We start from the raw sequence: 53,629 nt of genomic DNA, 5'->3' as shown, positions 1-53,629 counted from the left end.
GGTAAGAGGAGGTGATAATTATAATGCTTCAATCACAACCCTACAGAAACACCCTTTGCTTATGTGCCTGTCTGTGTGGGTTTGAGGGAGGGCTGGTGGCCATCAACTTAGCTGGCCTGGATGAGAATCAAGATCACAAATACTAACAAAAAAATCTTTTCTTCTGGCTCTTTTGAAGGATCACTCTATGCTACAGAATGTTCAATGCTGCGCTCTGTGCTCTACCCTCAGCAGACTTGTTCTTTTGGCTCCTAACTACAAAGTGTGGCTCTTTATTCAAGCTGCAAAGATTTTTTCCCAAACCAGTCCAAGCCCTGGCACTTTTTCAGTTTAGGCTTATAGCTGTCACACAGGTCACATTTGTGGCAGCTGAACCCCTTGGGACTCTCTACAGAGAGAGCTGGAGAATTACAGGGTCTAGCTGGGAAACACCTCATGCTCTGGTATTTTCCTTTATTTTTGCCCTGGCTCCTTTGTGTCTTCATTTTTAATTAGTGGCACATGCTGAAATGATAATTTAAATTCTTTTCAGAAATCAAAAGAATTCCCACTGACAACATTATTAAGTTATAATTACAGTGAAGAAAAAGGTTAATAGGAATTTGAGCCAAATATCTACTCTCCATTAAATGAGAACTTGACTGAACCTGTTTCCCCTTCATTTTGGTAGGTTACTCCAGGTTTTTGTGGGTCCGGGAAGGCTATACACCTGTGCAAAAGGCCACTGCAAGGCCAAATAGCCATTGGTGAGACCATTTACATGGGACTTGTCTTGGATAGGTCTCACCTGACCGATGCTCAAGACGGAATTTAACAGGCAGGTAGGACTTCTCTTAGACCTCTGAAAGAATGATGTGTATTTCAGGCAGTAAGCAGAGCACGGTCACGTGGGGATATCTGTGTGAGAAACACATGTAGGAGGTGGCACTTTATTGCAAAGAAAACTTGGCGAGTATTGGTGGGGGAAAAATTATCGGGCTCCTGGGCTACAGCATTCAAACAAAGCCTCTTCCTTTGCTCGTGCCGAGCACCACATGCATGCAGAAACATATGCAAATCAGCCTTAATCTACTTAGTGTTTTGCATTTTCAATGAAGTAAGAAAGGGGGAAAAAAAACGTTTTCCTCTGTATTAGCTTGAAGTGTTTCCATGAACAAGACAACTATTGCAATCGTTTTCCATGTTAAAAAGGTTTTTTAAAGCAATTGAAGGTGTAGGGAAAAAACAAAACTAATCCTTACGCTGGGCACCTGTAGGGTGATCCTCCGTGTTCCCGGTGCTGCTCCACAACGTGCACTAGATAGTGATCTGTTTAAACTCAGCCACGCTTGGTGCAGTTACACCTGGAGCCCTACAGGGCAAGAGCTTTACTTCGAAGACCCATTGTAAGCTTGGTGGATTTTTTCCTTTTTTTTTTTTTTTTCTTTTTTCTCTTTTAAGCTGTACGGTGTTGCTTAAGCTGTGGCATGCCTCAAAGGCAGACCTTTCCCTCTTCCCAAGTTGCACACCATCAACTCCCGCAGTCCTCCCTCACATCTTGCACAAGTGTTTTTACCACCCGAGCCCACAGCCTTTGCACAGGCTGCAGAGTTCTCTGTCTCTGTAATCCATACCCAGCACTGGGGTTCTGCCTGCGGTAACCACCGCAAAATTGCTGTCTCTCCCCCAGCCCGCCAGCTCTTCATGAGAGCTCGAACCTCATGTGGGGGCAGAGGGGAAACACAGGCAAAACCTGGAAGTGGCTGCTGGAAGCACCGTTCCTTTCTGGTGCTGAAAGCCAGAAGCACATGGGAAAGCACGTTGCAGAGGATGTGAAAGGCCGTTTTGCTCCTCTTTTTCTGTGCACTGCGTGGCCTGCAGGCCAGCATGTGGCTTGGGCTGGGAAGACTGGGCAGGCTGGTGGGGAAGGAGTAAACAGGACTGGAAGGCACCTTCAGGATGGACACATCTGCAAACAGGAATCTGAAATCTGCTCTCGACAGCAGTTTTGTAGCAAAATTTAAATTTCAGCAATTTGTCTTCAAACTACTAAATAAAATGCAACTTTTTTCATGGCAGGTTCTGTTTTTATTTTTGTTTGGCGCCTGCTTTTACTCTCTAGCTTTCCTGGGGCTGAACATCCTCAGCACTTACACTGCATGGGAGTCTGTGGGTTTGCCCAATTATTAGCTGTGCAGTGTAATACACCAGGGTTTCAAAGCATATGCTCACCTCTGGTTTCCTAAAACAAGCATGAAAAAAAATCTGTTGTACAGTATAGGAGCTTCAGACTCTTTTGCTCTTATTCAATTGGTTCCTGATCTGATGGTCTTAGGTGAAGTACTTCGGGAGAAGAGCAGTTTTGCAGAAAAGGTGCAGAAAACCTCTCAGCGGCTGAAGCTGACCTGGACTTTGGTGTCACTAGGGTTGTACCTCAAGCCTATGACATGCTGAATGCTCACTGCTTTGTGCTGTGCTCCTTCCACTTCCTTAACAATCAATGAGAACCGAGGATGCTGAGGCTACCTATGGTGTGCAAAACTCTATTCCTTACTTATCTAAGAGTGCTGGAAAATATCTTCTTGTCTTGATTGTTGCCTATAACAACACAGCCAAAACAATGAAGACAAACAAGATTAGGAGACCATGAGGGTTTAAGTACAAAAGAACACACTTTATTTATCTACAAGGCAGTACATTGTCATATAAAAAATTAAGTGCAGATGAAGCTGCACTAAATGGTATTAAGGCAGCAAAGTCAAAGGCTGTTATAAAAAACAAAACAAACAAAAAAAATAAAATCAGTGTTTTGCCATATCGATGAAAATTTGGTATGGCAGTACAAAGAACCATGTATTTCTAAGAACCTGATTCGGTATACAAGATCCAAGTTAGGGAACAACTAGCTAGACATGGAACAAAACAGACAACATGAACAAGACAGTGTTCTCCCAAACATGTGAAGGTGCAATTCATGCTGTTGCAAACCAATGAGAAATAAAACAACACATCCAGACAAAAAAAAAATCTCCCAGGAACAGTGTTCAAAAATATTGCTCATAAAAAGGGGGAAAAAATATAAATGATGTAAAAAAAAAATCAAAATAAAAAGGTCTGAAATGCTAGTGCATAGTCAATTTGCTAACATCAACATTTGTTTTCTTTCCATATAAAGCTCTACTGCTTCTTTTACACTAGCAGCATGTCTACACGCTAAGGTCTGTAGCAGCAAAACACAGTATTCATTTGGCATTTACAAAATTAAATTACTGAATAAAAATATAATTTTTCTCATAAATCTATGTTTCATACAGTAATATTTTTAAAGCAAGCTAATTACTCCCCCCAAACAGAAACACACAATGTATCATGATCTAGAACCATAACAGAATGAAAGAGTATTTCAAGAGGCATAGATGTCTGAGCATTCACAATCTTGATCAGTCCTCCTCCTTTGCACAGACTGGAGTTTGTAGTAATGCTTTTCACTTCAGTATTTTACACCAATGCATTTTGTTCAGTGATTTAAGATTTATCTGTTTGAGTACCTGCTCTTTTATTATTATTTAAAAAAACCATTAAAAAATAAACAAACAAAACCCCACCCCTGGATAGCACATCACTGAAAAAAAACAATACTGGTGTATTAGGTCTGCTTGATCTCAAAAAGTACAAAAAAAAAATTACCTTTATTATAAGTCTGCACTTAAGATCATTAATTACTGATTCAATCTTAATACCTAATAATTTAGGCAAGTATCATTTATTAAAAAAAAAAAACAAAAACCAAACCTCTCAAGTTGGGTGAAATCCAACAAGAATATATATGCTGAGTGACTAAATGCACTTTGTGCTGCTCCCAACTGTTGTACCACAACAAAGATAGGCTCTTCTCCCATTCATGAAAAGTTTTCATGCAGAGGAACAGGAACGTCCCAGCGGAGGTGAAGTGTTCTCAAAACCATAATGCTTCTCTGTCCGTCGACCCTTTCACATCACCAGAGTCCGGGTGGGGAAGGCGGCCATGTACTTGCGTGCCTGATCCGTCAGGGCCATCTGGTCCTCGATCTTCCCACAGGATGCAGACTCCCAGGTGTTGTTCAGGTGCTAAATTAGAAGCAGGCAGAGAGATTTGGGGTGAACATCACGTGATTTTTTTTGCAGCCCCAACCGAAGCCAGGCTCGCTTGCCATTCATTAAGTGTTGCATGAACATGCAGTAGGATGTTGTTCAATCTCCAAAGAAACTGAAATCTCAACACAACAGAATAAAAAAACACCACCCCCACTTCTGAGTTAGTGACTGGATGGGGCAGGTAGAGCAGAAGACCCACAGAGAGGCACACTGCAAGAACCAGGACCCAAACCCCCCACTCCTCTCTCAAACAGTGACTTCTCTACGAGACAATATCTATAGCCTTGCTTTTAATCCTTCCTTCCCGTTAAAGGTCTGAAAAGATAACTTACTTGTAGGTGGACTTTACAGTCAACAGGCCACAGCCAGGCTAAAGCCCACAGTTAATAATGCTCAGTACTCACACACAAATTCCTGCCAAACCTCCGTTCTAGAGATAGAGCTGCTCTGCCCCTGTGTTCCCTAAATGAACCTGACGACCTCGACAGCCCAGCCGCAGCTAACACGAAGTCCCGTGCTCAAAGCTGCTTTCACCTGTGCACAGAGACGGGCCCGTGCCCATGAGCAGAGCTCCTCCGGCAGCGGGAAAGAGAGGGTGTGCGGGGGGGTGACTCTCAGCAGAAACAGCATTTTAATTATCGCGTAAGCCATTTCACTTCTTGTGGTATTTATGGAGGTTACAGACACCATTTAGTATAATGTTAAAGTGAGATAAACATATCTGCAGAGGGCTGTGCGCACAGTATTTATTTACTCACTACACATGTGAGATGTTTCTCATTGCCTTGAGCTATAAACAGTAATGAAATTTCAAAGCTCCTGGAATTTACAAGTATACACACACATTTATACACATCTTTTTTTCTGTTGAACTCCTTCACTTAGTCTGCTTTTCCACATCAAGATACTCCCTAAGCCCTAAATAAAAACTCTATTATTATATGGAGCTAGTTTTATGAATACCCTGCATTCAAACAATGTGCTCAATGGAAAACTGCCTGCCAACAGTGGGATCCCAGTACTGTTGAAGACTGATAACATTTACACCCAAGATACACTAACAAAGACAAGTTAGGAGAAACCCTTCTCTATCTTCTTCTGTTTTCAGCAAGGATCATTTTTGTAGTTCAAGATCTACATTGCTCAACAAGATGACCAGAGCCTTCTCAACATTTAGGACATTGGGTGAAGCATAATTAGTGGACTGCAGACCACCTGCTAAGAGCAGAACTGTCCTGGCATGCCCATGGCTCTTTATGCTGCTCCTTCTACTTGCTAACTGTGTAAAAGGATCCTTAAATTTTTCTCTGGCCTAACTGTTTAGAGCAGAGCTGTCAAACTCATTTTCACTGGGGGCTACATCAGCCTCACAGTTGCCTTCAAAGGGCTGAATGTAATTTTAGGACTGTAGGAGTAGTTACATTTATACAGTCCTGAAATTATATTCGGCCCTTTGAAGGCAACCGTGAGGCTGATGTGGCCCCCGGTGAAAATGAGTTTAGCACCCCTGGTTTAGAGAATACTCTTCTGACTGTAAACAGTGTTATCTGAGACATATGTTTAGCAAGAGACTGGGCAACATATGAAATATAGATAATTTCTCATAACATGCCTTAATCAGGGCACTGGTGTTATACAAACACAAGGACTGAGGTTCTCTTCCTTGTGGGGCTTACAGCCTAAAAGGGACAAAAACAACGAATAAGAAAGCAGCGTGGCCAAGATGAGGGAAAGCATGTTAGTTCTCTGTGAACTACTGCTGGGCTTCCCTAGACACGGCTTTCCATTCCTTCTTCCCTCTCCTCTCCTCAAGTTTCAAATATTGTCTCTGCTCCTGACACCTTTTTGCAGGCAAAACTCCTGCTGAGCTTCAGTGAGAGCTCCCCATGTGAAGGAGAACCAGGTCAGGCCTCAAATCATTAAGCTTCTGCAGCTTTTTGTGGGAAAGCACATCTGTGAAGCGAACAAACATGCTGCACACCTTCTTCTAGAGTGGTTCAACCTGGTCTGGTTGTATACCTTGTGCTGTGGCTCAGCCTAGGGCACATGCCACAGCCAAAAAGCAGGTGTGACATACTTTCTGCATGCCACAGACACACATGTGACATGCCACAGCTTCTTTTATGTTTTGATTAAACAGCTTCCACGGTAACTTTTTCAAAGGCACTTACATCACCTGGGAACCTACAGCCTCCTGTTGATCTTCAGTGGGACGGACTCAGGCACCTGTGAGTATTTTACTTGATTGTTTTACAGGTATTTGCACCAGGGACCAAATTAATGCCTGGTACAATGCCGTTGGTTTTATTGAGAAGTCAGATTTGGTCTTTACATCTCAAAAGCAGTTGGTAGTTCCAGAATATCTGTCATTTCAAAGGAAAAAAAATATGTGTCCAACTAGTATTTCCCTGTGATCCCCCAAAGCTTCAATACAGTGGTCTTGAAATGAGAGATCAGCAGTCCCTTAAGTAACTTAAAACACATATGCAAAAGTCCATCTGTCACAGTGTGTCAATTTTTGAAAAACAGAAGTAACTTCAGGCAAGGAGTGTCCTGATTTCATAAATTAGGCTTAATCGTTAGTATCTACACTGAGCTCTTTGTATTAACAACCATGTGCTTAGAAAAGAGAAAAAAAAAAAAAAAAATAACAAATCTGTATCCTGATCTCTCCAACATCTCAGCAGGCTGCTACATGTCACTCATTCCACTGAAAGCCTGGTCTTGGTTTAAGCCGATGTCAGCGCAGCAGCAGCCGCTGGGGCAGGCGGCAACCCCCTGCCCTCCTGCTGCTGTCGGCTGCTCGGGAGCCACAGAGCAGCAGCGGGGAGCAGCCAGGGCCAGCGGCAGGAGGACCGTCTGCAGCCCTGACTTGAGCCTGCTTGGAATCTACTCCAAGAAGTTTTGACCCTTGTATGGTTTTCCCAGAAATACGTGATGCTATTTTGTTCTTCCTAGGACAATTTATAAGAAGAGACTAACTTTGTAGTCTCACTGACGGTGGTGAGAACTTTGCTCCAGTAAAGAATGTAGAATTAGATCCAAAGTAGTACACTTACTGAAGTAGTATATTTACTAAGACAGTTTTCAGTTCTATCCCAGGGAACTCAGGTTAAAGTGGGTATTTTTAATAAACATTTTCTGTCTGAACCCTTGGCTGTCAGCAGCCAACCCCAAACAAAGCACAATGCCTTTGCCTTGCCAGCCCCACAGTGCCAGAGGCACGTGTGGAAGTCATCCCAGTGACAGAAGTTTTACTTCCCTGCTTGGCAGAGAGCGCTGGGTCCCCTGACCCCAGCAGAACTCCGTGCCGGCTCTGGGCACACACAGTTATAACAGCACTTAGTAAAAAGGGAAAAGCACACCATGTCTTTCCAAGCCAGCACCACAGCCAGTGTTGAGAGGGCTCCGTTATGGGAAAGTGGCAGCGCCCGGCAGAAAGCAGCAAACATCTCAAAAGAGAAGAGATCTGGGCTGAAAGCTAGACGCATTGCAGGAAAACAGGACAGAAACCCAAGTCAGACCGTTCCTTTTGCAGAACACTCATTGCAGCTCCTCTATCACATTTAAAGGTCCAACTCTGCAAGTCAACCGATGGAAACACAAAAGCTTTGTAATTAGAAGCCAAAAGACCTGTCCCAAAGCCCAGTGACACTGATAAGCATGTTTTCATTGATTCATCCCACTTAAATTCAGCTATGTTAAGAGCGAGGTGTTCATTTTGGCATCTAAATCCCTAGCCAGTGGGGAAAGGAAGGGATTTCTGCAGTACAATTGGTTCCACGTACATATTTTATTGCCTCAAAGAGTGTGAGACTACTCTTAGTTTTGCTGTCAATTAAAATCATGTAAGCCTTTTCAGCCAGCACTTCCAGCTGTATTTTTCTCTTCTACACACAGCATTTTTCTCTCTTTAAGTTAAAATAGGAGACGGGGGGGACAAGAAGGTATACTGCTATGAGTTCCCACAGGATAAAATTACAGACCCATGGTACAATTCCAGCTATGTCATTCTCCCTGGCTCATTTTTTAACCTCAGTAATCCTACCAGCACATCCTTCTGCTGGCAGCAAAACTACCTCATTTATCCTGTAACGTGCCTTCAGCTGCCCTCAGGCAGATGCAAACTGTAAACAAACTGTCAAAGTTGTTAACTGGGATATCCAGTTAAAGCACTTTAAATAAAAACTTGGACCATCTAGAGAAAACAAACCAGAGCAAGGATAGAAAAGACTGTGGAAAGGTGCATTTCTAACACAACTAGTCCTTCTGCACTCAGAACCTGGACTGTCTCTTCTTGTGCTGTCTGCACAGCTCAAGAACGCTCTCGCATTACGACACCTTGTGTGTTAGGAGTGGATGCCAAAACCAAACACTGCTGCAGTCTTGCAGTACCGAGCTCCCAAACTGATGGAAGTGTAGTAGGAATCCTCAGGCAAAGAACTGTGTTTAGAAGCCGGATTTTAAATCTCTGCTACACTGGCAGGTATCTTCAGCAATTCCAGCAAAGCTATTGGTGTTACATACAGTCCTATTGATTTATCCAAATTGTGCTGGTATTTAAAACCAAAAAAAAAAAAACCTAAATATTTAAAATATTTAGAAGGCTCAGACTCTTAGAAGGTATCCGACTCTGTTGCCTTCTTGCAAAAAGTTTGGTTTCTTGCCAGTTTTCCCTTAGATTACACAGTGTGGATTCACAGCACATGCCACAAAAAAGAAGGTTTGCAACAGAAATGCAGTACTCCTGCAACAGAACAATCAACACACTAAACAAAGCAATTTCCTAGCAGAATATGATGCATATAATGTACAATGGTTTGGCTTTCTCTTCTATAAGGATGCAGAATCAAGAGAAGCCCTTTTACTTATCAAGACCAGAAAATAAACACTAATTAAAAAATCAAGTGACCATAACTGAATCCTATTTCATTTGTTATGGCAGAGCGCTGTTACTGCTCATGTTGCTATTTCTTCTCTGGGGCATGGGACAGCCTCCTCCTAAACTCTAGGGCTTCCTAAGTTGCTCAGAAATACAGCTTGCTAAATATGAGTGTAAGGTGATCCAACTTTGCAGCTTTTACTATAAGCCTGACACAAGTGCTAGAAAGAGTTATTTGATGGTGCTTATAAGAGCTTAACCCTAAAGACATTACTTGGACAAAACTCCTGTTTGAGATGTATGAGCTTTCCAAGTAGGATTAATGGGGGAGATACAGAAATGGGCTAAGCATCTGCAATTCACATTAGGATATTCAGTCCCTTTCTAACTTTTTGTCCTCAAGTACTTATTTTTATTCACAGATCAAAACAGATTGCTGCAAATGCCTGACAGTCAAGCTGCCACTTTTCTTCTTTTTGAGAGACCATCACCTGCCTGGGGCAGCTGTAACTCCTGATCCATTCACAACCTAAATTCTGCTGCCCTGGGAGGAAAACAAGCAGTGACTGACCTGTAATTTCCAACCTCCATGTGCTTCCCTCAGTTGTGCCAAGCACAGCTCCCACACACATCAGCCACTGGCGAGAGAAGGGACAACACAAGTGGGGAAACCCACAGGGCAACCTGCCCTTGCCATGCAAATCTTAAACCTCCCAAGGGCTTGAACGCAGCATGCTGTCCCCTCTCCCAGAGTATGGGATTTTGGGATCTTCTTGCCCCAAAAAAGCCACGGAGAAAAAACAGAGAAAGTCTGCTGCTGTAGGGGAGCATGTTGCCTCGCCTGTACATTTAGTCTGACAACTGGCTGCAAATGAGGTTCCACATTTCACTTTTAAAATGGAGAAAATGAAGGTTAATGACAGCTTGCACACTTGAAAAGGTTAACCAAGTAACTGTTTTAAAATCCTTTAAACCTACTCTTTAAAGAAAATGGTTACATAAACCACTGAAAGTCAGGAAATTCGAGCTGAAATGTGTCAGTCTGTGGTTAAAAAATGGAAAGTGACAGGAGCTCGGGGTTGAAGAACATTCTCTTAAGCTTGCAGGGCTTTTACCTTGTGTTGTTTCCTTTGTTACTGGGGGAAGAAGATATCAAAGCAGCAATATTTCTTAAAAGGTTCCATTTCACGGTGTCTTTTGATAGCCTGCAGGGTTAGGTGGATCGCCTATGATGTAACCTACTTTTCTGTTAAAATTTCTATGTGTGGATAGTTTGTATTATGTATTGCTACTGAACATAATGTGAAATAAAACATAACTTTTACATAGGAAGGGCCAGAAACAGAGTTTTTTACATAACCTCTTAGAAGACACCAGTCAAGCAAATGCTCAGTATATATAGATCATCAGTTTATCTCAATAAGGACTTTGTACATTATGCCAGAATATCAACCCTTGGAGAAGTTCCTAGAGGGGCCAAAATCTCCTGCCATGCAACTGAGTATTGCTTGAGTGACAAAAACATAGGGCGCAAAAATCTAGGTTGTAACTAACTCCACCAATATAAAGCAGAAGTACTTGGGATCCATGCAATGGAGTGCAAGAGTAATTCCACCCCAGGCAACACATGGGTTTGCTGAGACATCTCCTATTCCTGCCAGGAGAGAATACCCAATGCACAACCACAAGATTTGCCATGCAAGACAAAAAAGCTGGCTGAACCTTCACACTTTACCAGAAAGATCCTACACACAGCTGACTTCAAATCCAATGTTTTACAGAGATTTAACTAGGGGATCAGATGAGGATGAAGCACAAACTCTTCTTGGGTCTAAGGAGGCTTTTTCTCCCATTGCTCTAGTGCAACACTGGTACCACCACATTCCCAGTGCACTTATATGCAGCTGCTTGACCTCACATGCCAAATGATGCAACATGCTGTTCCTCCTAAGGGATGGTGAATCATATCATGCTATCTGATATGGTCATCAACTATTGGTTAATAAGTTGCATACGATCAGTTGTGTACCCAAAATGCAGTAAAAAATATCCTTAGAGATTGCTTAGAACATTAGTTACCCTTGGCTTCTTTGGAATTCAACAGCAAAACAATAAGTAATCTGGCATTTTGGTGAGTTTATTGCTGGGTAAATATCTTTTTCTTCATGTAAATGCAGTAAAAGTTATTAAAGCAACGAAAAATATTGCAGGCTGGTAAACATACTACCTCCCTCTTATGTAAGTTCAAATTTAAAAGAAAATGGAATTTTAAGAACAAAGCATATTGAAAAAAAAAAGTTTAGTGCTCTTTTTCTTTATCTCTTCCCTTTCCGTACACACATCCTAAGGTGCAGAGAGCACTATAATTCTTACTTGGACTGAAGTCAATGAGAATTTGCGTAAGTTGGATCAGGCCCAAAATATTAACAGCAACAATGTAAACATATGCAGACACAATTAAATCTCACCTAGATGCATTGCCTGGTGTCTCATGCCTACCTGCATGCGATCAATGGATATAGTCCAGCGTTTGTGTGTGTATCTCTGGGTGTGCACATGTATGTGGGCAATATACCAAATTATAAACTAGAAAGCGTAAGAATATAGTAATAGTAATATATGTAGTTGTGTAAAAAATGCTACCAGTCAAAATCAAGTGCAAACACTAACATTTTCAATTGCTTTGCACCCTTTAGAGGTGCTGTGTCCTCAGAGACATCCAGCTCCACCGGGAGGGAGGGGAAGAAGCATTAGGGCAGGGCAGAGCAGCAGCAGCAGTTTCTGGCACAAAAGAGAGACAGACTGCGTGTCCATTCTGAGCTGCACGGGGCCAAAGTCCTCTCTCGTGTGAGCCCAGGCAGCCTGACCAGGGGTAAAGCAGATTCCCCCCTTTAGCCATGACACTAAATCCAATTCAGAGAGCACAGCAATCATCAGACAATTCTGCATTGTTACAAAAGGTCTGTATTTCATTTGGAAAAAGCTGTCTATGCCACCGTCACAGACACCTCTACCCTCGTTCTTCATTTAGGGTCACATTTCAGCTGAAACAATCAATGCTGCTTCATCAGCAGAGAGAATAATTTTACCTTCATACTGGTTCACCAAGAAGCTGCATATTAAATATTCATTTTGGGGCTTTTTACAACTGCTTTTTCTTTCAGTTCGACATGTTTTAAACACTGAGATGAGCTGGCAAGTAATTTTTAACTCAGTTCCTACTTAAGAAAAAGTCCTCTTTATCCAAACAATGAGAATACCTGGCTTTTAACATGCAAAATTAAAGGCTTTTCCTGAGTAAGGCCTGAAGCACAGGATCCAGTATGGCCCACAAATTGACTCGTGTAAACTTCCTGAACAAAATCAGTGTGAGTGAGAAGGTTAAACAAGCCCTTTCATTTACAGCAGCTTGTAAAGAAATTATTTTTAGACAGCAGGAAACATAACATTGTTGCGCCAAAGATCAAAAGATCCTGCTTTACAGGCACCTCAGATGCTCCGTTTTTATTACAGGCAGAGTTCAGGCACTTACCACTAACAGGACAACCCACAGTATACTCTGTTTAGCTACCTGAAAATGTTGCCCTAAACCTACAGAGGAGCCCAGAGTTTGGCCAGGAGACATGGCCAGGTGTCAGTGTGCTGGCAAGGCAGTGGGGCTGAGCTCCTGGGACCAGCAGCCTCCCCCCATGTGCCAGCTAGGGAGCTCCAGCAATTCCCTGCAAAGCTGGAGCCCTGGGCTCCTTCACCACAAGACAGTCCAAATTCAGTCCCCAAATAAGTGTCCTAATCCAGGGGCACTGGGGAGCGTGGGGATCTTCAAACCCTCCTTTTAGCCATCTACCGTGGTACAGCTGAGAAACAGAGTTTGTGAGAAAAGAGAAAATAAGCAATAGGGAAAGTGAGTCTTTGGCCCCTACAGACACCCCCATGCAGAGGGGGGGCACAGTCCCTGCTCTCCAAAGCTGCTTTTCATCAAGTGATTCTGCAGTGCAAAACACAAACATACTCCATGGCAAACTGTGCCAAATGAGGACGTGTGAAATTTTAATATCTCGCTTTATAATGCCCAGCTAAAGATGCTTAATCAAAACCAGGTCTTGTTCATTCCTTCCTACTGTAAATAACTCCTAATGTAAGTTCTGGAAATAGGGAGGAAAGAAAGGATTAGCCATGTGGACTATATGTCTGAAAGTCAGGAGCTATGGAGTTATAATTTCCTTTCTGACAGTGACTCACCCTGGGGACTGATACACTTTCCCTCAATTTGCCCATGTGGAGAAGAGATATAAAATGACTTATTCATCTGCCTCAAAAATACGGACTCCGGTGGAAGGATAATTGATCATTATCTACACTGCGTTTCGTTCTCTGAATGACTTGCTGTGGGCCTGATCTAAAGTCCACAGGATCTGACAAAGAGGCTGCTAATGACTTTGGTAAGCTTTGGATCAGCTATATTTGGATCAGCTATATTTTTAAGTATAGAAAAATTATATGTTTGTTAAAAACTAGAAAAAGCATAAACAGGTAAAACCCAGCCTAACATTTGACTTACATTGCAACAATCGCACATTTAATTCAGTTCAGAAATCCCAAGATGTACAACTCCTGTAAGGGTTATGAGGCCCCTTCAGACCACACCACAACCACATATCTGGTGCAACCTCAGCCTGTGCTCTGGAAAGGACATCCTGATGTTTGGCTGGACGGGCAATAGTGGCTGCATCTGTGCTGGGCAGCCAGGCAGTGTCAGGCTGTGTCCTCTCTCCTCAAGGCCAGTGACAACTTCTGGCCACCAGCATGCCACTCAACTCTCCTGCTCTCCAGAACAGCAGAGACACCTACAAGAAGTCTGTAGGGAAAAGCCTCTGACCCACGTTAACTCTCCAACCTAGCAGTTTAGTGGAACCAGCTGAGTTACAATGACTCAAGGCTTTGCCTTGTTTAGCTTCCTGGCACAGCTGTAGCCACTGTGTCCTCACACTCCACAGGTACTGAGATCCTCAGCCACATTCATCTGAATGTTTCATTCTTCCATATTCAAAACTTAAAATCAGTTTGTGAGAAAGTAATATGTATATATTTATATACAAAGGATATTTTTATCAAGGAATAGTTACCTGCAGAGGACTAGCTAGTGGCCTGTTCCTAGGTACTGCAAATGTTTTGTGAAAACTACCATCCTCTTCGGACACAGGCATCTTTAAAATGGAGCTGGTAAGAAGATTCTGATAGGAGAAAACCAAAACAAAACCCAACAGTTTTCAGTTACTCAAAAGAATAACCTGAATTCAAATGTACTAAAAGCAAACTCAGCCTGACTGCAGAGAGTGCAACACTGGGCATGTCACAGACAGAGTGCTCAGCCTGGGAGCAGACCTAAACCTGGGGTTCCTCGGACTTGGCTTTGTAGGAGCATTGTCACATGCAAAGGTTTTTCATCCAGTGAAATTCCCAAGTGCAAGAATAACAGTGACATTGAATAGTGCCAGCAAAGCAAAGGGAACCATGCTCATGCAAGGTCTCCTTCGTACAAAACAAAACAGACTCTTTCTTGTACCAGTTTTAACTCTGTGGCCTAGTCATTTCTATACACAGGTGCAGACAGTCTCCAAGCACAAGCTCTTCACAAAGACTGTGGGCTGCACAATGACTGCAGCTTCTGCTGCCTTCTGTAGGCATTACAGTGATTTAATTAGTAGCAGGATTGCTTCTTACACTTAAAATAACAAATAATGCCTAATTGTGAGGGGTCAGACAAAATATTTTCTCTCTTGCATTTAGGAACTGAACAGGGATGTTAAACAGAAAAACCATTTGGTGGTGTGAAAACTTGCACTTACAGGCACTTCCTCCATAGTGGACGTATGTGTAAAGAGCTGAGTGTTCAGGTTTTCTCCTTCCCAGTGATTTGAGCAAAAAAAATTTCCAGCTTTATCTGTTGGAGACTCCACCTGAAAGCAGGAAATCATGATGATAAAAACCAGTACCTAACTGACCAAAAGCAGATTTATCTGTCAGTTGCTTAATAATTGAAATATTCTTCACAGCTGTGCATAATGCATGTTTACAGTACTGTCTTTTGCAGCACCCTTGCTCTTTGCAGAAGAAAAAAGTTCAAGGTTCTCAAAAAAATCCACACCTAATAAAACTTTGAATACTTGCACTTAGCACTCTGTCAGTATTCAGGTGTTTAATCCCCTAGAAAAGATTGAGAATATATGTATTTTTAGAACTTTACTGACAAAGTAACATAATGCAATGTCCTCAAATGTTCAGGTTTCTAAATCACTCCATGGAGCTTGGTATCTGTGGGGTTCTTCTATAGTCTTCACCGATATTAGAAAGATTCAATCCAAATTCCTGTCTAATTTTTTTTCTTTTTAAGTTTCAAATGAAAACTGCATTAGAACAGCCCAAGCAAACCCCTGCTGAAAACAGCAGAAAGACTTCTATGGAAGTCACTGGGAGATGAATTAGGCATGCCTAGTACACTGTAAAGAACCAACACTAAGATCTTGGGGCTCACATGAAAGAAAAACAGACACAGCTATTTAACAGAAAAGGTATTTGTATAAGTTTCTCAGCAAAGAGTACTGAATTAAATTGCCTCAGGTAAGTTTGAGATTTACCTCTTGTTTGATTTTCTTCAGCAAAGGGGGTCCACTTTCATGTAGCCCAGCCACTATTGCAGATTCCTCCGACTCCTGCTTGATAACATCCTGCAGATCTTCTACAAGATGAGTCGGAGTTTGAGGCTGAAAGGAAGAAACGTTACATCCAAGTCCCAGAACATCCCTCGGCACTAATATCAAAGCAACTTTTATCATTGTTTCCTTCTTACCAGCATCTTCAAAGGACCATATTTGATTTCCTGAGCTGCAAGTGCGTTTTTGAATGGTGTGGGTGTTCTTGGGGAGCTCTCTAATATCGACCTCTTGATTGCTGGAGTTCTGAAACTTTAAAAAGAGGGAGAAAAACTTCAAAGGAACAGGCTTGGAAATATTACCTCTTTACAGAAATACATGCATACAGTCTATGGCTGCTGTAAGACTCACACAAATATTTTCTTGCAGGCCTATAATCCATTTTGCTTTCCTGGCAGAACATTTATTTAACTGTGATAAGGTGGAATGGCTTCATTTAAAAACCTGGTGAGTCTATATACATGATTGTTCTGTACTAATAACCTACCTCCACAATTATAAAGTGGAAGTTTTACTCCAAACTAAGAAAAATCTGAATATGTCAGCAAACAACTCTGCAGGAAGCATGCAGTGACCCAGGACTTCAGTTGCATGCAAGTCTGAAGAAATGAACCCTCATGAATCCAACAAGACAACATAATAACAGACTTACACATGGTTTTCTTTCTGAGCTTTGAAAGTCTGGTCCCTGTGGAACGGCATGGTAACAGCCATCTTATGGCCACACACCGGCGTGGAAGTTAGCGCAGGGTTGTCCAGGTTCAAGTTTTCATGACTGGATGAGGTGTTTAAGAACTGCAGGTAGGGAAAGGGAATATCAACAGGAGCATCCAGATTACAAGGCTGACTTCTTAAATTGACATCATCAAACAAAAGAAAAATAAATTATTTCCTTCTGATTGACATAAGTGATCCTCCTGACCCTACAGTGCGGATAGTTGTATGTGGGGTACCTGAATATGTGGCAAAACAATAACCAGCGGTTTGGCTGGAGCACTCAGGAAGCCAAAAGGAGCATTTCTAGAGAGGGAAATTATAAAGTGATATTCTATCTCAATGAGAAACACTTTTCACCAATTTAAGAGCCAAAACTTAAAAGCCAGATTTGGATTTTCTGCAAATAAATTTTACTTAATATTAAAAGCAGTGTGCCCAAGGAAAACTGGGTGAAAATGAGTAAGGGATGTTTCAGGAATAAACCCATAGGAAATGGGGCTAAGCTCAGAAATATTTATATGGGGAATCTAGGTGCTTTTAAGGCAGTAAATAAAGTGTGTGTCACAGGAAAATAAATTTCTTATCATGTCTCTCAAAACAAAATGCTCTGTTTTCACAGTGTAAAATGAGAACTGCCACCTGTGAAGGGTGCGTGGAGTGTTTTGGAATGGAAACAGCTGACTGAAAAGGAGATGGCAGTATTAGTTTGCAGAAAATTGCTTTTTTTTTGCATTATTTCTACCTAGTAACCTAGAATATTGTTTCCATTTCTAGTGTCAACAAATCTCTAAGTGCAGTGATATCTTTCATTCACCACATTCCCTTCTAGACTCAACTTGCGTGGGATTAAAATACACTTTATAAAAATATGCCATGTAAGAAAATTTAGATTTCACAGGATAAATGATATATATTATTAAAACCCCAAATCTAATGGGAGATCATTACATGCGATCTTTTACTATACTTCATTAAATAGTCCTTCTCTGACTTCAAGGACTAAAGGCAAATCAAGGCAAAACCAACACAAACAGACAAACAAACAAAAAAAAAAAACCAAAACAGTTTTAAATAGTGCTACAGCTGTGAAACAAAGCAACCATCAACACAAAATTGGAAGTGCACACCAGGCCATTTTAACAGGCCATTTTCCTCCTCATTCCTATTCCGCTCCACACCACATGGCCCAGGTTGAGGATGGTGAGCCGTGATTTGAATTTTCTGGTTGTTGTCAGTTTGTCTCACAACCTGAATGCTATTTAAATGCAGTTTGGGGTTTTCTAGGTCAATGAATCATACTGTAAGTGGACAGAGATGGAAAGTATTACAAATGATCAGAAATGTTAAACTCTAGTAGTTGAAGGAGTTAACAGCAAGAGCAAAGCAAGCAATCATATTCCCCTGCAAAAATGATTCCCCTGCAAACAAACCAACCAAACAACCAAACAACCCAAGCCCCACAGATGTATTTAAAATAAAAGAATCAACAGTTAGCTTGCTGATAATCTAAACCCAGCAGGAAAAACTAAGAGCAGTGAGAAGATTCAAATATGGAGCGAAATCAACAAGCACAACGGTAATTAGTCATTTGTTCCAAAGGATTAGTTTCTAAATTGTTAAGGCTGGGGTGACTTTTGAGAATTAGTAACATCTGTGCAGAAGTCTTGATCTACCTGCGAGGGAGAGAAGGGCAGGCTTTTGACAGGGGAGCGCTTAGGAGGAGTTGAGCTGCTGACGTCAGCTAGGACCAAGGTGCTACTGTGGCCACTGGCTAAGGGGCTGGAGTGCCCTCTCCTTTTGCGAAGAAGGACCCATGGAGCCGCGCTGCCCTGTGAGGCAGATAAGGACTTTGGTGAGCCAGGAGAACCCTGACTCGACATGATTTCACTCAAGTTTGTGATGGGCTGTCCTTGAGGGCTACAAGCACTGGCCCCTCTTTGCTGAAGCTGCGTGACTTTGCCTGAGGGAGCTTTGCTAGCCGAAGTGTCTGTGTCTTCAAAGAATTCAAAACGGCTGAGATCACCCCGTGATGAAGGATCCTGAAACAATGTGGGAGGCACGGAGCTATGAGACAGTGTATGGTGCCACCTCATGAAAATACAGTGCTAGGATATGCCCGTAACCAACAACAACAGTCTTTCCCAGTTCAGTTCAGCTTGACCCTGTTTATTTGAGTAGTAACACTGAATGCTTATTTATGTTTTCAATATTTACCGTGATCACATCGAACTGTCTAACATCTTAGTAGTGTTGCTGGCAACTGAGTCCCTGAAGAAACAATGAGTCAGATGACATCCTTACTATCTACTTGCCCAGAGTTTTTCTGCTTGGTATGAAGACAGTGCCTTTTGCTAGCAAAAAATGAGTGTCTTGGGCTCGAAACCAAGACTGGTCTCCCCTTAACCCACACATCTGCTCTGGAAGTGCTGAATGCGACGTGACACTGCGTGAAGCAGACACCTCTGCTGCTGAAGCAGGGTGCCATCAGCAAGTGTATTTCAACCTGCCACTTCTGTTACACATAGTATCTCAGAGACCTCAGTGACAAAAGGCCCATGTCAATGTCAATCAGCTACCTGGCATTTAAAATGCATGTTTCCAGCTCCTCACATATGCCAGGGCAAGCTCCTTAAACTTCGAGAAGCAGCTATTGAAGCTGCAACCAAAACCTTTTTGAAAATGATGCAGATATGTGAGCAGCCACACATAAACCTATGGCATGTATCACTTCAAATATAAATAAGTATCATTTCATTGTTTAAAATCTTTCATGGTGTCTCTGATTTTGTTTTAAGGAGACAATATTGAGAGATTGTTTCAAGCTCCTATCATGAAGATTGCTAAAAATCACACTCCCATACCACGATGCAGCAGGAAAGGGATACACCCACAAAAAGCATACGCGTCCACACTTGAAGGCTTAATTTATAAGCAGCCACATTTTGTTATGTCAGAAGCTAAGCTTCAGATCTTGTAGCAACTAGAAGTTACTCGGAAAAAAAAAAAAAGAAACACATTTAGGATTCTCCCAGTTCCTCTCCCCTTACTCCTTGACCACACACAAATTCACCTGAGGCAGCAAGTCTACTTACGGAGTCTATTAACTGGAGTGTTTCTGCAAATTCTAAGAGATTCTTAACATTATCCAGGATGTTGCTCTGGTGAACAATCATGCACCGTGCAGGGGATGCACTTTCCTCAGGTAAGGAACCGTGATCCACTGGTGGAGATGGAGTACAGTGCTGATGTTCCCCCAAACAGGAAACAGGTGCATTGTCACCACTGGTCCTGGTACTGTCAGCAATCGTGGTGCTGTGCCAGCTGGGGTAGTTTGATGTGTGGTTCTGTGTCTAAAGGAAGAAAAAAAAAAAAAAAAGGAAAGAAAAGTGGAGGGAAAAAAGGCAGAAGGAACTTAGCAATGAAATTGCACAAAGTGTCAGATACCACTGGAGGAAAGATAAAAGTAGTTGCATCATCATCTAAAAGCTTAAGCCTACGAAATAATTGTCAAGATGTTTCCTTTCATCAGTGCAAGATCTCGTTTTTAAGTAATATCGGCGTTGTACTTGTTATCCCAAAGTTACCTCATAATTTACTTCCAGGATTATGAGCATTTATCATTACTAACACATTATCAATTCATACTGTGTTACTCCAAAAGCTCAAAAAGTATCTGCAAGTCATTTTCTGTGAGAAGAAGGATTTCCCTACTGAGCGTTCAGCACTGTAGAAGGCTAAAGGGTTTAAGAGTTAGAGTTGCTTTTGTTTGCTTATCTCCTTTTCTTCTTCTATCCCTGTCTAATACTACAGCTTACACCAATGCAATGAAGAGGCTGTCAAATCAATGTGGTTAGGAAAGCAGAAGAACAAATTAACAGAAGTTTCTTTCCAGTGTGATCATGCAACAGAAGAAATTGCAAAACATTAACTAAAGTTAAAAAGTGGCCAAACTAACGTATCATGCATGCAGTTGTTTTACTATTAATTTAAATATTACCCAAAAAAAGACTCTGCTGGCTATCACCTGTCTTCAAAAATGAATTGAGGATTCTTGGCTTTGGTGATGGTGTTAAAGAATTACATAAGGGTTTTCACACATTAACATCCAATGGCATATACAGCAAAGTGTGATAGCCAGCATTTGCTCCACACATGCAGTTATGAAGAATCTAACATTATTTGGAGAAGTAAAACAAACTGTCAAACATGCACCAAGTCTGAAGCTTACAAAGTGTATAAAACACAGCTGAAGGAAAGAATACAACAGAGGAGAAAAATCTAATGTACAGGCACTACATTTTCATCACATGAACCATTGCACACTTTCAGAAATGCAGATCCCATTGGTTTAAGAAGTGGGTTTTTTCCTTTTTGTACAATCATCATGTTTCCAATATTACATCACATTACAGAGTCCAGCCCTGCTCCCACTTTGCAAAGTACAATACCTGCAAATTGTTTGCTTTTTCCAATAAAAGAATTTATGAAGCAAATACAGATCACATATGTGCTATGTTTCATCCTTTCAAAACGGAAATATAGAGCCTTGATTAGTATTGAAGGCAGAAGGGGAGTAAAAAGTTAAAAAGACAAGCACTGGGGTAATGCTGCTATCCCTCCGTCCAAGCACACAGTGACAATCTTACTGGTAATGCCTGCTGCCCTTTCAGTTCATTCTCAGTCGACATTAGTAGCAACTCTAATTCCTTTATTCGTTTTTCTTTCTCAGGGTCTTCATCATTATAGTGTCTCTGAAATTAAGAGTTAAGGGAAAAGAAAAGATAAAGGTCTGATAGGATGTAGCAACTAACACGCTCATGGCTTGCCGTCCTGTGGTTGTAACAGCCAAATTAGACTCAAAGATGAAATAAACGCCAATTGTGTTTTCCACTACCAAAGTCACTGCTGAATTTCAGTATAGACATTTGAAATGGAGAGTGAAAGCCACCACACCAGATGTCAACTACTGTGTTTTAAATCCACTTCAGAAAAAGCAATTATTAGCTATGTCAGAATTCCCCCACCTTCCCCATTTTCTCTCTTCACCACACTTATTACACTAAAATGTTTTCTTAATATACAATATCTCCATTTTCACTTATCAAATGTTTAACAAATTGGCTCTTGAAATGAGGTTCAAGTTATCTACCTGAATAGCTGCAGCAGCTGGCTGAGGAACATTGACAATATTTACATGCAGTGCTACTGGATATGGGATCTGACCATGGACCTAGGCCAAAAAACAAAAGACACTAAAAGTTATTATTTCTATCATACTGTCTGCCTGCATTATGAATTCTTGTTAAACATACTTTGGTTTTAGGTACTTAATATTTATAATCTAGGGAGATGAAATAGAAAAAAAAAAAACACCCAACGTTTACAAGAAAAGTGAACAGTTTTTTATGAAAATGACAGTAAGCACTACAGAGGAAGAAAGAAAATTCATATATGAAATATCTATACTTCCTGAATGAGAAAAGATGAATAATTTATAGATGTTTTTGTAAGATTTTTCTAAATTGAAGTGAAAATACAAAAGATGCAATTTATTATCATCTAAAACTCTACAATATAACAGTCTGAAACAGCAGCCTGTTTCATTATTAATCACTAATAGAAAAGGAATCCTATTAAAAACAATACTTGTATACTTGGTTCCAACAGGTGACCCCTAAACAGAATATTACTGAAGGGAACGTGGGATGTTTTGACATAGAACACAGAATTAACCAGATTCAACTGATTTTCAAGAAATGTAATATTCACCACCATAAGAAACAGTACTGGAAGCATACAAGCTTACAAGACATTAAGAACACCGAACCCGATTCCACTACCTGAGTGCTGGCAATCAATTTGAAATATACTTATTTTCATCCCTGAGTGAAGCCAAAGTCAAAGAAGTCCTTGCCTGACATCAAACACACACAGGTCCATCAAGTCTGGGAAAAAACACTCCATGCTTCCTGCAATCAGCTATGGCTAAATTGCACCCACCTATTCAACAAATCAAAACAATCCCCCCACACACACATTTTCAGGCGCTTACGTTTTGTGGCTCAGAGATCTGGTAGTAGGGGTAGTCACTGCTCAGTGGGGGCTGGCCAGCTACTGGCAGCTGTGCAGAAGGTGGGTTGTGAGCAAAAGCCATCAAGTGGTTGTTCTTCTGAAAGCCGGTGGCTGCTGAGGTGTGACAGGCTTTGGAGGACTCCTGCAGGTAGCCCTCCTGCTCAACTTTTCTGCGCATGGTGGAATTCCAATGGTTCTTGATGGCATTATCAGTTCTACAACAGAAACACATACATTTGAGGAGTTTTAAAAACGAGTGTTTCCAGTTCAGACAGATTAATGGGCAGGAAACTGCTGTTGGCATTTCTGTTTAAACCTCAAGCTGTTCTCTGACCTTTCTCCTGCTCCCACCTTTACAAATGCTACTGTCAACTTCTCAGGAAAGATGCTCAGTATAAAAGGTAGGGAAAAAGACACAGGAGCTACGGTTATGTACTTTTTAAAGCAATCTCTAAGCCTTAGGTCCTCAAACCCTAAGAAATTATTAACTTCAGCTTCACCTCATTCCCATGAGGTGAGGTGACAGCAAAGGCTAACCCCTTTGAGGTTACCCTAAAGGGCTGCCAGCATCATCTTCCTAAGTCTTAATATTGCAATGGAGTTTTATTTTATCTTACTGATGGAAAGAAAGTCTGCAGAAAACATCTGTGAAAAGACTAACATTCAAGCAATTTTCCAACTGGCCACCTAGACAATGACAACATCAAGCTATACACACAAATTCAGTAAACAAAGCTGTGGTGATTTTTTCATGGCAGCAGAAAAACTGAGACTCAAATTCTCACATAAATGAGTTAGAAAAAGCAAGCTTATCAAGTCTGTGAGACTTCAAGAGTACACTTCGAAAAACGCTCCTCTATTTGAAAAGCATCGCCACACAGTATCATTGAAAGCCATATCTGTGGTGTGTGAAAGCTACAGAAAAACTTTCCAAGGGTTAATTCCTTTCTTGTTTTCCTCTAGAAGGTGAAAGCAGTCTAGGGAATGCCTGCTTAAAAGGGTATCATCATCTTAGGCATTATATTTAGATCTTGAAGATGCTTCACCAAACAGCAGGAATAAAAATGGGAAGGTAAACGTGCCCCTTGCTTACATTGTATGATTGGCTACACTTTATGTTGAGTCACTTTTACTACAGGGCAAGTAAGACACTGAGTATCTGAAATTATATGCAAGCTGTGCATAAGTTTTCAGCGAGACAGGTATTTCTAGGACCAGAGTTTGAAGAAGTCAGTTTCTCCTATTTTATACGTGGATCTTTTACAGGTCAAAACCATCTGGATGATTCAGGAGCAATTACATATGTTCAAGCAGCCTTCTCTTAAATCACTTTGAATAAACAGACTGGATTTCATGTTGAAAGCATACTCTTACTTGAATGTAAATTATGATCCACTTGTAGAGCCTGATCCTTCACTGTTAAACCAATTTAAATTTTGACAGTTACTGCAAGCACAAATAAAATTGTTCAGACATTTAGGACACTGTTTCTAGCTTGCTCTAGTTACTGGGATTTTTAACTTATGGCAAATACTAAAAGCATGTAAAAATAGCATACTGTTCCATGTACTGTTCAAATAGCACAGTTCCACACTGAGAAAAATACACTTCGATGTCATTGGCTTTCCAGGTTTTGAGTCCAAGATTTTTTTATTTATAACGTGCAGCCCAAGGCAACTGAAACAGGCTGCTCAGAGCTGCAGCTTTTTGCTTGTTTCCTATTTAAGAGCTAAAGGTAAATGTCATTACCGTCCAGGCAGCAACTTTGCAATTTCTGCCCATCTGTTTCCCAGCCTCTTGTGTGCCTGGTAAATAATTCTATCTTCCTCTTCTGTCCAGGAGGTTTTCTTCACTTCTGGATTCAAATGGTTGTGCCACCTCTCCCTGCACTGTTTTCCAATCCTTCCCTTCAAATGCTTAGCAATGACAGACCAGCGCTTTGGACCGTATTTCTGCACGAGTTCTATTACCTTCAAAGAAGGACATAAAAACTGCCTGTATTTAACAATGCATCATGAATCAATGATTTCTTTTTTTCTGTGGTGGAGCAATATTTTCAACAACATTTCTCAAAATTGCCACGGTAAACCCAACACATATTTAAGGTTCCCCACTTCCCATTTATACTTTTAACCAAGAGGAAAAATCTGGGAATAGTTAAAGTATTTCTAGACTACATATAATTCTACATTTCAATGCTGTAAAGCAAGATTAAGTAGTTTGTATGGAAAGCACTACGCAACTACTAAGCATTGTCTCTGGCCATATTAGTGTTAAGACCACCAAAGTCTCTAGGAGTTTTGCCCAAACACGTGAAATCTGCTAGTAAGGCATTAATCAGATGGAAAGGAAAATTGATTACCCTTTGATCCTCCTCTTTAGTCCATGGACCTTTGATAAGTTCTGGGTTTAGTACCTTCTGCCATCGGTGCTGGCACTGAACATCTGTCCGATTCTAGTGAAATGCAAAATGCACAAAGTAGATCATTCCTTAGACAAGATGAATGTAGAATGAGAATGCTCCTATGTAGGCGCACTTGTTCCCAACGTATTTCATTGATAACTACTATCACTAAACAACATGGAGTGATACAATAGTAGGTCTGAGAAGAAGGTGCTCAACTCTCAATTTGCTCACAGAACCAGATAAGATTTCCACCATTTCTGCAGTTAGGACTGTATCACCAAAACTACACAAACTGAATATTCACCTTCTGCAGAATAGCTGTCATACTTTCACATGCAGTATTTCTACAACAGACAAAGTGTTCACAAAGCAATTATGTTCTAAAGCATACTTACAATTCACCAAAGCTATTTTTTCTCTGTGATTAGACATTTTGTTCCAGCATTGCATTGACCATTTACTGTGCAACACCCTGCCACCCTCCCCATTTTTGCTTGCTTGATTTTTTCCAGCTTTTTCTGAGAAATTAAAGGAAAATTGAAAGTAAGGGTTTCCACAATATTCTAACTAGATTTCTGAGGTCTTCATCTATGGAGGTTTTATATCTCCTGCAAAAATGTAACTATAAAGCAACCACTCCCCTTTCCCTTACTTAGAAACCTCTGATAAAGGGTTGACACTAGAACTGGAAACAGAAACCAATATCCACCTACAGGAAGGAAATTGGCAATGACTTTCCAGTCTTCAGTGCCATTCTGCTCCACAAGCTTCTTCAGCTTCTCATCCTGAATCAATAAAAGAAACAGACATCATTAATATCACAATCTCTTATAATGCAAATGAAATATACATTTTTTAAAAGTTGTGTCCTTCTAGCTTTTTATGCACGTATTTCTGCTTCCTGAGTGCAAGTGGAGGTGGTCTGTAGTCTTCTCATACCTTTAATTGTCTAAATGAGTCTTTTCTACTCTTGGAGATTTTGGTAGGTTCTTTACTGTGCTGCAGGAAAAAATACTTGACTTCTTTGCTGTTCTTTGACTCACATTATACATTCCCATTTTACTGCTCAAAGCAATGTAACTGTTATTCTTTCACTGGATTTACAGAAGGGCATGGACACTTAGATGACAGGTATCAGAATAACATCGAAATTCAGGAACACTCTGGCACCCAGCTGTCTGGGACCTCTGAAAATCACAGTATTAAGTTTTTATATGTCTTGCAAGTAATGGGTGTTCCAGTAATTTGCTCATTGCCTATCCATGTAAAATGAATGCACAATAAAACTAATGGCTCCTTTTTTGCTCTTGACCACTATGAGAGAATTTTGCATACTCACAACAGCAAAAAATTTGGTCTAGTATTTTTAAAGATAAGGCCAGAAATACAGAACCTAAAGACAAAAAAATACTAATCTCATGTACTGGGAAAGATCAAGATAGTGTAAGATGAGTGAGAACTGCCCCTAGAGATAAGAGGAGAGGAACCTCCCCTTCCCTGATTAGCGCCTACCAGTATGCTCCCAGTTCATGTGGAAGAAAAGTGGCCATTGGCCATTCCTTCCTCCCAGGCCACATCACAAGGACATCCACCATTTAAAAAAAGAAATTAAAAATGCTTGCAAGAGGTGACCTGCAATTGTTTATATATCAACAAACACTGTTAGAGGAGAAAGTCAAAACGTAACTTAAGAACCGTATTAATGTATTTCATAATAAACTCAAACCAGTTAAATGGCCAGAGGATAGCCACCTGGCAACGGAGTTTGATACCACAATTTATTCAGAAAGTCAGCGCAAGGTTACTGTGGCTAAAACGCATCCTGACCTTCAAATACAAAATACATCTTCAATGCTCAATTTTGGTACTGCTAGATTTATTTCTTCCAGCTTTCAACTTATTTCCACTCAGAATCATAATGCTGCAATTAAAGTGCAAATTTCAAACGGCACAAAAGGACTGCAGCAGTTTCTGCCACAGTTGTTTGCTGCTGTGGGACACTGAACACACGCCAGTTCTTGCATAGCAACTGTTTTCAAACAAAAAGAGGCAGCAGTAACAATCAAGCACTGCTGCAGGTAACTCTTAATCTGTTTCTCCAACAGGGATTACACAGAGACTCACATACCTGTAACACAGACCTTGGTGGATATTAAAAACTGTGTTTATGTATTTGTTTAAAAGAGAAGAACAACCCTAAAAGTTAAATAAAACACTGAATGTAGCTAATGGGTTGAAACTTTCTTCATTCATGTACGTGGGACTAGTGCTGAAGTTAGTTTGCAGAAAAGCAACTCAGATGTGATCCATACTCTCTCCATCTTTTTACAGGCAGGATATGAATGAACTCGAATTTACCTCTTCGCGAGTCCATCTGGTTTTTCCTAAGTGACGTTTTCCGGTCTTGGGAAGCAGACCATCATAATCATGATCATACATCTCAACATCATCTTCGTCATCATCACTACTGTATATACTGCAGAAGGAAACACAGTGAAACAGAGAGGAACATGAGGACTTGAGCTACTTAATTACAAAGCACAAAAAAACCCACTACAATCCTTACAAAGGTTACATAGATAAAAGTTTTGAAACTTGCACAACAAGATTTTGTTCTGCATTCTGTTGTTCTAGTGTTCTGAACTGGTTCTGCTGTTTTTGGTATCCACAGATACAAGCAAAGGGCTGGCAACCTTCGTGTTACTGTGCATGTTTAGACCTGCTCTTACTGTTGGATCAGTGGTGAATTACACATTTGGCAGACTTTCAACCGATGAAGGTTTCAAATTAAAATACAATGTTTGGGACAATAAAGAGAACTAGAGGCTGTGTCCATTACACAAGCACATGGTCAAAATCTTTAACTCGTGCCATACATTCTGAAAAATATTACCATTTTTGTATGCTTAATAGAGGATAGTTGTATCATTCCCAAGTAAAACAGACTATGTATAAATACAAAAAGTTTATCACTAATAACTTTGTTTGAGAATATGGTTATGGACCCTATATGTGAAGGTAAAAGTTTCTGTAATTAAGTAAAGCCAGTAAGCGATGGCATTAAAATGCAATAGGCTCTAATATAAAATGTGCCTGCCATTTATGGGTCTAGACAGACAAGGGTTGAGGACAAGTATATTCAATATCCTGCCACCAACAACTGAATGATTGAACCTTTTTATACTGTCCGTTTCTTTAACTTAAGACTTCATCACCTCTATTCCATTTCTACATACCTCATACTGTTTTTGAAATACTCTGCTTCTCACCTAGTTCATGACTAAGGGATTTCCCCAGAGGCTATCTACAGGTAAAAAGGACTCTGTTACTCTTTTCATAAACAGCACTTGCCCTGCTCAGTTAACAAAAATTTTAAAAGAGTTTTGCAACAAGAGCTGTCTTTCTGGTGGGCAATATTTTATTTCCAACTTTTAAGATATGAGCAGCAGTTCTGACACTTCAGCTTAGAGATGATAACCACAAGTCCTAGAAAGGAGACAATGCCATGCTGCAAGACTAAAAACTGTGATATATCTGATAGTATGATATGCTGTGATATGTTAAGGTATGACTAAGACATTAAAATAAAGTTATTTTGTAATAAAATTATCAGGCATTGTTCATCCCGTTAGCTTGTTTTCAGGTAATCACTTTTAAAATTAAGCTGCAGTGAAGCATGGAGGCTGTTAGTCAAGATGCAAACACCTCCAAAATGCAAGCTGTTAAACATATATTCTTTTAAAGTACACTGGGTTAATCACACCTTACATCTTCCACCCTGTTTTCTGGCCTGTGGCATGTGACATGAGAACTATGCTACATGTAGGCAGGAAGTTTTCCACAGCCTGCTGTGATGTGTGTGGCCTTCCCAGAGCCTCTGCCGGGTGGCCCCTGACTCACCCACCAAGCCCATCGCTACCACTCTCACCCCCATGGTGCTGTGGTCCTCCAGCCTGCCTGGCCCACGGTTCACTCCCTACTCCCCGGCCCACATAACCATTTGGGGGAAGTGCTGACTGCAGCTCCAACTCTGCACGCCAAGGCGAACATCTCGTTGGCAGCTGGAGCCTCCCAGGCTTCAGCGGGGCAGCGCACTTGAGCAAAGCTCACACGCTCCAGCTGCAACAAACACAGCTCTTTCCTCCGCCGCTGCTCAAAGGAGATTCACTTTTCTAAGTGACACAGAGACAGCTGTGCGACTGCCCATATGCCAAAGGAAGTTTTGTGGCTCAGTTTCCAAGTATCATTTTGAAAATGAGTTTCACAGATTGTAAAAGCACCAGGTATGCATCCATCAGTGACGCTTCCTGCACAGCAATGTGTTTCAGACACAGCAGAGAAACACCACTCTGCAGCCGCAGCAGAACATCAGTGGCAAACAGGTTAAAATTATTTTAGTGCGGTGCCAATAATGTAACCGGTTTATCTAAATAACCGGGGCCTTGCCGGCACCGCAGCACTGAGCCAAAGCCGCTGTACTACCTGGGTTCCCCAGCAGGAGAAAAGGTCCCTGGGACTTCGGGACGCCCGGTAGCTGCTTCAGCCAACCGGGCCCTCAGCGCTGCTCTAAACCTTTTTTATTATTATTCATCTCCGGCCGCAGCCCCGAAGCCTCCCCGCGAGGGGCACGCCGCAGCGCTCCGCCCGGCCGGGGAAGAGGGCTAGAGCCCCCCGCCCGCTGGCGCCGCTCCCCCGGCGCTCCCCCAGCAGCAGCGGCGGCGCTTTTTGTCCGGACAACCGACTTGTGCAACGATCCACGGGGAAAGAAAAAAAAATAAATAAAAAGGGAGAGGTAAAGAAAGAAGAGGGGGCGGAGAGGAAATGACTCGCTGCTGCTACCGTGATTGAAGGAATTCGGACACTAGCCCCACGGGGCAGAGCCCGCGCCCGCTCCCGCCGAGGCGGCCCCGCTGTCTCCGCTCCGCTCCGCGCCCGGCGGGGCAGGCAGACACCGCGCCGTGCCGCCCCTGCAGCCCGCGCCGCCGCGGCGGGGCTGCCGGCCAAGCCCGGGGCGGCGGAGCGCCGTGTCCCTGCGGGAGGCGCCCGCGAGGCAGGCGGCGGCTGTCCCTCTCTTTCGGGAGAGACGGGCCGGGTGATTCATCGCCAGCCCGAGCGACACCTCGGCTCTGACACTGAAAGTACAGCCCGGCGCTCGCCCAGCGGCCCGCTGCCGTAAGCCCTTCTTCCTTAAAAAAAGCACCCCGCGTCCCAAATCCCTCCGGACGGGGCCGACAGCCGGGCAGGGAAAGGCAGGGCTGAGACCTTCTCCTCTGCCACGGCCAGCCAAAGGGGAGGGGAAGAGGGAAGGATGCTGTGCTGCAAAGAGAAAGAGAAAAAAGCCTCCACGTGTCCGACCCGCCGTCCGCGGCTAATTAGACAACAACCCCGCTCTGTGCGCCCGCCCGCCAGCGGCGGCACGGACGCAGCCACGCGGCGCTGCCCCCCCGTCCCGTCCCGTCCCGACTCGTCCCGTCCCGACCCGTGCAGCCCGATGCTCCTGGGGCACCGTCGCCCCCGGCCCCTGGCGCGGCGCGGCAGGAGTCGCCCTCGCCCGGGAGAGCTGCAGGCAGGTGGGCACGGCTGACAGCTCCGGCCGATCGCCCCGTCGGACCCGCAGCCCCCGCAGCTGCCTGGCCAGGCAACCGCGCTCCGGCATGTGACGAACGGCGTTTGCGGGAAAAAGCCAAGCCCCGCTGGGCGCAACTACCCCCGCGACAGAAAGCCGCTCTCCCCAGGGCAAAAGGGCCTCCACTGTAAGAATAAATTTAAAAGAAAAAAGACGACGAGGAAGGGAGCCCAGCCCCGTGCCCGCCGCCCACCTGCCGTCCCACCCCGCCGGGAATGGATGAATGAATGAATGAGACTGGACGCGCTACCTGCTGCCGCCGAGCCAACCCGACATTGTCCTGCCGTTCAGCTGCAGGGCACGCAGCCCCGCCGGGCTCCGCGGTGGCCCCTGCGGGCTGCGAGTCCCGGCACCCCGCGGCCCCACCTCGGCGTCCGGCTGCCGTGGGGCGCGGGGCCCGGGCGCCCGCTCAGCGGCGGTTCTGCGGAGCGTCCCTCTGGGCTGCCGCTGCACCGGAGCCGCCGGGGAGGAGGGTGCTTCGCACTGCGCTTGGGGGTCGGGGGCGGAGTAGCCCAGGTGCGCGGAGGACAGGAGGCTGCCCGCCCGCGCACCGCCCCGTCCACCGGGAAAGCCCTTCTCCCGCCGCTGCCTTCCCTCTCTCCCGCCTCGCGTCCCGTCTGACAGGCGCGGAGCGGAGTGCAGCGGGGTCGGCCGCCCCCCGCCCGCAGACAGCGGGTTACCTGTGCCGGGGTCTCCGGGCCATGCTCGCACCGGCCGCTGGGGGAGGAGGACGGGGGAGCCCGCGCCCGCCGCCGCGCCCTGCTGCCGGGCTGCGCCCAGGCGCTCCGCCGCCGCGCACGGGAGTGCCGAGGAGCCGCGGGAGGAGGAGGAGGAAACAGGTTGAGATTAAAGAGTAAACTCTGTAAACAGAGATGCCATCAAACAAAGGGCCCTTGGACACTCCCCCTCCCGCCAAATCTGGCGCCCCTGCAGTGCGCAGGCGCCTGGCGCCGCGCGGCGGGCCCGTGCCGCGGCGGCGGGGCGCGGGGCGGGCGGACAGGGGCAGCGCGCCCGACGGGGCCTTCCCGCCCCGCCCAGCCGCACAGGGCCCCCCCAGCGCCACCGCCGCAGCCCCTCGACGGCGCGCCCGGAGCCTCCATCCCGGCGGCGGGACGCTTTCATTGATGAAGCCGTCGGGGTCCGGGGGGGCAGCCCCTCCTACCCCCCCCCGCCCCGGGCTGTACACAGCGAGTGGGGAAGAGGAGTCTCTCCGTGGGGCGGCGCGGGCCCCCCCGGTGTATCGGCGACAACCCCCGGGCCACGTATGTGCCTCCCGCGGACGGGGGACCGCTCCTGGCAGGTGCACCTGCTCCACTCCCTCCGTGGCGTGCGGGTCAGAGTAGCCCTCGGGGGACGAGCAACCGCCGCAGGAAATACAAAATAAAAGCGACACCGGGGGATCTGGGGGGACTCTTGCGGGGCCAGAGGGACTCTGGAGATGACCGGGGATTGGAGCTGCGCGGTGTTTGACTGCGGCTGCCGCGCCGCCGGGGATTTTCGCTATAGTTCCCCTTGCTGCTGCCAGGCGGTGGATGGTGCCTGCCGCCGCGGCGGGAGGGGCGGTGGGTGTCCGATGAGCTCCAGAGAACACGTTTTTTGATACAGAAATGAGTCAGGATGTGAAAAATGGCGAAACATGCAAAGTTCCCAGGCTGCGCTGCCGTTTGAAAGATCGGGGCTGTGCAGCGGTTTCGGCGCACTCGCCTTTTCCTCAAAGGCCCGCGGCTCATCAATGAGCCGCCGACGGGGCGGGCCGGGCCGGGGCGGAGCCACGGGGCCACTCCCGGGCCCGGGGCGCCGCTCCCGAAGGGCCGGGGCGGGGTCAGGGCGCGCTGTCCCCCGAGGCGGAGCGTCCCGCGGGGCCGGGTCCGTGCGTGGGGCACAGCGCAGCCCGCGGGCAGCTCCCCACGCCGCCTCGCCGGGTCCCTCGTGTCCCTTAGGCTCCGTATGTCCTGTAACGGGATTCACCGACGCTGACAGCGCAGGGGTGAACAGCCAGCCGGGGCTGCCTTCCCGAGCTCTGCGGACGCAGCGCTTCTTGAGATCACACCTTGTCCCAAATTAGCCCGAGGGCTCATGTGCTTTGCCCACATCTTAGACAGGAGCTGCTGTCGCTCCCAGCCTCCACTTGCCTACCTGTAAAATGGGTCTGCTGCACCGAGGGACCAGCACTGGTGCAGAATAGAGGTGATTTCTTGGCATTTTTTGTGAAGCGTTTCCCTGCTAGGAAGGGTGGGCTTTAATGCTAGTGGCAGTGGTAGAACTGGAAAAACAAAGACTAATTCAACTCTGTTCTACACCTATTCAATTTATAAAATGCCTACTGTCACCAGGAGAGAGCAAAGCTACTCTGATCCACCAGATTTTAGTGGCTTTTTTTTTCGTGGTATTGGTGTATTTGGTGAATGAAGGAAATCAGAAGGTCAGAGAAAATTTGGGAAGATGGCTCAGTACTCACATTGTAGCTAGCCACTGTTGCCAGGTGTTGAAGATGTTTCATTCTATTCCTTCAGAAAGGAAAGTAACTGATGCAGAATCAAAGCTGATAATAATCCACAAGAGTATAACTTTGTGTGTGTGTATATAAAATGTTGCTTTTATTAGTGATAAAGGGAATAATACTTCGGCTCTCTTAGGATACAGTCCTGAATCCTTTACAGAAAGTTATTTAAGAATAAGACAGACTTGTGAATGCTGCTCTGCTGGTGAGTATTGCTTATGTACATGTGAGGCCTGAAGCTGGGCCCATATTCAATGCAGCTGTAAGGCTATCACAGGATTCACTGGATCTGCTGTTAAGGGTAGGTACTACTTTGTGTCTGAAAAGGTACATTTCACTGAAACAGTGCAGCCATGTTGCCTACAGTTTACTAGAGAGGTACAAACAAAATGCTGCAAGGTTATCTCTTCCTGCTTCTGTGGGAAACATTTTCTCCTGTTGATTTTTGCAAATATTTCAGTGTTAACTGAGACAAATCCAACATCCTCCCGATTTGGATGTAAATTTGCTGAATAAATGCAAAGAATGTCTATTATTGCTCTCAAGAGAACTGTTAATATGCACAATTTTCTTCTGAAGGTTCTGTGGAAGACATTTCTTCTCCAGAGATTCTGAATAAATACTTATTCTTTTCTTCCCAGACTGAACCCCCCCACCACATCTGGATTACCTCCATTCCAGGTTTAAAGATCAGTTTTCCCCAAATCTGTGTATATAAAGCCCACTAAAATCAGTAAAGTGTGCACATATACTTCAATGCTGTTGCTTTTTTCCTAATGTTTAAAATTTAGGTAAAAATGAGCCACGACTCTACTATTTCATTTTCTTTCCAAAGCATCTGTAGCCTCAGGCCATTTGGGGTGTGAGGGTTCTTTGTAATATATCCTTGCCAAAGCCACCCCCCCACACCAAAAAAAAAAAAAAAAAAAAAAAAAAAAAAAAAAAATCACTTCTGTGTCTGAACTAAGAGATCATATGCCCTAGGTGTGCAGTAGCAGATGTCTTCTTGTATTACTCTTCCAACTTCATTAACTAGTGATGTCTCTGAGCCTATTTATAGTAATTGCATCAACTGAGAGAGTAATTGTAAACAGTGTAACTGCATGTTCTGGTGATCTTTTACCTACACAAATTATATAAGTAGTTTGATAAAAGTAATTATATATATATGGTAAATACACATTGAATTACTTGATTTCCTGCACCTCTACTACAAACACAAACCTCAAAATGGAGTTAAAAGTATGTGAAGAAAGTTTTAAGAATCCTAGTTAAACATCAAACCCAAGATGTGTTGTCTTCATCCTTAAGGTTTTCCTGTTGCAATCTGCTGTTCAGCTGCTGTAACGGGCTGATCATTGCCAATGTCAGTTAACTAGGCATAACCAAAGAGAAAAGGCATTTTAAAGGAAATTTAGCTAGTAGAAGAAGAGTAATAAGCCCAAACACCGGGATTTTCCAAATGAATAGGAGATAGCTGCATAAATTCTTTTTAGACTTCAGAAAATCCCAGCAGCAAACTCTACTTATGCGTTGTTCCTACTTTTGCTGAGTTTGACACAGAATCTGCAAGGAATACTGTGAAATCAGTGTCTAACTACTTAATGTGATCACACACACATAGGGTTTTTTTCTATGACAGTGTTATAAATAGCCTCCTTTCTTTCCCTCTGGTCTGAAGCCATCTTAGAATGCCAAAAGCATTTTTATAAATGCATGTTAATATATGCTTTTTTGTTTACTTTCTGCATTTCTTTCAGCTTGTATGCATTGAAAAAAAAAAGCAACTTTCACTTTTTTAGTTTCACTTTTAGACTGAAGTTACTGTAAAGTTTCAAATGCAGTTGTGGTATTTTTATCATTGAAAATTGCATGGTTTTTGATATTTTGGGCAGAAATATTTTCAATAAGTATTGTTAACACATTTGAAGCAAAGTAAAAATGTATGTTTTCCCTTAATGTAGACTTCCTAACTTAAGTTCCTCGTAAAAGAAGATAAGAAGGTTGATTAAAAACTCTGGGGATGCAGGCAGGAGACTGGGGTTTAATTCCGCTTGTATCACATACCAAGTCACTCAGAGGCCTGTATTTAGCCAGATTCCCTTACCCATGGATATAAATTATGTCCAACAATGTGCGTTAACGTTTTTGTTCTGGCAAAAGGTGTGTGTGAGCACCAGCCTGGTGGCTGCACTGCTGGCTTCCTGAGGGGGACCTGCCTCAAAGGTAGCTGGATGTGTCACCACCCAGATTTGCATGTGCGCCAGGACTCTGAGAACAGCAAACACATAGGTGTGAGTGGCAACCACCTGCCCTGCTGGGAAGGGACATTGTGTGGACCTGGTTAGGGCCAAAACAAATAGCAAACTGTGGACCAGCAGGACATGTGGCTACCTCTACACCATCATACCCACGTTTTCTTGCATCTGGGCTGAAAAGCCAGAGAAAGGGTAGTGAGCTGAGAGGAAACTGTTTCAGTAGCTGGAAACAAGATCCCCCCTGGGCTATGCACCCATGTGCTTAAAGAAAGAAGGAGGTGCTCTGCTGGCTCCTACTCCAGCTGTGTAGATGGCATAGCCTAGAACTTCAGGTTTGCACATGTGGTTTCAGCACATGCCCTTCTAGAGCTTGCTAGACCACTGTTACCTTGTAATTATACCGGAGCCCCTACACCAAACATCTGCAGTGTGTTCCGGTACAGAACTGGAAAAAGACAGCAATGATTCAGGCTTACCAGTTGACTGCATTATTTCTTTTTGTTTATTCGTTTTTAAAGTATAGTTTGCCTTAGCCCAGGTCTGGTAGCAGTAAGAATGCAGTGATGAGGTTAGACTGAATCCATTGAAATTTTATATGAAAGGAATTACCAACAGAATAAGAGATCTGTTTCCTTTCTGATGTTACATCTAGATTTTCCTGATGCCAAAGTCTTGGACAATCCTATTGGTTTAGAAGGTAAGGAAAAATCAAGAGGGACCTGTGCTGCTGCTGGGAAAAAAAAAAAACTGTAGGTTATAGCTACATAATACAGAATGAAAGGAAGGAATATAACTTGGTGAAATTAGGATCTTGAGTGAGGGAGAAAAGGTAAACCTTACAGTCTTCAGCAAAGGCTCTTTATTGTGGTAAACCCTCTTTGTTTGTGTATGGCTTGGAAGGAGAGCAGTGCCTGAGGCCTTCCAACTGCAAAAATAAAGTACTATAGGAACTGAACATATGTTGTACAATAGCTGTTATTCCATTTGTTCTGAAATGACACAGTATAGTAGGTGCAAAATGAGGCTTGGGGCGAGTGGCACCAGTTCCTTGGACACCAGCAGAACCACACGTCAAGTGAGGTACCCAAGCGTGGTGGGCTTGGTGATGCTCCAGGTGTGGTGCCCTCTGTGCAAACTAGCCCCTTTCCATGTAAAAGCCTACATCATCACACAGACTGGTCTAATTTCTTTTTCTTTTTTTTTTTTTTTTCTCTTTTTAAAGCACAGTACTAACAATAAGATGCATGCAGATCTATCTTTTTAACCTGTAGCAGGGCACTGTATTAAAAGCAACAGAAAATTAACAATATGGTGGGGTATTGACATTGTATGTTATCAGCATACCTAGAGTAATAATACATCCTTTCCACCTATTCCCACCACACAGGAGACTGTGATTTCTTGACTTTATTTTATTGCTAGCATGTAGTATTTCAAAGGCAATCATGTTGTTTATTTATTTGTCTAAAACACAATGTGATAAAAATATTAGACAAATTTGATTAATAACAGAGGATAGGACAAATGAATGTAAACACAGGCAAATAAGTTTATTTTCTTAAGTGATTCATTTAAGCATACTAATATGTCAAGAAATAGCTATATGCCTTTCAAAATGATAAAGTAAACCCTATTCACAAAAGAAGTGATTTGCTCTATGTACTTGGTTTACCTAGAAGGGTGTGGTTACTATAATGTATGCCCGTCTGGCAAGCAGAGAGGCTTTTGTTCTGTAGCTGCTTTTAAAAGTGTCCTCTGACAGAGGTGCACCTTTGCACTGGTTTAACAGAGAATTCAGCCTGCTGCTTCTATTCCATTTTTGCTCTTGTAAAGGCAAAGCGACTCGGGTGATGTTTCTTGAGGTACTCTAGATATACCCAGCTGTACCTGAAAGCTGAGCTTAATCTATAAACCGTAATAGTGTAGTTGAGGGTAAACACATGTAAATGAGTCTAGGCACTTACTTGTGTGATGCAGAACATAGCAACGTCCCATAGACACCAACTGCTTATGTTTACCCTTTTTTCACTGTCATGCCACGGAGGAGGCCTGGTTCCCCCTCACAGGTGTCTTTCTTCCCTCTTGTTCTATTGACTTGGTACATTGGAAGGAAATACATTTGATTGACACTGGTTTAAATAAAAGGGTGGCCAGACTCTCATCTTGTCAAGCCCATTGTCTATGAAATTCACTAATTTGTCATTGTACAGGAAGATATGTAAAGGAGATGGGTCTCTTTCTGTGGTCCTAACTCACTGGTTGCAGTCTTTTCCTACAGGTTTCCTATCATATGTTAACTCGTTATTAATCCCATCTCTTACATTTGTCATGGAGACTTACACTTCACACATAAACCCCCTATTTCCCACTAAGTCCATTATAATCTGATTAAAATCCAATATTTTATTTGCTTTTAACACTCTCCCTCTCAAACCTTCTCCCAGCATTGGACTAACTGAATGTTGTGAAGTGGAATCAGTCCCTCCCTTCTTTTTTCATTTTCCTTCATGCTTACTGTAATGTTGTGGTAGCCTAATATAGGTTAGATGGTAAAGCCTTTCATTTCTCACTATAGTTGCTTTACATCCTCAGGCCTATGTCACTCCTTTCTGTATTAGTCAGTAGGAGGTGCCAAAAGATTGGCAAGAAAAGTAATTTTTTCAGGCCAAGACAGAATTAATCACCTCCATTTTATACCCTGATACCCTTGTTACCCACTGCTGTTCAAGAGCTAGTCAAATTATGTTTGCAGTAAGCCTGTGCATAAAAGTAACACCATGCTCCTTCCTCTCTTTCTTGTGCCGATAAGTGCTGCCGTTTAATTCAATTCAACTACTCCTAAATCACACCATTAGTTTTGAAACAAGTTTGCTGGATCCTATCTAGAAGCAAGACAAAGTAGCTAAATAGGTGATTGCTATTGCTTAGGCAACTTTGAACCAATCATTACGTTATTACTGAGTATTTGTGTCCAACAAACTTTTTCTATCCTATGTTTTCTATCCAAATGTTTTTTAGCAATAACTCTTCAAATTGTGTGTAACATTGCATCTGCATTCATTTAGTCACACTGGTTTTCCGGGGTTGGAAATGCTCTGGGGACCCGCAAAAATATTTCCCGAGGTACCCTGAAAATGTGAATTTTCAACATTCAGAAACTTGTGGTTTGAGAGTTCAAACAGATAGGAAAAGGATAGTCAAAAGTACTGAAGAGGCTTACATGCAGCTTCCTGAGCAGAGAGCACCTACACGGTGCTTAGTTTTCTTTAGCAATTTGAACCTGCACTGGGTTTACGTGGCAAGGTTAGCCTGAACATTAGCGTTGGTGGCTATCTCTAAAAAGGAGTCGGTCTAGTGGACTGGTGACATAAGTGAGTAGGAAACCAGGTCTGCAGCCAGAGTGACTTGCTGACAGTGCTGGGCTTTGGGAGCTCTGTCGTGTGGGAACTACAAAGATAAACAGTGAAAATGAAAACAGCTTGAAAAGACAGGTGTCAAAGTGGAATTTTCTGTGCTTTCCTTTACTTCTCCCTTTAGTGAAGGCTGGTGAGTTATATAGAAAATGATACTTGGAAGACTTTTTCATACATTTCTTATTTAGATACCCTGATTTTTTGCTGTGCACTCTCTCACATGTGTAAAAGTAGCCATTAACTTTTGCATTCACACTTCCAGTGCTTTCATTGCATTCGTTATTAATGATTACATTTTCTGGACATGCTGGGTTTGTATCCCTATTCTTGAATGTTTTATTACTTCTGGTTTGTGCTTCCCATATGTTTCTGGGGAGAATTCCCTTCTTTCTTTTACTAGTCTTGTTTCTGCTTGCTCTTTTTGTGTGTGCCAATTAATAATGAAGGCTATGCCTGTGCTTCCCCTCCCTATGGCATAATGTGGTTTTCTCTACCTCTCACTTTTTGTGAAAAGTAGGCCATCTACTGTTGCTTTCTAGTATGGATTACAGATCACCCTGCAAATGGCCATATTATGCATGTAGGTTCAAACATGGAATTCACAAGCGCCTGTTCTCCTGTTTGTAGGCACTTCTTATTTTGTGTGAATATTGTGATGTGAAAGTCTCCATACCAAACTGATTTTTTTCCCCCCTTCTTTTGAATACTAACCAATATGTTTGGGTCATATGTTTGTCTGCCATAAACTTAGAGTTTTTTTATTTTGTAAAATAGACATTGTTTAGTGTTCAGGTTTGTTAATCTGAAACTTTTCCCCAAATTGATGTTTTTCACAGTTATACATCAAGCACCTTCTCCTTTCCCATCCTCACTGAAGTTAGAGGGCAGGAGATGACCAGCTAATGATTTAGACAACAATTAGTGACAGTTTTTGTCAGTTTAGCACATCTTTGTTGTAGCATGGTTGTTGGTTTGTTTTTCAGGGTTTTTTTTTGCAGTGTGGTTATGAACAGAAAAGTGACTTTAAAAATTGAACCTTGGTAGTACGCATATCTATTCTCCATATGTCTTCTGAGTCATATCTGGATAGTATACTGACGAAAACAAGCTCTAGTGTTGTCAGCACTGTAAAACACAAAGACACATGAAAAGGGAGCTGGCCCATCATCTGCCTGTGGTACCACCAGGACAGCAGTTGAGTTCTGATTCCTCAGTTATTTTTGGAGATGCTACAGAAACTGATTATCAAGGGTGCTTAACTTCTTGTCAGAGGTGAACTTGCAGTGGGGGCAATTGTTAGGACATCAGTTTGATGGGGATATTATTGCTACATTAGAATCAGCTGCAGCCAAATACAGATTTTCTGGTCTGTACTTTCAGGTCAAAGTTGGATATCTTTTCCTTCCTGTGAAAAATGGCTGAGGGACTTGTCATGCAACATTATTACTGGAAAAAATTGCTTTTACTTAGTCACCTATTAGTCTTAAGTCTGTAATAAAATATTTACTACTTGGTTCATTAAAAATAAAGCATAAGTATAATAATTTTATTATACTCAGTTCATCTTTTGTTCACTTGCAATCATATATGCTTTGCCTCTATGTTTTCACATGGAACTTTAATTTTTTTATTCCAGTTTTAGGTAAATTGCAATTTTCAGGCCTATTCCCTTTCCTCAATTAGAAATACAGGTATGATCATAGTTCTTCTGAGGAGTGATTTTTTACAAATACACCTACTTTACTTAAGCAAAATTACAGAACAATTCCATCTTGAATTTCTGGCTCTTTAAACTGGTCGCTAACAGAGAGGCAGTCTCGCACTGTCTGTGATTCCTGTGCAAAAGAAAAGTAGGTGAAAGTAGCTTCAGTAGCTCTGAAAATGATAAAATGAAGTGGATCCTTACTGTTTAGTGGATGGAAATTGAAGACAAATAGAGGCAATTTGGTTTTCTTAACAACGTAATTAGGGAACAGGCTAAATTGCTAGGGGGTGCATATGAATAAGTAAAGCATCCATCTTTACTGATCTATCACTTGTCAGATGTTGTTTTAATTTGATGAGGAGGTTGATGTCTGCTTATATTCCCACCCTCTGCCCAAATGTAACTAGAGAGCAGGACTCAGCTCCTGGGGTGAGGTACTAGAAGTCAATAGTGGCAAAACACCAGCTAAGTGCCATTATGGAGTTGTGACAAATGACTTCTTGACAGACGTGTAGGAGCTATGCAATCACACAGGAAGGGGCATTAAAATTAACCTCAAATGCCCTAAATCTCAATGTAGTAAGTTAACACATACACACAAATTCTCTCCTCTGAGGTGCCAGTGCCTTCTAGAGGTCAAGAATGAAGCTGAAGGCATTTACTCGGGGTTAGAAGAAATGCAATTCTGGAGGAGTTTGGACAGAACTGAGAAACATTTTGAATGTTTCTATACCAATTATGAAGTAGCCAATGACAATGTCTAAATGGTCCATCTCTAGTTTTCAGACTTAGCCAAATGAATGTCATGACCTGATTACAGGAGCTGCTCCTTCAGGCTGCTTTAAACATAAATCCTGTACTTGTTCATACTGCACTGCCATAAATCCCGTACAGGTTCATACTGCACAAGTTCCTTTGACTATGCAACTGCAGGGGATAAAACCATTCAACTGAAGTTGAAATGTATTAAACCTATTTTCACACTAGCAGATGTTGCTTCTATGGCAAATAATTTGATTTTTTAACATCTCAGCTTTGTAAGAAATAGAGGCAACATTGTTTCTGTTTAAATGCCCTGATTTTGGTACTCCTGATAATACTTCAGCATCTTTTGTAGAAAATTACTCACAGGATTTTGCTGAGAAAAATTTTCTTGTGATTTTGCACAGTGTTCACTTTTGCTCTTCATCTAAATTCTCATCTAAATCTAAATGGTTCAAAGACAACTGGACATTGCCATAATATAGTCTGTACAACCTCTATCTTCTATAAATAGATAGTAAGATAGATAGATGCATGCATAGATAGAGTTTCTTCAAGCGTCAGTCACTGAGATGGCAAGTACTTCTCTGCAAAGTCTGTTTTACTTAGCTGACATAACAGGAGCTGATCTGTACGCAACTGTGCCAAGGAAGGATCATCTTGTCTGCACATTTCTTCAAGTCTCTGCCTTTGCTTGAGGATATTGAGGGCTGGTGATAATGCAGTAGAAATTATATCTTGCCAAAAAAGCTTTGAAAACTTGCCCTAGAAACCATGGTCTTTTTTTTTTTTTTTTTTTTTTTTTTTCATAATAGTTCCTCTGGAATTCCCCAGTAAGAAAACATACTCTTAGCCTTCCCAGTGACATTTTAGCTGTACTTGGCAACCACACAGTTCATAAGTATTTTGGCTAATATTCTAGCCCAGCTGGCTATTTCTCTCCCTCTGGTACATGAAGATTGATATTCACTCTTCTGGTCTTCCTCAGACAAAGCTGGTATTATCAGAAAACCACCTTTTATTTTTTCTTTTTATGACATTGCTAAAGTGTCAGAATTCAGGGATTCCTCATATTTTTTATATGCTGCAGGCTGCTCTAGAAATAGTGTGGGCTTTTTCAGCTGTTTCTAAAAGCCTCAGGGCCATCCTGTCTTCTGTTTTCAGTTTCCTCTCCAGGTTTTAGGGATTACCGTAAGTCTACAAAAGAATATACTTTTTTTGCTTGTAGCTAGCAATTCAGCACTGTTTGAAAAGGCGGGGGCTATTTTGTGACTATTTACTCTACTCTGTAAGGTTCTGGTCAGGCAAATGTAGTTTTATTGGCTTTGACTTTCCCAAAGAGCAATGGCCTGTAGAGTTCCCTTACCCTGTGGTGTTTGCACTTTCTTCCACAGGATTAATAAATAGAGATTTTTGTTTCTGTAACTGGATGACAGGTCAGGATATCCATTGTTATAAAGACTTTCCACTGGGCAAGGTCATGCCTAGCTTTGGAGCAGTTTACCCCAATACTCTATTAGCAGAAATCTTGTGTAAGGAATGAGTCATAAAAGCTTCACATGGTTTTATATAAGAAAATAAAGAAAGACGTCTGGTTTACTCTTATGCGGAAAGTAGCAACACCAAGAATATTCTCTGTTTCACAAGAAACATTTTCAGGCGATTTGGTACACTACACAATATTTTTTTTTTTAATATGGGTGTTGGAAAGGCCCTGTCATCAATCTATATTCCTTTCCTTTCCGATACAGATGAGTTGACTGCAGAGAATGACCTCAGGGTTACTGTAGGCAACAGTGAAACTCACAAAAGATTCATTTGTAGAATAAGTGTCTTCCACTGGTCTCATTTCACAGGAGAGCAGCATGACACACACCAGCTACTTCCCTTTGACTGAGGAAGGTGCTCTCCACTTGCAGTTATCTCCTGTGCTATCTTAATTAGTAATGGTGATGTAGGCCCTGATTCAGGGAAATACTTGTGCACTTACAAACCTTAAGGAAACGCTCAAACCTTCTTGACCTCCTTTTGATTAAGCACGTGCACTGAGTACAGATGTACAAAAGGCTCAGGCCTTCCTCAGTTAGCCTCTTGTGTCCGAATGGGGGAAATGTTGACAGTGCCAAAAGATTAATTTCAAAATTAAAAGCATTGGCTAAGTGGAGAACTCTAAAAATAAGCACTATTTGCACAGATGAAACTATGCCCAAGTCCATGTGAAATACCATATCTTAGGGGAACGTAACTGCCTGACTGATGCCTTTGGGAGAGCGATAACCTGAATACATTGCTGTCATACCAGGATTTTGTCACTTTGCTTTTGGTCGAGACTTAGACCATGTTTCATCCTGCAGGATCTGTTACTGTGGCACTTGGGTCTCTCGGCCAGATCTTCCAGACCTTGTCAAGAAATGAGATTTGATGCTCTGCATCACTGCTACAATGGAGTTGCCTCTCCAGCTTTTCATCCTTGCCTCACATGTCAAGAGACATTCTTTAGAATTTCTGCATCGGCTGCATTGGTATGACAGTACAGCCCAACAGACCATTAACATATACCTTTCCTATACCCTGGGTCTCAATGAACAGCTGCTGTTTGTTGTCTCCTCTGCAAACTGCCTTTTCAAGTCCAGTTCTGCCACTGAGCTCCTGGAGACAACACTGGTTTATTTTAGTTTGGATTTGTAATGAAGGTCGTTGTATACTAGCTGTGATAATAGAGACACCAGGCCTGATTTAAAGCTTCTATGCTTACAGTGAAGTAGGAAATCCACAGCGACAAGCTTAGACTGGACCCTGCTTTGCTAGACGTTTCCTTACACAGGGCTACCGGCATCCCTCCGGAACCCCCTTGTCAGTGATGCTGTGCAAACTGACACAGTTTCATCCATTTGATGCAACCTGCAGGGTCTTAATTCCTGTTCCCTCACTGTGGCTTGAAATCCACTTCCCAGGGTTCATCTGACTTACTGCCATGAGTAATAGAGCCTGAGAAGAATGGCTCTGCATGCTCCTGGTGCCTTCTGTTCAGCACATGACTGATCCTTCCTCTGGCATTTATTATACTTTGTATTTCTAGGACGTCAGTGATCAAGATCAGTCTTTAAGTACTGCCTACTGCTTTGATTACATAGGCTTGCTATGCTTTTCTGTGTCCTTTCATTAGCTGGAAACACTTTTGTAATGTCTGTCTCAAATATTTAGTTAAATGGCCGGCTTCTTATTTCTTCAGGTCATCTCAGTGATGTTCTTTCAAGTGTCAATGGTATATGACTAGAAAGCCACCCATCAATCCTTTGCAGAAATAACAATTATCACATTGTCTCAAATTTAGTTATTCTCGTGGAGTTGCACCTTAGCAAATATTTTGCAGAGTCTCCCTTTGGCTGTATTACCATCTCACAGAGCTTTACTTGGACATAAAGTTATAGTTGAGTTTCCTGAGACTTTCAGTGCTTCCACTTCCCACTCCTCCCTCCTCCACTCCCCGTGCCTTGATTAGCAAAGCTGTGATTGGCAAACCAGTGTGCTTTCTTTCCTACCCCACTGCAAACTGAGAGCTCCTTCCCCCGCGTTTAACTGTCCCTGTGCTAAAACTTGGTACCCACTTGTAAGAATTCCTTCTATTCTGGCTATTCTGTAACTTCGTCAGTGGTCCAGTGCTTTGGAGTGCTGAGACCAGATCTAGGTTTTTGTCTTTACCAAAATTAAAATTGTTTAGTCTGAAATCACAATGGAAAGCAAATTTGTAAAAATAATGAAAATATGGTATAAATGCTATTATTTTTGCTCAGTCTGACTCGTATTAATTCAGATTAACTAGCTATTTGAGATTAAAAAAATTATATGAATCACACGTGGTTTGAATTAATTTTACTGTATCAGTTTAACTGAAAATGCAATTTAAAAACTAAATAACTTTAAACATAGACAAACCTCATTGTTGACATATAAATAACACTATTTGTACTCATTTAAACTCCGTAGTTACATACATTTTTCAATGTACTGAGTTAGTAAAACATACAAGCCAAAGTACTAGAAGTTACCAGATACCTCTTAGAGATAAGAAGTGGATGACTTAAGTGTTTATTGATGAGCTGATTAATTCCTGTATTGAGGTCCGGGCATACAAACTACAATTTTAAAAGCGGATGAAGGTATGTAACAACTCAGGGAAAGAAGGTAAAAAGAGTAAAGTGGTGTAAGAAACAGCTTTTTAGATACTGATAAAAAAATGTGTACATTTTTGTGTATGTATATATGTCAGTTTAGACAAAATTCAGGCTTAGAAGCAACCCTGAATCTAGTTGCTAGTTCTTTAACAGGCTCCTTGCACATCTTCTGCCTGCTTCTGTTTGTAGCAGAGTTAAAAGGATTTTTCTTATAATCTAAATGAGAGTAGGACAAAGCCCAGAACACACAATACATGAATCTCAGTTCTCATTGTGATGACTTCCAGAGCAATGGCCAGCAACAAATCACATTGGTACAACTTGCACAAGTGCTCAAGTGTGATCTTGGAGTTGCTGAGCTCACTTTTCAGACTAAGAGCTTAAGAGAAGACGACTGCATGCTGTTAGACATCTCTTGCCTGACCCAAAGTATATCATCTAGCTTCAGCAGGTCCAGCTTAAGGACTGTTGCAAGTGGTAATAACATTTTCATTTCTTAGAGTACATTGCAAAAGTTAATCGATTTAAGTTTAAGAGAGTCACTGAAACAATTGTGATAGAAATCAAATGGAAAGTTACTGAAGTAAAAATCTCTCTGAGAGATATCTTTCTTTTAGGACAGTTTCTCCTGCTCTACTGCCTTCTTTCCAAACATTGAAGGTCAACAGTGGCAGAGACAGACTTATTAATTTTTCTGATCTCTACAGATTTTTATTACATATTATTTAAGCAATTTTATAAAAGGGGAGCAGAATTTATGGCTTTTTTTAAGCCTTCAACATCTCTGGCCTGAGAAAGTTCAGCTTGGGCTTTTATATCAGATATCTAAGGCATTTTCTTCCTGGAACACAATGCAACATGAAGGACAACGGTATCAGGGTCACCCAAGTGAAACATGATTCAATAAGGTGGGACTTCTTTCATCTGAATTATTCCAAAATCTTTTTTATTTGACATTTAATCACCACAAATGCCTAAATTATCTAGGAGAAGAACTTGTTGATTTTTAATGTTCTTGTCTTTCTGTTGAGGCTTGAGAGATCTCAAAACCATGGAGGACCTCTAACAAAGGAACATCTGATATATAAAATCAGAAAAGAAAACAAAGCAAGCAATAATTTGCATTAAATTAATATTATTTTAAAACAACAGAGAGAAACATACCATCTCATATTTTTTCTTATTCTTACAAAAGATACCGTACAGCAATGCTGAGAGCCTCCGTTACAAATGATAATGGTAATAATATTAATGTGGGTCCTTATCTAAGACCTGCTGAAGTCAGTTAAAGGCCTTCCATTGATTGCAAGGGATATTAGATCAGGCCCTTTCAGAACATATTTTGGTCAGCTCTTGTCCAACCGTTATTTTATACAGATTAAATGGGGTTTATCTGCCTTCTGCACTCCAGGCTTCTATCAGCAGAGTGACATCCAAATGAGTGATCCAAACACAAGAAAAGCCCAGGCTGTCCCAATGGTGGAGGACGGAGGGTGTGGTAGTTTTTAAAGAAAACACAATGACACATGGGAGCGAACACAATGACACATGGGAGCGAAAGACAGAATAAGGAAAAATAAATCACAGAACAAAACTGGAAGGTAAAGAGGCAGAGAGGTATAAAAGCAGTTCTTCAGTTTTTCTAAACCAAAAATAGTCCAGTCATGTTAAGACGTGAGCAGGTGGGAAAGTACAGCTTTGCAGCTTTCAAATTCTATAGCGTTTTTCAGCTGTAACACAAAAGAGAGTTTGAAAAAAGTGAGAAACGTGCCAGCAAGTCTTGGAGCAGGAAGGAAGCTATGCCAAATTATTGCTGATGTTCAGTCTTTACAGGTGTGCTTTCCCCTTCACCTTGATGGGAAATCCCCTCATTTAATCTCATAAAAGGTAGCAGGAAGATTGTAAGCAACTTCCTACCCAGTGTCCTTTTCTTCTGCTTTTCAAGCCACAGTGAGGGAACAGGAATTAAGACCCTGCAGGTTGCATCAAATGGATGAAACTGTGTCAGTTTGCACAGCATCACTGACAAGGGGGTTCCGGAGGGATGCCGGTAGCCCTGTGTAAGGAAACGTCTAGCAAAGCAGGGTCCAGTCTAAGCTTGTCGCTGTGGCTTTGTCTTCCTCTGAATACTTTCTCCCACACTTCTCAAAAAAGCTTGCTTTACTCTTAAAGTAAGAACCATGTTACACAGTGTTGCATTTAACTAGGGAAGTGCTGGCTGTAAGTGGAATGGGCATTTGTTTTATATTATTTTAGACTAAAGATGGTTCACAGAGAAAAATACCTTTAAAACTGTACCTTTTCTCCATTATACAAACAGAACTAGATACTCATATCTCCAGTTGCACATTTTATTGTCCAAAGATCAAAATGACCCCAAAAAATGGAAAGAACAAGAATGACACTAAGGTATATCTTGCTTATGATCTGAATGGTTGGATTCTTTCAAAATATTGGATTTTTTAAAATCAGAAAATAACATTTTGCTGTCAAAATGCAAATATTTTGCAATATATTTATTTTTAAAATATTTTGAATCTTACTGGCAATGACAGCTTCTTTGTGTTATTTTAGTTTTCTTGTACCATTCAATTTATATTTCATTCATATTTTAATTTTTTTTAGACCTTTACATTAATGATAATGTGATGTCTGTTTTCTGTTTAACTTTAGAAAGAATTATAACTGTTTGTATTGCCAAACTGACATAATGTAGTGGAAACATTCCAATATTTAGAGTTTTGATATAATTGTTTTGATGTTTCCCCAGAAACCTTTTGGAATTTGTTTTACACAGCAAATGTCAATATTTTGACTCTTTGCCCCAAATTTGGAAATGCAATTTCTTCTTACCTGGCATTAAGCTGACAATCAGCACTATTTTCTTCTCAGTTGTCATGGGGTGCATATGAGATCAGACATTCATTCTTCTTGCCTCTTGTTTTCATCCTTCATAAGCCACTCATTCCCATCCTAATGCTATGGCCATAAAACCAACACTAGTCTTCTTCCCTGTGCGCTCACCCAACTGCCTGCTATTAGACTTGAGACAATTTTCCCCTCCTGTGGGAGCTCAGGCTGTTGGGAGACTGAAAAAACCCTAGATAGTTGGAAAAAAACACTGCCACATCTTACTCTCTTCATTTTGGTCAGATAGATACTGTCTATTTTTTTCATGGTTTATTAGTATAAGGGACAGAATGGGAGATGAATAATTCAATGAGATCTTGTATTAATATTGCAAGCATACCACAAAAAAAAGTACACATCATAATATTTGGTAGCAGTTTACATATACATTGCTACTTGTGCACATGCAAGGAAAACATACGTGTTCCTCCAGCACTATGATTAGAAAATGTGAATTGTAGAAGAGCTTATTGTAAACACAGAGAAAAATAGTGGATTAATTTAAACTAATTTTTCATTTTTTTTTTTCACTGTCTTTTTTACACCCAGTAAACAAAATATCACAAATGAAATATTTGACTAAAGTGAACTAAACCAATTAAGACAAGCCTTGAGAAAAAACCTATTAACTTTGATTAATTTCCATCTCTTTAGATTTTTACTGTGATGAAAGATATAGTTAAAGATTCTCCACCAAAGGCTGATCCAAAGCTGTGAAAGGTAATAGGTGCTATCACAGCTTCATTAAAACTAATTAGCAAGGCTTCTCCATGAGGAGGAGCAAGATTTTGAGCGTGGTAACTTGCCTGAGTTTTTCAAATTTAAGCTTTCTGTTAAAATTCCTGTTCATACAAGTACAGCCTGTAAAAGGCAATGAAGAGAAAATTGGTCGGAAATCCTGAACTGCTTGCTCAATTAAATAGAAAATATTTTCGGGTGAATGTACTGATTTTTGTAAACATTTTGCAAGAAATTACCAAAATGAGATATCATTTCCATTTTCATATTATATATATTGATGTACTAAATATACAGAGTGTTCCGCACTTAATATTTTAGCTTTTCCTTTCGTAGCATAAGGCAAAACCTCAAGGCCTAATATAAATTTTGTGACTTAATCAAAACAGATATTCACAGCATATTTCAATCTGAAAAGAATAAATCTAATATTTAAATTTTCCTGCCTATATGGGATGAAACAAAGTGTTGGCATCTCTGTGTCTCACAAGGAGTGACAGTTCCAGGTTGCACATCAGTGACTCACTTTCTTTACTCATGAGCGTGGCTTGTCAGTCAGTTGTCTTGCTGAAGTTGGCAGAAATTTTGCCATTGAATGAAGTAGGATGATAGCTAAGAACTTTATTTTCTTTTGAATAAATACATATCTTTTGTAGCTTTTCCTTTTACCTCACAACCTCCCTTCCTCTTGCATCTCCACAGCCATCTTTCATTTCATACTACTGTGACCACACTTGATAGACCATTGTGGGCTCTGCACAGCTTCTTACATGCCATGTGGATTTTTCTTTTGTAATCAAAGTGTCCCTCTTTCGTTAAGAAATGTCTTATGGCAATGTCTTTCAAGGGCCCATCTCTCTGTGAGCAAAATATGTTCCTGTTACATGAATTTAAGCTGATTCAGGAAGGAGAAAAGAGGAAGGACGCTGGTGTGGTTATGGTGTTAGCCAGAGCCTCTGGGGATCAAGGTGCATTTTCCTGTTCTGCCACAAATGGCTGTGGTGGCCTCAGGCAAATTATTCTAAGTGCTATGCAGGTCCCTGAAGTGTTACTCAGGTAGCAAAATAATACTTTAAAAAATGCTGCCCTGAACCTACTGCTGGTCATGGCCTGAAATTCATCGGGTCTCTAAGCTTTTGTTTCTTTCTGTCCCTCTAAGAAATGCTTCAGTGTGGACATAACTGAACTGCTCAGAACTTGGCTCATGCCTGAGCTTGCCCAGCCAAAAAACCTTGGCAGTTCTCCACCTATCTCCCACCAGGGACAGGGCTCACCTGTTGCCAGCCCAGGTGAGGGGACAGTCAGTGTCTCCTCTGTAGATTACGGTGGCACCTTTGAAGCGGATCCCCCAGTCATCCTGCCTGAGGACTGTACTGGTGGGATGTACTCTAGGTGGAAGTGAGCTGGGAGAGCAAGGCGGGAGCACACCTGGGGCCCTCCTGTGCTCCTTGGCTTCCAGTGCCTGCTTCCAGACTGCAGCTACTCACAGTTAAAACCTTCTGAAATGCTCAGCAGGGGGACATGTGGTCCTCAACATCAACCAAGTCGTGCAGCGAATCTATGCCCATTGAGCTGCTCTACTTGCTAATGTAGACATTACATGTGGACATGCCCAACTGTGGCCCTGTTGTACCTAACCTTCAAAGGCTCTGTAGCTCAGGTTCCCACCCAGGAATGATGCTGTCAGTGCTCTTCTACCCATCCCATCCACAGTTACTGGATTTTACCCTGTGGTTGTAAGTCAGGTATTGTGTTACTTGAGTAAAGATGTCATGAAAAGAAAAAAAATTCTCTCTTACAAAAATGTATGTTGGGCCAAATTCTGTGCTTAGTTAAATACATGTAATAACCAAGATCTTGGAATTTTCTTCCTTTACTTAAACTTTCATAAAAAGAATCAGAAAACCTGTTAATCTGTCCCAATTTCCTTTACTAAATAGTAGGAAAATACTGTCCTTTATTTTTTCCAACAAGACAGCTGCAGATGGATGGGACCTCACCAATCTGTTTTCAGTGTCTCATGGGCTTTTACATTTCCCTGTTTTTTCTTAAGTGAACTCTTCTCCACACCTGGTTTCTCACATGTGTATTTATCTGATGAATAGTTTGACCTCCTTTCTCACCTCTGTTTGCACTCTGTCACTGTCTATCTTCTCCAAAACTGTCTTTTTGCCTATATTGTTAAAAGCTTTTATTTTCATATCCTGACTCTCCTGGTGGTAACTTTAAAGAAAAATAAGTGCAGCCTTTCTTTTATTAAGAAAAGGGATGCATTTCTAGTTATGTGAATTAATCTTTGATAAGATCTTGAGGAAGACAAGGAGTTTTCAAGTCCTGTTAGCCAGTGAGGGGGAGCTCAGTATTTTGACAGAGCTGTTAATATAAAAAAAAATGTTAAGATGTTTTCAGTTCTTAAATCTCATGAAACAAATCTTTGAGAAAGATAAAAACTATGCTAGAAGTCTGGCATCAGAATACTTGAATGACTGGTATCCAAGTGACACTGATTTTCCAGATTCATTTTTAGCTCCAGAAAGTCCAAGAAAACTTAAAAAAGCAAGGTACACTTTCTAAATACCAGTCAAAATTATTATAGTATGTTCCTTGGGCACTCCTTGACTAGCCAAGAAAGATTAAGGATTGTTTTTTCTTTGGTTTCAGGATTGTAGTATAGATCATGAACGAACAGGATTAAAACCAGCCTTTACTTACTTTTTTTTTCCTTCTCCTTTTTAGAGAAGACAAAGTCTGTATACCAAGTATCTAGCCAGGTGCATAGAAAAGCAGTATATAGTTTCAATATGAAAATGACCACCTCTCTGCCTCAGAACCCTGTAACATACACATTATACTACACAATCTGTCATACATTGTGATTGCTGCTTCCAGAGATGTGAGAGTCACACAAACCAACTGTGTTCTTGAGTCAGTTTTGGATTGAGCCCTTGGTTGCCTTTTCCGAATTGAGCACTGGCACACTCAAAATCCTTGAACAAGTCACTTGGGGAAATATTTTCTGAAAAGTCCCCCAGATTCTGGGTTCTTCTTTTTTTAGATTGCCTAATTTAGACACCTGCTGGTAAGTGTTTAAAGCCAGACAACCGTAAACAGAGGCATGCAAAGTCAGTGGATACTTTTCAGCCCTTTCAGCATCACCTCTATACGGCTGATTAATTTCTGATGTGACTTGTGAGGCCCACATGACTTACATCAGGGCTAAATTGTGAAATTTAGGTTTGTATGTATAAAATTTATTGATTTTTTTTTTTTTTTTTCAGAAGAGCTCATTAGGGTCTTCAAACTGTGAGGACTGAAAGTAAGTCCTCAATCTGCTTGTGTATCTATTTATGAAATATGGCCTGTTTTCATGAGGTTTTGTGTCTCTTGACCAAAGACGAAAAAGATGTGTATTTGTTAGCTTCCATATATTTAGGCACTTAAGACTGACCTGAACCACTTGCTTCAGACTGTTATTAGCAACAAGAAGTCCTGAATTGTAACTTAGTTAAAAAATACTAAGATGGGATGAGGAGAAAGCACATTTCATGGTCACCTTTTTAATGCTAAGTTTATCTCTGTGGCAGGAAATTAAAAGCAAAATCAAGAAACAAGACATTGAAAACAGAGAAATCCACAAGAAAAAAAAAAAAAATCTGACTCATGAAAGGGATGCCCTTACTTTCCCTATTGGTAAAAATGAATCACTTCTGTGTGTGAGAAGTAAGTGAAAAAAAGATCAACTGTAAATATTGCTTTATTTTTCCTCACTTTTATCCTGTTCTTGCACCTACAGGCTGTGGTTGCTATGAAAAACAAATGACATTTTCTGAAGTGATAGCCACAGAGGCAGAGTCCCCACAACACTCAGCAAGCTAACTGGAAGTTAATCTAGGGTTCCCTTATTTTGTTCAGTTGTCCAGGTTTTGAGCCAAATAGCATGAGACTAACTTTCATGATTCAGCTGAACTGCCCTTGTACTTCAAGCCAGTATCCTGCTGTTTGGGAAGCTCTTGTGCTCAGCTAATGTATTGGGCTGGTGTTTTGGCTGAACCTGCTTTTGAGTCTTTGTACTTGCCATTTTAGTTCACTATGTTGGATCAAACCTCCTTGTGCCTTGGTGCCTGTGAATAAGCCTAGTCTATGTGCAGTCTGTGATAGCAAAACAAACAGACGGAGAACTGAAGTGGATTTGACTATGAAGTTAATGAAAAGAATAGGTATGATTCAGTGACTAAAAGAAATACTGCCTCTAAGCTTGACTTGAGTGGCTGTTGGCCTATGATATAAGGGCCTAAGTATGTGATCTGTTCCAATGCTCAGTAAAAACAAAAGCAAACCCAGCTCTATTGATTATTTGTTTTTAATAAAAAATGCCATATAAACCAGAAATGTATATATATTTTTCTTTTTGAAGAGATGGCTATAAAACTCAAATATATTCCCAAATAAAATAGCATCAATTTGTTCACATAATACAGACTGACATATTGACATTTGAATAGTTGGGACCAGATCCAGGACGCCTTATAAATGGGGCAAACTTACTTTTTCCAAGCAGAGCAATAGCCAGTTTTCCCTCACTGAGCATCTGGACTACTGTTTTTAAATTACCTGAGTGGAAATTAATGATGGAAATGTGGA

General features: G+C 41.8%; 1 protein-coding gene across 9 annotated transcripts; it reads right to left on the bottom strand.

The window, feature by feature from the left end:
• Positions 1-2,632: 2,632 nt before the first annotated feature.
• MYB (MYB proto-oncogene, transcription factor) lies at positions 2,633-31,592 on the bottom strand. Of its 9 annotated transcripts, none has more exons than XM_065057059.1 (16): positions 31,208-31,470; positions 27,260-27,377; positions 25,615-25,686; positions 24,857-24,949; positions 24,244-24,464; positions 22,475-22,709; positions 21,572-21,652; positions 21,069-21,173; positions 19,515-19,772; positions 18,096-18,461; positions 16,358-16,500; positions 15,843-15,957; positions 15,631-15,756; positions 14,842-14,952; positions 14,119-14,226; positions 2,633-4,086 (listed from the first exon to the last, which is right to left on the bottom strand). In XM_065057059.1, the coding sequence occupies exons 1-16, from the start codon at positions 31,228-31,230 to the stop codon at positions 3,970-3,972; spliced, it is 2,292 nt and encodes a 763-aa protein (XP_064913131.1). In that variant the 5' UTR covers positions 31,231-31,470; the 3' UTR covers positions 2,633-3,969. The 9 variants fall into 9 exon arrangements, with proteins under 9 accessions (XP_064913131.1, XP_064913134.1, XP_064913136.1 ...); XM_065057062.1 differs by having other exon boundaries at positions 18,096-18,251; positions 31,208-31,469; XM_065057064.1 differs by having other exon boundaries at positions 30,778-31,350.
• Between the last annotated feature and the right edge of the window lie 22,037 nt (positions 31,593-53,629).

Source organism: Columba livia, chromosome 3 (genome assembly GCF_036013475.1).
Source record: "Columba livia isolate bColLiv1 breed racing homer chromosome 3, bColLiv1.pat.W.v2, whole genome shotgun sequence".
NCBI lineage: Eukaryota > Metazoa > Chordata > Aves > Columbiformes > Columbidae > Columba > Columba livia.
The sequence above is the reverse complement of the archived record's forward strand: the minus strand, read 5'-3'. Positions and strand labels throughout refer to the sequence as shown.

Bases quoted from the DNA above. Each gene is read 5' to 3' on its own strand.
- MYB (XM_065057064.1), bottom strand. From the start codon at position 30,803: ATGTCGGGTTGGCTCGGCGGCAGCAG. The intron at 25,687-27,259 runs GTAAATTCGAGT...TTATTGATTCAG, and splicing joins CCAGATGGACTCGCGAAGAG to GATGAGAAGCTGAAGAAGCT. The intron at 15,958-16,357 runs GTAAGTCTGTTA...CTCTTTTTAAAG, and splicing joins GCTCAGAAAGAAAACCATGT to TTTCAGAACTCCAGCAATCA.